Raw genomic sequence first — 72089 nt, 5'->3', positions numbered from 1 at the left:
CCGCCGCCGCCGCCGCTTCTGCAGAAGTAGCAAATGGCAATCGTAGCAAATGCGGCGAGGGACGCCCTGCCTTCGATTCCGAATGCACAAAGTGTGTGGTCTTGTTTCTCAGTCTATATTTGGTCGGTCACGTCAGAGGTTGAATGTAACGAATGGGTGGGAAAGAGCAAGGGGCAGCGGCTGTGTAGAACGAAAACGCAAATCCTCAGGGGTGTGAGCGTTTCGAGATGAGTCGTATACATGTAAATGTTGGTCGTCAGTGACCGTATAGCCTAATGGATAAGGCGTAGGACTTCGGATCTGAAGATTACAGGTTCGAATGCCGTCACGCTTCTGTTTTTCCAGTTCTGAAAAAGAAACATAACGTTTTAATGTAGCAATTGAGCAGTACGAAACCGTCTGAATGTTGCTGTTGACCATTTTTTGCTTGGAGATGCTCTTGAGCTTGAAACACACACAACAAGACCGGTGTTAACTAGCGAAAAAGTCGGCAGAGTGCCGACACAGCGAGTTTTGACTATCACTTGCACATCTAAAACAACGTCGGAAAGTAACTCGTTCGGCTTTTGAGTCACATAAAGTATGTGCGTTAATTTTGACGCCACTAGCTCTGCATGTTGTCATGCAATTTCTTTACCTCTCAGAAATGATTATGACATAAAAGTGAAGTACGTGACGAGTGTGACGTTAGGAAAACATTAGGCATCATGGAGAGATTCTGTATGGGACCACCCAACCCAAACGAGTACTGTGTGACGTGCTACCCGGCAGGTATTCACCGAGGTAGCCGGCTAGCTCAGTCGGTAGAGCGTCAGACTCTTAATCCCAGGGTCGTGGGTTCGAGCCAGACGCTGGGCGGAACGGAATTTTGTTCCGCTGCAAGTGTAAATTACCGTTTTTCTGATTAACGAGATTTAATGGAAATAGCAACTTTAAACTTTGCCTACGTCTCTGTCAGTCGCAAGGAAGCTGTATTTGAAGGTGAAGGTGATTTTGTAGACATGTGTGAAAGACATGTTCTGAAATGCAAGTGTTGTTGTTTGGAGAGCACATCGGTTACGTGTCAGATGTGTAGCCAAGCAGTAATTTGTCGCCATAGCTGCAAATATTAGCCGGTAATATGAAGTGTTGTCAGCTAAAGTCTGATGATGCAGACGACCGTAAGGACGAAGTACCCAAGAGTACCGCTAGGCCGCGCCTCTTTAGCTCAGTGGTAGAGCACTGGTCTAATAAACAAGGGGACGTAAGTTCCATCCTCACAGGAGAAAGATGAATTTTGGAAATCAGTTGCGCGTCGTGGCCGTATAGCAAACAGTACCTGTGATGACGAACAATTAGCGACAGGCGTTTTTTTAATAATCACTCTCAGATGCGATTAAGGCGAATGGCGCAGATAAAGCATTTGCCAAAGCGGTACAGCATAAGGTGGGACGAGGCAGTCTGAATTACATTTTATAGATGTATTTCTCACATATCTCAGAGCCTCTCGCGATATTCGTCGTCGTCGCCGCCGCCGCCGCTTCTGCAGAAGTAGCAAATGGCAATCGTAGCAAATGCGGCGAGGGACGCCCTGCCTTCGATTCCGAATGCACAAAGTGTGTGGTCTTGTTTCTCAGTCTATATTTGGTCGGTCACGTCAGAGGTTGAATGTAACGAATGGGTGGGAAAGAGCAAGGGGCAGCGGCTGTGTAGAACGAAAACGCAAATCCTCAGGGGTGTGAGCGTTTCGAGATGAGTCGTATACATGTAAATGTTGGTCGTCCGTGACCGTGTAGCCTAATGGATAAGGCGTAGGACTTCGGATCTGAAGATTACAGGTTCGAATGCTGTCACGCTTCTGTTTTTCCAGTTCTGAAAAAGAAACATAACGTTTTAATGTAGCAATTGAGCAGTACGAAACCGTCTGAATGTTGCTGTTGACCATTTTTTGCTTGGAGATGCTCTTGAGCTTGAAACACACACAACAAGACCGGTGTTAACTAGCGAAAAAGTCGGCAGAGTGCCGACACAGCGAGTTTTGACTATCACTTGCACATCTAAAACAACGTCGGAAAGTAACTCGTTCGGCTTTTGAGTCACATAAAGTATGTGCGTTAATTTTGACGCCACTAGCTCTGCATGTTGTCATGCAATTTCTTTACCTCTCAGAAATGATTATGACATAAAAGTGAAGTACGTGACGAGTGTGACGTTAGGAAAACATTAGGCATCATGGAGAGATTCTGTATGGGACCACCCAACCCAAACGAGTACTGTGTGACGTGCTACCCGGCAGGTATTCACCGAGGTAGCCGGCTAGCTCAGTCGGTAGAGCGTCAGACTCTTAATCCCAGGGTCGTGGGTTCGAGCCAGACGCTGGGCGGAACGGAATTTTGTTCCGCTGCAAGTGTAAATTACCGTTTTTCTGATTAACGAGATTTAATGGAAATAGCAACTTTAAACTTTGCCTACGTCTCTGTCAGTCGCAAGGAAGCTGTATTTGAAGGTGAAGGTGATTTTGTAGACATGTGTGAAAGACATGTTCTGAAATGCAAGTGTTGTTGTTTGGAGAGCACATCGGTTACGTGTCAGATGTGTAGCCAAGCAGTAATTTGTCGCCATAGCTGCAAATATTAGCCGTTAATATGAAGTGTTGTCAGCTAAAGTCTGATGATGCAGACGACCGTAAGGACGAAGTACCCAAGAGTACCGCTAGGCCGCGCCTCTTTAGCTCAGTGGTAGAGCACTGCTCTAATAAACCAGGGGTCGTAAGTTCCATCCTCACAGGAGAAAGATGAATTTTGGAAATCAGTTGCGCGTCGTGGCCGTATAGCAAACAGTACCTGTGATGACGAACAATTAGCGACAGGCGTTTTTTTAAGAATCACTCTCAGATGCGATTAAGGCGAATGGCGCAGATAAAGCATTTGCCAAAGCGATACAGCATAAGGTGGGACGAGGCAGTCTGAATTACATTTTATAGATGTATTTCTCACATATCTCAGAGCCTCTCGCGAGATTCGTCGTCGTCGTCGTCGTCGTCGCCGCCGCCGCCGCCGCCGCTTCTGCAGAAGTAGCAAATGGCAATCGTAGCAAATGCGGCGAGGGACGCCCTGCCTTCGATTCCGAATGCACAAAGTGTGTGGTCTTGTTTCTCAGTCTATATTTGGTCGGTCACGTCAGAGGTTGAATGTAACGAATGGGTGGGAAAGAGCAAGGGGCAGCGGCTGTGTAGAACGAAAACGCAAATCCTCAGGGGTGTGAGCGTTTCGAGATGAGTCGTATACATGTAAATGTTGGTCGTCAGTGACCGTATAGCCTAATGGATAAGGCGTAGGACTTCGGATCTGAAGATTACAGGTTCGAATGCCGTCACGCTTCTGTTTTTCCAGTTCTGAAAAAGAAACATAACGTTTTAATGTAGCAATTGAGCAGTACGAAACCGTCTGAATGTTGCTGTTGACCATTTTTTGCTTGGAGATGCTCTTGAGCTTGAAACACACACAACAAGACCGGTGTTAACTAGCGAAAAAGTCGGCAGAGTGCCGACACAGCGAGTTTTGACTATCACTTGCACATCTAAAACAACGTCGGAAAGTAACTCGTTCGGCTTTTGAGTCACATAAAGTATGTGCGTTAATTTTGACGCCACTAGCTCTGCATGTTGTCATGCAATTTCTTTACCTCTCAGAAATGATTATGACATAAAAGTGAAGTACGTGACGAGTGTGACGTTAGGAAAACATTAGGCATCATGGAGAGATTCTGTATGGGACCACCCAACCCAAACGAGTACTGTGTGACGTGCTACCCGGCAGGTATTCACCGAGGTAGCCGGCTAGCTCAGTCGGTAGAGCGTCAGACTCTTAATCCCAGGGTCGTGGGTTCGAGCCAGACGCTGGGCGGAACGGAATTTTGTTCCGCTGCAAGTGTAAATTACCGTTTTTCTGATTAACGAGATTTAATGGAAATAGCAACTTTAAACTTTGCCTACGTCTCTGTCAGTCGCAAGGAAGCTGTATTTGAAGGTGAAGGTGATTTTGTAGACATGTGTGAAAGACATGTTCTGAAATGCAAGTGTTGTTGTTTGGAGAGCACATCGGTTACGTGTCAGATGTGTAGCCAAGCAGTAATTTGTCGCCATAGCTGCAAATATTAGCCGGTAATATGAAGTGTTGTCAGCTAAAGTCTGATGATGCAGACGACCGTAAGGACGAAGTACCCAAGAGTACCGCTAGGCCGCGCCTCTTTAGCTCAGTGGTAGAGCACTGGTCTAATAAACAAGGGGACGTAAGTTCCATCCTCACAGGAGAAAGATGAATTTTGGAAATCAGTTGCGCGTCGTGGCCGTATAGCAAACAGTACCTGTGATGACGAACAATTAGCGACAGGCGTTTTTTTAATAATCACTCTCAGATGCGATTAAGGCGAATGGCGCAGATAAAGCATTTGCCAAAGCGGTACAGCATAAGGTGGGACGAGGCAGTCTGAATTACATTTTATAGATGTATTTCTCACATATCTCAGAGCCTCTCGCGATATTCGTCGTCGTCGTCGTCGTCGTCGCCGCCGCCGCCGCTTCTGCAGAAGTAGCAAATGGCAATCGTAGCAAATGCGGCGAGGGACGCCCTGCCTTCGATTCCGAATGCACAAAGTGTGTGGTCTTGTTTCTCAGTCTATATTTGGTCGGTCACGTCAGAGGTTGAATGTAACGAATGGGTGGGAAAGAGCAAGGGGCAGCGGCTGTGTAGAACGAAAACGCAAATCCTCAGGGGTGTGAGCGTTTCGAGATGAGTCGTATACATGTAAATGTTGGTCGTCCGTGACCGTGTAGCCTAATGGATAAGGCGTAGGACTTCGGATCTGAAGATTACAGGTTCGAATGCTGTCACGCTTCTGTTTTTCCAGTTCTGAAAAAGAAACATAACGTTTTAATGTAGCAATTGAGCAGTACGAAACCGTCTGAATGTTGCTGTTGACCATTTTTTGCTTGGAGATGCTCTTGAGCTTGAAACACACACAACAAGACCGGTGTTAACTAGCGAAAAAGTCGGCAGAGTGCCGACACAGCGAGTTTTGACTATCACTTGCACATCTAAAACAACGTCGGAAAGTAACTCGTTCGGCTTTTGAGTCACATAAAGTATGTGCGTTAATTTTGACGCCACTAGCTCTGCATGTTGTCATGCAATTTCTTTACCTCTCAGAAATGATTATGACATAAAAGTGAAGTACGTGACGAGTGTGACGTTAGGAAAACATTAGGCATCATGGAGAGATTCTGTATGGGACCACCCAACCCAAACGAGTACTGTGTGACGTGCTACCCGGCAGGTATTCACCGAGGTAGCCGGCTAGCTCAGTCGGTAGAGCGTCAGACTCTTAATCCCAGGGTCGTGGGTTCGAGCCAGACGCTGGGCGGAACGGAATTTTGTTCCGCTGCAAGTGTAAATTACCGTTTTTCTGATTAACGAGATTTAATGGAAATAGCAACTTTAAACTTTGCCTACGTCTCTGTCAGTCGCAAGGAAGCTGTATTTGAAGGTGAAGGTGATTTTGTAGACATGTGTGAAAGACATGTTCTGAAATGCAAGTGTTGTTGTTTGGAGAGCACATCGGTTACGTGTCAGATGTGTAGCCAAGCAGTAATTTGTCGCCATAGCTGCAAATATTAGCCGGTAATATGAAGTGTTGTCAGCTAAAGTCTGATGATGCAGACGACCGTAAGGACGAAGTACCCAAGAGTACCGCTAGGCCGCGCCTCTTTAGCTCAGTGGTAGAGCACTGGTCTAATAAACAAGGGGACGTAAGTTCCATCCTCACAGGAGAAAGATGAATTTTGGAAATCAGTTGCGCGTCGTGGCCGTATAGCAAACAGTACCTGTGATGACGAACAATTAGCGACAGGCGTTTTTTTAATAATCACTCTCAGATGCGATTAAGGCGAATGGCGCAGATAAAGCATTTGCCAAAGCGGTACAGCATAAGGTGGGACGAGGCAGTCTGAATTACATTTTATAGATGTATTTCTCACATATCTCAGAGCCTCTCGCGATATTCGTCGTCGTCGTCGTCGTCGTCGCCGCCGCCGCCGCTTCTGCAGAAGTAGCAAATGGCAATCGTAGCAAATGCGGCGAGGGACGCCCTGCCTTCGATTCCGAATGCACAAAGTGTGTGGTCTTGTTTCTCAGTCTATATTTGGTCGGTCACGTCAGAGGTTGAATGTAACGAATGGGTGGGAAAGAGCAAGGGGCAGCGGCTGTGTAGAACGAAAACGCAAATCCTCAGGGGTGTGAGCGTTTCGAGATGAGTCGTATACATGTAAATGTTGGTCGTCCGTGACCGTGTAGCCTAATGGATAAGGCGTAGGACTTCGGATCTGAAGATTACAGGTTCGAATGCTGTCACGCTTCTGTTTTTCCAGTTCTGAAAAAGAAACATAACGTTTTAATGTAGCAATTGAGCAGTACGAAACCGTCTGAATGTTGCTGTTGACCATTTTTTGCTTGGAGATGCTCTTGAGCTTGAAACACACACAACAAGACCGGTGTTAACTAGCGAAAAAGTCGGCAGAGTGCCGACACAGCGAGTTTTGACTATCACTTGCACATCTAAAACAACGTCGGAAAGTAACTCGTTCGGCTTTTGAGTCACATAAAGTATGTGCGTTAATTTTGACGCCACTAGCTCTGCATGTTGTCATGCAATTTCTTTACCTCTCAGAAATGATTATGACATAAAAGTGAAGTACGTGACGAGTGTGACGTTAGGAAAACATTAGGCATCATGGAGAGATTCTGTATGGGACCACCCAACCCAAACGAGTACTGTGTGACGTGCTACCCGGCAGGTATTCACCGAGGTAGCCGGCTAGCTCAGTCGGTAGAGCGTCAGACTCTTAATCCCAGGGTCGTGGGTTCGAGCCAGACGCTGGGCGGAACGGAATTTTGTTCCGCTGCAAGTGTAAATTACCGTTTTTCTGATTAACGAGATTTAATGGAAATAGCAACTTTAAACTTTGCCTACGTCTCTGTCAGTCGCAAGGAAGCTGTATTTGAAGGTGAAGGTGATTTTGTAGACATGTGTGAAAGACATGTTCTGAAATGCAAGTGTTGTTGTTTGGAGAGCACATCGGTTACGTGTCAGATGTGTAGCCAAGCAGTAATTTGTCGCCATAGCTGCAAATATTAGCCGTTAATATGAAGTGTTGTCAGCTAAAGTCTGATGATGCAGACGACCGTAAGGACGAAGTACCCAAGAGTACCGCTAGGCCGCGCCTCTTTAGCTCAGTGGTAGAGCACTGCTCTAATAAACCAGGGGTCGTAAGTTCCATCCTCACAGGAGAAAGATGAATTTTGGAAATCAGTTGCGCGTCGTGGCCGTATAGCAAACAGTACCTGTGATGACGAACAATTAGCGACAGGCGTTTTTTTAAGAATCACTCTCAGATGCGATTAAGGCGAATGGCGCAGATAAAGCATTTGCCAAAGCGATACAGCATAAGGTGGGACGAGGCAGTCTGAATTACATTTTATAGATGTATTTCTCACATATCTCAGAGCCTCTCGCGATATTCGTCGTCGTCGTCGTCGTCGCCGCCGCCGCCGCCGCTTCTGCAGAAGTAGCAAATGGCAATCGTAGCAAATGCGGCGAGGGACGCCCTGCCTTCGATTCCGAATGCACAAAGTGTGTGGTCTTGTTTCTCAGTCTATATTTGGTCGGTCACGTCAGAGGTTGAATGTAACGAATGGGTGGGAAAGAGCAAGGGGCAGCGGCTGTGTAGAACGAAAACGCAAATCCTCAGGGGTGTGAGCGTTTCGAGATGAGTCGTATACATGTAAATGTTGGTCGTCAGTGACCGTGTAGCCTAATGGATAAGGCGTAGGACTTCGGATCTGAAGATTACAGGTTCGAATGCCGTCACGCTTCTGTTTTTTCCAGTTCTGAAAAAGAAACATAACGTTTTAATGTAGCAATTGAGCAGTACGAAACCGTCTGAATGTTGCTGTTGACCATTTTTTGCTTGGAGATGCTCTTGAGCTTGAAACACACACAACAAGACCGGTGTTAACTAGCGAAATGGTCGGCAGAGTGCCGACACAGCGAGTTTTGACTATCACTTGCACATCTAAAACAACGTCGGAAAGTAACTCGTTCGGCTTTTGAGTCACATAAAGTATGTGCGTTAATTTTGACGCCACTAGCTCTGCATGTTGTCATGCAATTTCTTTACCTCTCAGAAATGATTATGACATAAAAGTGAAGTACGTGACGAGTGTGACGTTAGGAAAACATTAGGCATCATGGAGAGATTCTGTATATGACCACCCAACCCAAACGAGTACTGTGTGACGTGCTACCCGGCAGGTATTCACCGAGGTAGCCGGCTAGCTCAGTCGGTAGAGCGTCAGACTCTTAATCCCAGGGTCGTGGGTTCGAGCCAGACGCTGGGCGGAACGGAATTTTGTTCCGCTGCAAGTGTAAATTACCGTTTTTCTGATTAACGAGATTTAATGGAAATAGCAACTTTAAACTTTGCCTACGTCTCTGTCAGTCGCAAGGAAGCTGTATTTGAAGGTGAAGGTGATTTTGTAGACATGTGTGAAAGACATGTTCTGAAATGCAAGTGTTGTTGTTTGGAGAGCACATCGGTTACGTGTCAGATGTGTAGCCAAGCAGTAATTTGTCGCCATAGCTGCAAATATTAGCCGGTAATATGAAGTGTTGTCAGCTAAAGTCTGATGATGCAGACGACCGTAAGGACGAAGTACCCAAGAGTACCGCTAGGCTGCGCCTCTTTAGCTCAGTGGTAGAGCACTGGTCTAATAAACCAGGGGTCGTAAGTTCCATCCTCACAGGAGAAAGATGAATTTTGGAAATCAGTTGCGCGTCGTGGCCGTATAGCAAACAGTACCTGTGATGACGAACAATTAGCGACAGGCGTTTTTTTAAGAATCACTCTCAGATGCGATTAAGGCGAATGGCGCAGATAAAGCATTTGCCAAAGCGATACAGCATAAGGTGGGACGAGGCAGTCTGAATTACATTTTATAGATGTATTTCTCACATATCTCAGAGCCTCTCGCGATATTCGTCGTCGTCGTCGTCGTCGTCGTCGTCGTCGTCGTCGCCGCCGCCGCCGCTTCTGCAGAAGTAGCAAATGGCAATCGTAGCAAATGCGGCGAGGGACGCCCTGCCTTCGATTCCGAATGCACAAAGTGTGTGGTCTTGTTTCTCAGTCTATATTTGGTCGGTCACGTCAGAGGTTGAATGTAACGAATGGGTGGGAAAGAGCAAGGGGCAGCGGCTGTGTAGAACGAAAACGCAAATCCTCAGGGGTGTGAGCGTTTCGAGATGAGTCGTATACATGTAAATGTTGGTCGTCAGTGACCGTGTAGCCTAATGGATAAGGCGTAGGACTTCGGATCTGAAGATTACAGGTTCGAATGCCGTCACGCTTCTGTTTTTCCAGTTCTGAAAAAGAAACATAACGTTTTAATGTAGCAATTGAGCAGTACGAAACCGTCTGAATGTTGCTGTTGACCATTTTTTGCTTGGAGATGCTCTTGAGCTTGAAACACACACAACAAGACCGGTGTTAACTAGCGAAAAAGTCGGCAGAGTGCCGACACAGCGAGTTTTGACTATCACTTGCACATCTAAAACAACGTCGGAAAGTAACTCGTTCGGCTTTTGAGTCACATAAAGTATGTGCGTTAATTTTGACGCCACTAGCTCTGCATGTTGTCATGCAATTTCTTTACCTCTCAGAAAGGATTATGACATAAAAGTGAAGTACGTGACGAGTGTGACGTTAGGAAAACATTAGGCATCATGGAGAGATTCTGTATGGGACCACCCAACCCAAACGAGTACTGTGTGACGTGCTACCTGGCACCCTGCTACGTCTCTGTCAGTCGCAAGGAAGCTGTATTTGAAGGTGAAGGTGATTTTGTAGACATGTGTGAAAGACATGTTCTGAAATGCAAGTGTTGTTGTTTGGAGAGCACATCGGTTACGTGTCAGATGTGTAGCCAAGCAGTAATTTGTCGCCATAGCTGCAAATATTAGCCGGTAATATGAAGTGTTGTCAGCTAAAGTCTGATGATGCAGACGACCGTAAGGACGAAGTATCCAAGAGTACTGCTAGGCCGCGCCTCTTTAGCTCAGTGGTAGAGCACTGGTCTAATAAACCAGGGGTCGTAAGTTCCATCCTCACAGGAGAAAGATGAATTTTGGAAATCAGTTGCGCGTCGTGGCCGTATAGCAAACAGTACCTGTGATGACGAACAATTAGCGACAGGCGTTTTTTTAAGAATCACTCTCAGATGCGATTAAGGCGAATGGCGCAGATAAAGCATTTGCCAAAGCGATACAGCATAAGGTGGGACGAGGCAGTCTGAATTACATTTTATAGATGTATTTCTCACATATCTCAGAGCCTCTCGCGATATTCGTCGTCGTCGTCGTCGTCGTCGCCGCCGCCGCTTCTGCAGAAGTAGCAAATGGCAATCGTAGCAAATGCGGCGAGGGACGCCCTGCCTTCGATTCCGAATGCACAAAGTGTGTGGTCTTGTTTCTCAGTCTATATTTGGTCGGTCACGTCAGAGGTTGAATGTAACGAATGGGTGGGAAAGAGCAAGGGGCAGCGGCTGTGTAGAACGAAAACGCAAATCCTCAGGGGTGTGAGCGTTTCGAGATGAGTCGTATACATGTAAATGTTGGTCGTCAGTGACCGTGTAGCCTAATGGATAAGGCGTAGGACTTCGGATCTGAAGATTACAGGTTCGAATGCCGTCACGCTTCTGTTTTTCCAGTTCTGAAAAAGAAACATAACGTTTTAATGTAGCAATTGAGCAGTACGAAACCGTCTGAATGTTGCTGTTGACCATTTTTTGCTTGGAGATGCTCTTGAGCTTGAAACACACACAACAAGACCGGTGTTAACTAGCGAAAAAGTCGGCAGAGTGCCGACACAGCGAGTTTTGACTATCACTTGCACATCTAAAACAACGTCGGAAAGTAACTCGTTCGGCTTTTGAGTCACATAAAGTATGTGCGTTAATTTTGACGCCACTAGCTCTGCATGTTGTCATGCAATTTCTTTACCTCTCAGAAATGATTATGACATAAAAGTGAAGTACGTGACGAGTGTGACGTTAGGAAAACATTAGGCATCATGGAGAGATTCTGTATGGGACCACCCAACCCAAACGAGTACTGTGTGACGTGCTACCCGGCAGGTATTCACCGAGGTAGCCGGCTAGCTCAGTCGGTAGAGCGTCAGACTCTTAATCCCAGGGTCGTGGGTTCGAGCCAGACGCTGGGCGGAACGGAATTTTGTTCCGCTGCAAGTGTAAATTACCGTTTTTCTGATTAACGAGATTTAATGGAAATAGCAACTTTAAACTTTGCCTACGTCTCTGTCAGTCGCAAGGAAGCTGTATTTGAAGGTGAAGGTGATTTTGTAGACATGTGTGAAAGACATGTTCTGAAATGCAAGTGTTGTTGTTTGGAGAGCACATCGGTTACGTGTCAGATGTGTAGCCAAGCAGTAATTTGTCGCCATAGCTGCAAATATTAGCCGGTAATATGAAGTGTTGTCAGCTAAAGTCTGATGATGCAGACGACCGTAAGGACGAAGTACCGAAGAGTACCGCTAGGCCGCGCGTCTTTAGCTCAGTGGTAGAGCACTGGTCTAATAAACCAGGGGTCGTAAGTTCCATCCTCACAGGAGAAAGATGAATTTTGGAAATCAGTTGCGCGTCGTGGCCGTATAGCAAACAGTACCTGTGATGACGAACAATTAGCGACAGGCGTTTTTTTAAGAATCACTCTCAGATGCGATTAAGGCGAATGGCGCAGATAAAGCATTTGCCAAAGCGATACAGCATAAGGTGGGACGAGGCAGTCTGAATTACATTTTATAGATGTATTTCTCACATATCTCAGAGCCTCTCGCGATATTCGTCGTCGTCGTCGTCGTCGTCGTCGTCGTCGCCGCCGCCGCCGCTTCTGCAGAAGTAGCAAATGGCAATCGTAGCAAATGCGGCGAGGGACGCCCTGCCTTCGATTCCGAATGCACAAAGTGTGTGGTCTTGTTTCTCAGTCTATATTTGGTCGGTCACGTCAGAGGTTGAATGTAACGAATGGGTGGGAAAGAGCAAGGGGCAGCGGCTGTGTAGAACGAAAACGCAAATCCTCAGGGGTGTGAGCGTTTCGAGATGAGTCGTATACATGTAAATGTTGGTCGTCAGTGACCGTGTAGCCTAATGGATAAGGCGTAGGACTTCGGATCTGAAGATTACAGGTTCGAATGCCGTCACGCTTCTGTTTTTCCAGTTCTGAAAAAGAAACATAACGTTTTAATGTAGCAATTGAGCAGTACGAAACCGTCTGAATGTTGCTGTTGACCATTTTTTGCTTGGAGATGCTCTTGAGCTTGAAACACACACAACAAGACCGGTGTTAACTAGCGAAAAAGTCGGCAGAGTGCCGACACAGTGAGTTTTGACTATCACTTGCACATCTAAAACAACGTCGGAAAGTAACTCGTTCGGCTTTTGAGTCACATAAAGTATGTGCGTTAATTTTGACGCCACTAGCTCTGCATGTTGTCATGCAATTTCTTTACCTCTCAGAAATGATTATGACATAAAAGTGAAGTACGTGACGAGTGTGACGTTAGGAAAACATTAGGCATCATGGAGAGATTCTGTATGGGACCACCCAACCCAAACGAGTACTGTGTGACGTGCTACCCGGCAGGTATTCACCGAGGTAGCCGGCTAGCTCAGTCGGTAGAGCGTCAGACTCTTAATCCCAGGGTCGTGGGTTCGAGCCAGACGCTGGGTGGAACGGAATTTTGTTCCGCTGCAAGTGTAAATTACCGTTTTTCTGATTAACGAGATTTAATGGAAATAGCAACTTTAAACTTTGCCTACGTCTCTGTCAGTCGCAAGGAAGCTGTATTTGAAGGTGAAGGTGATTTTGTAGACATGTGTGAAAGACATGTTCTGAAATGCAAGTGTTGTTGTTTGGAGAGCACATAGGTTACGTGTCAGATGTGTAGCCAAGCAGTAATTTGTCGCCATAGCTGCAAATATTAGCCGGTAATATGAAGTGTTGTCAGCTAAAGTCTGATGATGCAGACGACCGTAAGGACGAAGTACCCAAGAGTACCGCTAGGCCGCGCCTCTTTAGCTCAGTGGTAGAGCACTGGTCTAATAAACCAGGGGTCGTAAGTTCCATCCTCACAGGAGAAAGATGAATTTTGGAAATCAGTTGCGCGTCGTGGCCGTATAGCAAACAGTACCTGTGATGACGAACAATTAGCGACAGGCGTTTTTTTAAGAATCACTCTCAGATGCGATTAAGGCGAATGGCGCAGATAAAGCATTTGCCAAAGCGATACAGCATAAGGTGGGACGAGGCAGTCTGAATTACATTTTATAGATGTATTTCTCACATATCTCAGAGCCTCTCGCGATATTCGTCGTCGTCGTCGTCGTCGTCGTCGTCGTCGCCGCCGCCGCTTCTGCAGAAGTAGCAAATGGCAATCGTAGCAAATGCGGCGAGGGTCGCCCTGATTTCGATTCCGAATGCACAAAGTGTGTGGTCTTGTTTCTCAGTCTATATTTGGTCGGTCTCGTCAGAGGTTGAATGTAACGAATGGGTGGGAAAGAGCAAGGGGCAGCGGCTGTGTAGAACGAAAACGCAAATCCTCAGGGGTGTGAGCGTTTCGAGATGAGTCGTATACATGTAAATGTTGGTCGTCAGTGACCGTGTAGCCTAATGGATAAGGCGTAGGACTTCGGATCTGAAGATTACAGGTTCGAATGCCGTCACGCTTCTGTTTTTCCAGTTCTGAAAAAGAAACATAACGTTTTAATGTAGCAATTGAGCAGTACGAAACCGTCTGAATGTTGCTGTTGACCATTTTTTGCTTGGAGATGCTCTTGAGCTTGAAACACACACAACAAGACCGGTGTTAACTAGCGAAATGGTCGGCAGAGTGCAGACACAGCGAGTTTTGACTATCACTTGCACATCTAAAACAACGTCGGAAAGTAACTCGTTCGGCTTTTGAGTCACATAAAGTATGTGCGTTAATTTTGACGCCACTAGCTCTGCATGTTGTCATGCAATTTCTTTACCTCTCAGAAATGATTATGACATAAAAGTGAAGTACGTGACGAGTGTGACGTTAGGAAAACATTAGGCATCATGGAGAGATTCTGTATGGGACCACCCAACCCAAACGAGTACTGTGTGACGTGCTACCCGGCAGGTATTCACCGAGGTAGCCGGCTAGCTCAGTCGGTAGAGCGTCAGACTCTTAATCCCAGGGTCGTGGGTTCGAGCCAGACGCTGGGCGGAACGGAATTTTGTTCCGCTGCAAGTGTAAATTACCGTTTTTCTGATTAACGAGATTTAATGGAAATAGCAACTTTAAACTTTGCCTACGTCTCTGTCAGTGGCAAGGAAACTGTATTTGAAGGTGAAGGTGATTTTGTAGACATGTGTGAAAGACATGTTCTGAAATGCAAGTGTTTTTGTTTGGAGAGCACATCGGTTACGTGTCAGATGTGTAGCCAAGCAGTAATTTGTCGCCATAGGTGCAAATATTACCCGGTAATATGAAGTGTTGTCAGCTAGTCTGATGATGTAGACGACCGTAAGGACGAAGTACCCAAGCGTACTGCTAGGCCGCGCCTCTTTAGCTCAGTGGTAGAGCACTGGTCTATTAAACCAGGGGTCGTAAGTTCCATTCCCACAGGAGAAAGATGAATTTTGGAAATCAGTTGCGCGTCGTGGCCGTATAGCAAACAGTACCTGTGATGACGAACAATTAGCGACAGGCGTTTTTTTAAGAATTACTCTCAGATGCGATTAAGGCGAATGGCGCAGATAAAGCATTTGCCAAAGCGGTACAGCATAAGGTGGGACGAGGCAGTCTGAATTACATTTTATAGATGTATTCCTCACATATCTCAGAGCCTCTCGCGATATTCGTCGTCGTCGTCGTCGTCGTCGTCGCCGCCGCCGCTTCTGCAGAAGTAGCAAATGGCAATCGTAGCAAATGCGGCGAGGGACGCCCTGCCTTCGATTCCGAATGCACAAAGTGTGTGGTCTTGTTTCTCAGTCTATATTTGGTCGGTCACGTCAGAGGTTGAATGTAACGAATGGGTGGGAAAGAGCAAGGGGCAGCGGCTGTGTAGAACGAAAACGCAAATCCTCAGGGGTGTGAGCGTTTCGAGATGAGTCGTATACATGTAAATGTTGGTCGTCAGTGACCGTGTAGCCTAATGGATAAGGCGTAGGACTTCGGATCTGAAGATTACAGGTTCGAATGCCGTCACGCTTCTGTTTTTCCAGTTCTGAAAAAGAAACATAACGTTTTAATGTAGCAATTGAGCAGTACGAAACCGTCTGAATGTTGCTGTTGACCATTTTTTGCTTGGAGATGCTCTTGAGCTTGAAACACACACAACAAGACCGGTGTTAACTAGCGAAAAAGTCGGCAGAGTGCCGACACAGCGAGTTTTGACTATCACTTGCACATCTAAAACAACGTCGGAAAGTAACTCGTTCGGCTTTTGAGTCACATAAAGTATGTGCGTTAATTTTGACGCCACTAGCTCTGCATGTTGTCATGCAATTTCTTTACCTCTCAGAAAGGATTATGACATAAAAGTGAAGTACGTGACGAGTGTGACGTTAGGAAAACATTAGGCATCATGGAGAGATTCTGTATGGGACCACCCAACCCAAACGAGTACTGTGTGACGTGCTACCTGGCACCCTGCTACGTCTCTGTCAGTCGCAAGGAAGCTGTATTTGAAGGTGAAGGTGATTTTGTAGACATGTGTGAAAGACATGTTCTGAAATGCAAGTGTTGTTGTTTGGAGAGCACATCGGTTACGTGTCAGATGTGTAGCCAAGCAGTAATTTGTCGCCATAGCTGCAAATATTAGCCGGTAATATGAAGTGTTGTCAGCTAAAGTCTGATGATGCAGACGACCGTAAGGACGAAGTATCCAAGAGTACTGCTAGGCCGCGCCTCTTTAGCTCAGTGGTAGAGCACTGGTCTAATAAACCAGGGGTCGTAAGTTCCATCCTCACAGGAGAAAGATGAATTTTGGAAATCAGTTGCGCGTCGTGGCCGTATAGCAAACAGTACCTGTGATGACGAACAATTAGCGACAGGCGTTTTTTTAAGAATCACTCTCAGATGCGATTAAGGCGAATGGCGCAGATAAAGCATTTGCCAAAGCGATACAGCATAAGGTGGGACGAGGCAGTCTGAATTACATTTTATAGATGTATTTCTCACATATCTCAGAGCCTCTCGCGATATTCGTCGTCGTCGTCGTCGTCGTCGCCGCCGCCGCTTCTGCAGAAGTAGCAAATGGCAATCGTAGCAAATGCGGCGAGGGACGCCCTGCCTTCGATTCCGAATGCACAAAGTGTGTGGTCTTGTTTCTCAGTCTATATTTGGTCGGTCACGTCAGAGGTTGAATGTAACGAATGGGTGGGAAAGAGCAAGGGGCAGCGGCTGTGTAGAACGAAAACGCAAATCCTCAGGGGTGTGAGCGTTTCGAGATGAGTCGTATACATGTAAATGTTGGTCGTCAGTGACCGTGTAGCCTAATGGATAAGGCGTAGGACTTCGGATCTGAAGATTACAGGTTCGAATGCCGTCACGCTTCTGTTTTTCCAGTTCTGAAAAAGAAACATAACGTTTTAATGTAGCAATTGAGCAGTACGAAACCGTCTGAATGTTGCTGTTGACCATTTTTTGCTTGGAGATGCTCTTGAGCTTGAAACACACACAACAAGACCGGTGTTAACTAGCGAAAAAGTCGGCAGAGTGCCGACACAGCGAGTTTTGACTATCACTTGCACATCTAAAACAACGTCGGAAAGTAACTCGTTCGGCTTTTGAGTCACATAAAGTATGTGCGTTAATTTTGACGCCACTAGCTCTGCATGTTGTCATGCAATTTCTTTACCTCTCAGAAATGATTATGACATAAAAGTGAAGTACGTGACGAGTGTGACGTTAGGAAAACATTAGGCATCATGGAGAGATTCTGTATGGGACCACCCAACCCAAACGAGTACTGTGTGACGTGCTACCCGGCAGGTATTCACCGAGGTAGCCGGCTAGCTCAGTCGGTAGAGCGTCAGACTCTTAATCCCAGGGTCGTGGGTTCGAGCCAGACGCTGGGCGGAACGGAATTTTGTTCCGCTGCAAGTGTAAATTACCGTTTTTCTGATTAACGAGATTTAATGGAAATAGCAACTTTAAACTTTGCCTACGTCTCTGTCAGTCGCAAGGAAGCTGTATTTGAAGGTGAAGGTGATTTTGTAGACATGTGTGAAAGACATGTTCTGAAATGCAAGTGTTGTTGTTTGGAGAGCACATCGGTTACGTGTCAGATGTGTAGCCAAGCAGTAATTTGTCGCCATAGCTGCAAATATTAGCCGGTAATATGAAGTGTTGTCAGCTAAAGTCTGATGATGCAGACGACCGTAAGGACGAAGTACCGAAGAGTACCGCTAGGCCGCGCGTCTTTAGCTCAGTGGTAGAGCACTGGTCTAATAAACCAGGGGTCGTAAGTTCCATCCTCACAGGAGAAAGATGAATTTTGGAAATCAGTTGCGCGTCGTGGCCGTATAGCAAACAGTACCTGTGATGACGAACAATTAGCGACAGGCGTTTTTTTAAGAATCACTCTCAGATGCGATTAAGGCGAATGGCGCAGATAAAGCATTTGCCAAAGCGATACAGCATAAGGTGGGACGAGGCAGTCTGAATTACATTTTATAGATGTATTTCTCACATATCTCAGAGCCTCTCGCGATATTCGTCGTCGTCGTCGTCGTCGTCGTCGTCGTCGCCGCCGCCGCCGCTTCTGCAGAAGTAGCAAATGGCAATCGTAGCAAATGCGGCGAGGGACGCCCTGCCTTCGATTCCGAATGCACAAAGTGTGTGGTCTTGTTTCTCAGTCTATATTTGGTCGGTCACGTCAGAGGTTGAATGTAACGAATGGGTGGGAAAGAGCAAGGGGCAGCGGCTGTGTAGAACGAAAACGCAAATCCTCAGGGGTGTGAGCGTTTCGAGATGAGTCGTATACATGTAAATGTTGGTCGTCAGTGACCGTGTAGCCTAATGGATAAGGCGTAGGACTTCGGATCTGAAGATTACAGGTTCGAATGCCGTCACGCTTCTGTTTTTCCAGTTCTGAAAAAGAAACATAACGTTTTAATGTAGCAATTGAGCAGTACGAAACCGTCTGAATGTTGCTGTTGACCATTTTTTGCTTGGAGATGCTCTTGAGCTTGAAACACACACAACAAGACCGGTGTTAACTAGCGAAAAAGTCGGCAGAGTGCCGACACAGTGAGTTTTGACTATCACTTGCACATCTAAAACAACGTCGGAAAGTAACTCGTTCGGCTTTTGAGTCACATAAAGTATGTGCGTTAATTTTGACGCCACTAGCTCTGCATGTTGTCATGCAATTTCTTTACCTCTCAGAAATGATTATGACATAAAAGTGAAGTACGTGACGAGTGTGACGTTAGGAAAACATTAGGCATCATGGAGAGATTCTGTATGGGACCACCCAACCCAAACGAGTACTGTGTGACGTGCTACCCGGCAGGTATTCACCGAGGTAGCCGGCTAGCTCAGTCGGTAGAGCGTCAGACTCTTAATCCCAGGGTCGTGGGTTCGAGCCAGACGCTGGGTGGAACGGAATTTTGTTCCGCTGCAAGTGTAAATTACCGTTTTTCTGATTAACGAGATTTAATGGAAATAGCAACTTTAAACTTTGCCTACGTCTCTGTCAGTCGCAAGGAAGCTGTATTTGAAGGTGAAGGTGATTTTGTAGACATGTGTGAAAGACATGTTCTGAAATGCAAGTGTTGTTGTTTGGAGAGCACATAGGTTACGTGTCAGATGTGTAGCCAAGCAGTAATTTGTCGCCATAGCTGCAAATATTAGCCGGTAATATGAAGTGTTGTCAGCTAAAGTCTGATGATGCAGACGACCGTAAGGACGAAGTACCCAAGAGTACCGCTAGGCCGCGCCTCTTTAGCTCAGTGGTAGAGCACTGGTCTAATAAACCAGGGGTCGTAAGTTCCATCCTCACAGGAGAAAGATGAATTTTGGAAATCAGTTGCGCGTCGTGGCCGTATAGCAAACAGTACCTGTGATGACGAACAATTAGCGACAGGCGTTTTTTTAAGAATCACTCTCAGATGCGATTAAGGCGAATGGCGCAGATAAAGCATTTGCCAAAGCGATACAGCATAAGGTGGGACGAGGCAGTCTGAATTACATTTTATAGATGTATTTCTCACATATCTCAGAGCCTCTCGCGATATTCGTCGTCGTCGTCGTCGTCGTCGTCGTCGTCGCCGCCGCCGCTTCTGCAGAAGTAGCAAATGGCAATCGTAGCAAATGCGGCGAGGGTCGCCCTGATTTCGATTCCGAATGCACAAAGTGTGTGGTCTTGTTTCTCAGTCTATATTTGGTCGGTCTCGTCAGAGGTTGAATGTAACGAATGGGTGGGAAAGAGCAAGGGGCAGCGGCTGTGTAGAACGAAAACGCAAATCCTCAGGGGTGTGAGCGTTTCGAGATGAGTCGTATACATGTAAATGTTGGTCGTCAGTGACCGTGTAGCCTAATGGATAAGGCGTAGGACTTCGGATCTGAAGATTACAGGTTCGAATGCCGTCACGCTTCTGTTTTTCCAGTTCTGAAAAAGAAACATAACGTTTTAATGTAGCAATTGAGCAGTACGAAACCGTCTGAATGTTGCTGTTGACCATTTTTTGCTTGGAGATGCTCTTGAGCTTGAAACACACACAACAAGACCGGTGTTAACTAGCGAAATGGTCGGCAGAGTGCAGACACAGCGAGTTTTGACTATCACTTGCACATCTAAAACAACGTCGGAAAGTAACTCGTTCGGCTTTTGAGTCACATAAAGTATGTGCGTTAATTTTGACGCCACTAGCTCTGCATGTTGTCATGCAATTTCTTTACCTCTCAGAAATGATTATGACATAAAAGTGAAGTACGTGACGAGTGTGACGTTAGGAAAACATTAGGCATCATGGAGAGATTCTGTATGGGACCACCCAACCCAAACGAGTACTGTGTGACGTGCTACCCGGCAGGTATTCACCGAGGTAGCCGGCTAGCTCAGTCGGTAGAGCGTCAGACTCTTAATCCCAGGGTCGTGGGTTCGAGCCAGACGCTGGGCGGAACGGAATTTTGTTCCGCTGCAAGTGTAAATTACCGTTTTTCTGATTAACGAGATTTAATGGAAATAGCAACTTTAAACTTTGCCTACGTCTCTGTCAGTGGCAAGGAAACTGTATTTGAAGGTGAAGGTGATTTTGTAGACATGTGTGAAAGACATGTTCTGAAATGCAAGTGTTTTTGTTTGGAGAGCACATCGGTTACGTGTCAGATGTGTAGCCAAGCAGTAATTTGTCGCCATAGGTGCAAATATTACCCGGTAATATGAAGTGTTGTCAGCTAGTCTGATGATGTAGACGACCGTAAGGACGAAGTACCCAAGCGTACTGCTAGGCCGCGCCCCTTTAGCTCAGTGGTAGAGCACTGGTCTATTAAACCAGGGGTCGTAAGTTCCATTCCCACAGGAGAAAGATGAATTTTGGAAATCAGTTGCGCGTCGTGGCCGTATAGCAAACAGTACCTGTGATGACGAACAATTAGCGACAGGCGTTTTTTTAAGAATTACTCTCAGATGCGATTAAGGCGAATGGCGCAGATAAAGCATTTGCCAAAGCGGTACAGCATAAGGTGGGACGAGGCAGTCTGAATTACATTTTATAGATGTATTCCTCACATATCTCAGAGCCTCTCGCGATATTCGTCGTCGTCGTCGTCGTCGTCGTCGCCGCCGCCGCTTCTGCAGAAGTAGCAAATGGCAATCGTAGCAAATGCGGCGAGGGACGCCCTGCCTTCGATTCCGAATGCACAAAGTGTGTGGTCTTGTTTCTCAGTCTATATTTGGTCGGTCTCGTCAGAGGTTGAATGTAACGAATGGGTGGGAAAGAGCAAGGGGCAGCGGCTGTGTAGAACGAAAACACAAATCCTAAGGGGTGTGAGCGTTTAGAGATGAGTCGTATACATGTAAATGTTGGTCGTCAGTGACCGTGTGGCCTAATGGATAAGGCGTCGGACTTCGGATCTGAAGATTACAGGTTCGAATGCTGTCACACTTGTGTTTTTCCAGTTCTGAAAAAGAAACATAACGTTTTAATGTAGCAATTGAGCAGTACGAAACCATCTGAATGTTGCTGTTGACCATTTTTTGCTTGGAGATGCTCTTGAGCTTGAAACACACACAACAAGACCGGTGTTAACTAGTGAAAAAGTAGGCAGAGTGCCGACACAGCGAGTTTTGACTATCACTTGCACATCTAAAACAACGTCGGAAAGTAACTCGTTCGGCTTTTGAGTCACATAAAGTATGTGCGTTAATTTTGACGCCACTAGCTCTGCATGTTGTCATGCAATTTCTTTACCTCTCAGAAAGGATTATGACATAAAAGTGAAGTACGTGACGAGTGTGACGTTAGGAAAACATTAGGCATCATGGAGAGATTCTGTATGGGACCACCCAACCCAAACGAGTACTGTGTGATGTGCTACCCGGCAGGTATTTACCGAGGTAGCCGGCTAGCTCAGTCGGTAGAGCGTCAGACTCTTAATCCCAGGGTCGTGGGTTCGAGCCAGACGCTGGGTGGAACGGAATTTTGTTCCGCTGCAAGTGTAAATTACCGTTTTTCTGATTAACGAGATTTAATGGAAATAGCAACTTTAAACTTTGCCTACGTCTCTGTCAGTCGCAAGGAAGCTGTATTTGAAGGTGAAGGTGATTTTGTAGACATGTGTGAAAGACATGTTCTGAAATGCAAGTGTTGTTGTTTGGAGAGCACATCGGTTACGTGTCAGATGTGTAGCCAAGCAGTAATTTGTCGCCATAGCTGCAAATATTAGCCGGTAATATGAAGTGTTGTCAGCTAAAGTCTGATGATGCAGACGACCGTAAGGACGAAGTACCCAAGAGTACCGCTAGGCCGCGCCTCTTTAGCTCAGTGGTAGAGCACTGGTCTAATAAACCAGGGGTCGTAAGTTCCATCCTCACAGGAGAAAGATGAATTTTGGAAATCAGTTGCGCGTCGTGGCCGTATAGCAAACAGTACCTGTGATGACGAACAATTAGCGACAGGCGTTTTTTTAAGAATCACTCTCAGATGCGATTAAGGCGAATGGCGCAGATAAAGCATTTGCCAAAGCGATACAGCATAAGGTGGGACGAGGCAGTCTGAATTACATTTTATAGATGTATTTCTCACATATCTCAGAGCCTCTCGCGATATTCGTCGTCGTCGTCGTCGTCGTCGTCGTCGTCGTCGTCGTCGTCGCCGCCGCCGCCGCTTCTGCAGAAGTAGCAAATGGCAATCGTAGCAAATGCGGCGAGGGTCGCCCTGATTTCGATTCCGAATGCACAAAGTGTGTGGTCTTGTTTCTCAGTCTATATTTGGTCGGTCTCGTCAGAGGTTGAATGTAACGAATGGGTGGGAAAGAGCAAGGGGCAGCGGCTGTGTAGAACGAAAACGCAAATCCTCAGGGGTGTGAGCGTTTCGAGATGAGTCGTATACATGTAAATGTTGGTCGTCAGTGACCGTGTAGCCTAATGGATAAGGCGTAGGACTTCGGATCTGAAGATTACAGGTTCGAATGCCGTCACGCTTCTGTTTTTCCAGTTCTGAAAAAGAAACATAACGTTTTAATGTAGCAATTGAGCAGTACGAAACCGTCTGAATGTTGCTGTTGACCATTTTTTGCTTGGAGATGCTCTTGAGCTTGAAACACACACAACAAGACCGGTGTTAACTAGCGAAAAAGTCGGCAGAGTGCCGACACAGCGAGTTTTGACTATCACTTGCACATCTAAAACAACGTCGGAAAGTAACTCGTTCGGCTTTTGAGTCACATAAAGTATGTGCGTTAATTTTGACGCCACTAGCTCTGCATGTTGTCATGCAATTTCTTTACCTCTCAGAAAGGATTATGACATAAAAGTGAAGTACGTGACGAGTGTGACGTTAGGAAAACATTAGGCATCATGGAGAGATTCTGTATGGGACCACCCAACCCAAACGAGTACTGTGTGACGTGCTACCCGGCAGGTATTCACCGAGGTAGCCGGCTAGCTCAGTCGGTAGAGCGTCAGACTCTTAATCCCAGGGTCGTGGGTTCGAGCCAGACGCTGGGTGGAGCGGAATTTTGTTCCGCTGCAAGTGTAAATTACCGTTTTTCTGATTAACGAGATTTAATGGAAATAGCAACTTTAAACTTTGCCTACGTCTCTGTCAGTCGCAAGGAAGCTGTATTTGAAGGTGAAGGTGATTTTGTAGACATGTGTGAAAGACATGTTCTGAAATGCAAGTGTTGTTGTTTGGAGAGCACATAGGTTACGTGTCAGATGTGTAGCCAAGCAGTAATTTGTCGCCATAGCTGCAAATATTAGCCGGTAATATGAAGTGTTGTCAGCTAAAGTCTGATGATGCAGACGACCGTAAGGACGAAGTACCCAAGAGTACCGCTAGGCCGCGCGTCTTTAGCTCAGTGGTAGAGCACTGGTCTAATAAACCAGGGGTCGTAAGTTCCATCCTCACAGGAGAAAGATGAATTTTGGAAATCAGTTGCGCGTCGTGGCCGTATAGCAAACAGTACCTGTGATGACGAACAATTAGCGACAGGCGTTTTTTTAAGAATCACTCTCAGATGCGATTAAGGCGAATGGCGCAGATAAAGCATTTGCCAAAGCGATACAGCATAAGGTGGGACGAGGCAGTCTGAATTACATTTTATAGATGTATTTCTCACATATCTCAGAGCCTCTCGCGATATTCGTCGTCGTCGTCGTCGTCGTCGTCGTCGTCGCCGCCGCCGCCGCTTCTGCAGAAGTAGCAAATGGCAATCGTAGCAAATGCGGAGAGGGTCGCCCTGATTTCGATTCCGAATGCACAAAGTGTGTGGTCTTGTTTCTCAGTCTATATTTGGTCGGTCTCGTCAGAGGTTGAATGTAACGAATGGGTGGGAAAGAGCAAGGGGCAGCGGCTGTGTAGAACGAAAACGCAAATCCTCAGGGGTGTGAGCGTTTCGAGATGAGTCGTATACATGTAAATGTTGGTCGTCAGTGACCGTGTAGCCTAATGGATAAGGCGTAGGACTTCGGATCTGAAGATTACAGGTTCGAATGCCGTCACGCTTCTGTTTTTCCAGTTCTGAAAAAGAAACATAACGTTTTAATGTAGCAATTGAGCAGTACGAAACCGTCTGAATGTTGCTGTTGACCATTTTTTGCTTGGAGATGCTCTTGAGCTTGAAACACACACAACAAGACCGGTGTTAACTAGCGAAATGGTCGGCAGAGTGCAGACACAGCGAGTTTTGACTATCACTTGCACATCTAAAACAACGTCGGAAAGTAACTCGTTCGGCTTTTGAGTCACATAAAGTATGTGCGTTAATTTTGACGCCACTAGCTCTGCATGTTGTCATGCAATTTCTTTACCTCTCAGAAATGATTATGACATAAAAGTGAAGTACGTGACGAGTGTGACGTTAGGAAAACATTAGGCATCATGGAGAGATTCTGTATGGGACCACCCAACCCAAACGAGTACTGTGTGACGTGCTACCCGGCAGGTATTCACCGAGGTAGCCGGCTAGCTCAGTCGGTAGAGCGTCAGACTCTTAATCCCAGGGTCGTGGGTTCGAGCCAGACGCTGGGCGGAGCGGAATTTTGTTCCGCTGCAAGTGTAAATTACCGTTTTTCTGATTAACGAGATTTAATGGAAATAGCAACTTTAAACTTTGCCTACGTCTCTGTCAGTGGCAAGGAAACTGTATTTGAAGGTGAAGGTGATTTTGTAGACATGTGTGAAAGACATGTTCTGAAATGCAAGTGTTTTTGTTTGGAGAGCACATCGGTTACGTGTCAGATGTGTAGCCAAGCAGTAATTTGTCGCCATAGGTGCAAATATTACCCGGTAATATGAAGTGTTGTCAGCTAAAGTCTGATGATGTAGACGACCGTAAGGACGAAGTACCCAAGCGTACTGCTAGGCCGCGCCTCTTTAGCTCAGTGCAGTCAGCCAGCGGCTGCGCTGGAGGTCGGACGTGCCGTGCTGTGTGCTGTGCTGCGTTAGCTCCGCGTGGTAAGTCTCTGCTCTTGCTGCAACGCGTCGCTGTCTATAGTATTTGTGTAGACATGAAAAAGAATTAAGAGATGTCGCAACCGCAACGAAAAGATACTTTGAAATTCACGTTTGATCGCAACTTTGTCCGACCGAGGTCATTTGATGTTGAACAGTGGTTAGAGGATGATGTTAAAATAGGACTTGATGATATTATCGGCATACATTTCTCGATTATGAACAGTGTGGTTTTCGTGAAACTTGCCAGTCCAGAATTGTGTGAAAGGATAGTTCGATCTTGTGGTGGCATTCTGAAATTTAAACATGCTGACGGAAATGTTGGGGAGGTTACCGTTGCCCATGCTGGTCTAGGTATTCGGACCGTGCGAGTCTTTGAACTTCCCTTTGAAATTACAAGTGACCAGATAAATGCTGTTATTGCTCCATACGGGAAAGTTTTGAGTAATATTGCCGAACGGTGGTCTGCTGCACACAAATTCCCTGTTTTGAATGGTGTGCGCCAATTAAAAGTCGAATTGCAGAAGCACATTCCGTCGTTTATAAACGTCTGCGGATATAGAGCTGTTGTGATGTATGATGACCAACCGAAAACGTGTGCTGTCTGCAATTTACCAGGCCACGTTCGTGCAGACTGTGTTCAAAGGCGAGTGGCGCAACTGCCTGCCGGCGATGCCGTCAGGCCCCCTGCTATGTCAACGCTGCCCGTGACATATGTCGCCGTAGCGCGCGGTTTTGCAAGTGCCACTGCGCCCCCCGAAGTTACTACGAATACCGACCCACAAGCGACCGACCAACCGACCGACTCAGGTGTAGCATCTGTAGACACTCAACCCTCCTGCGAAGACATATCTGCTCCTGCCCTTGTCGCCGTGGAATCGCCCAATGAGGCAATGGATACGGACGCGACCTCAGTCGCTTCGGGTAGTGCTCCTCTGCATCCTGGAGCTTCTTTAGGAGGTATCAAAAGCGTATCAGGTGCACAGAAAACGGACTCGCAACCAGCCGTTTCTAGTGGTGCTCTTCCGAATCCTGCAGCTGCCTTAGGCACTGACCACAGCCCGTCAAGTGCAATGAAATCAGACCTGGCGTCAGTCACTTCGAGTAGTACTACTTTGCAACCTGAGGCTTCTTCAGGTACCGTCCAAAGTCCACCACGAGACGCATCTCCCAAGAAATCTACAAAACGTAGGATCGCGCGTCAAGGTGCAGAGCAGACTGCACCACAACTGCGTGAACAGGCGAAGCAAATAGGGGGCAAAATACGTCAATCTGCATCTGAGAACTTGCAGTGCAATCAGCAGTCATCTAACGAAGACCCTGTGTCCTTGGATAGTACCTCCGGTTCTGCCAGTTTGCCCTCCGATGACGTAGCAATTACCCGAACCGAAGATAAAAATCACCAGCAAACACCTGAATATAGTGCACCACTTAATGACGAACCGATGACAGGGCTGTCGAATCCGTGGGCAGACGATGTCGACGACACTACAAAGGAGGACGAAATTATGGACACCACAGGAACCGTTACAGTCACCACGATGGCCACACCACGCGATGACGTCGTCTTGAATGTCATCGCCGCGACGGATACTGTCCCAGACACGGAGAAGCCGACTGATCCCTTCCCAAGTCATGAATATTTCTAGTCTGAACGGTTTTACTGACTTGTGTCCACATGTCTCTCGGGTCAGATTTCTTAATGTTTTTTCGAAATGATATGTTGCCAGAGTTTTTCCTAATTACACTCCCGTCTTGGCTAACGTAGTTCCGTTGCAGGCCTATAAGATCGCTACGCTGAACATCAATAAAATTTGTAGCCCATTTAATTTACAAAATTTAAAAGATTTCCTGTATGCAGCTGATGTGGACATTTTGTTTTTACAAGAAGTAACAAACATCGAACTTGACTTCATACAGGGGTATAATGCTATAGTCAATCCTGGAATTGGATGTGATTTGGGTACCGCATTTCTTTTCAAAGAGGGCGTCGTCATTACAGACGTAACAAAACTGCCTAACGGCAGAGGCATTGCCGGCACGCTTTATAACACCAGGATTATTAATGTCTATGCCCCATCTGGTTCTACCAATCGGTGCCAACGAGCACAGTTTTTTAAGGAGGGAATTGTTCCTTTGTTTGGTGTACACTGCACCCATACCATCCTTGGAGGCGACTTTAACAGTGTCATACATGCCAAAGACCAAACTCCGAACTACAATAAATCGCCGGACCTGGAACGTATCGTCACCGACCTCCGTTTAACTGATTCGTGGGAGCAAAAGCACGGCGCGGCACCCGGCTTTACCCACCTCACTAATCATTCAGCGAGCCGGTTAGATCGAATATATGTCTCGCCCAATCTGAAACACCGCATCCTGCAGTCTGAAGTTTGGCCAACCGTTTTTTCGGACCACGCTGCATATATATGCACATTAAATTTGGAACGACAAGGAACCTGTCGATATAAAGGGCCATGGAAACTTAATGTTTCACACTTAAAAGATCCTGCCTGTCGAGAAGCCTTTCTCACCACTTGGAGAGCCTGCGAGACCAAATTCAGCTCTTACCAGTCGACCTTGGATTGGTGGCTCAAATGCGCCAAACCTCAGATCCGGAGATGTTTCATCAACTACTCCCGGGAGAAGAGCTTTTGGCGGAAAAGAACGATAGAATTTTACTTTCATTGTCTCCGAGAACTCTACCTGCAAGGTGCTACAGCTATTGGGAACCATGGGAGAATTAAAAAATTCCAGGCAAAAATACTGACATTAAGGCGACAACAGCTTGAAGGATACCAAATAAGGTCAAGAGCAGAGACTGTGGCGCAAAAAGAAGCCACTTCGATATATCATGTGATTCGTGAAACTAAACGAGGATTCCGCAAAATACTGACGGAGCTTAAAACTGATAATGGAACCACCTTGACAATGCACAACGACATAAAAGCAGAAATACTAACCCATTTCGACAACTTGTTTTCACATAAAGAGGTAGACGAAAAAGCACAGGACGATTTACTGACCCACCTGCAAGGACGCGTTGGTAACGCGTACGCGGAAGCTCTAATAGCGGAGGCGACCGAAGACGATGTACACTATGCTGTCTATCAAAGTGCAAAAAATAAATCCCCTGGAGCTGACGGCATACCAGCAGAATTTTATCAAGTCTTCTGGGAACATATAAAACATAGAATTACATGCATCTGTAATGAACTTCTGAACCTCAATAAGGAGATACCGAAAGATTTTCGTGAAGGTATGATAGTGTTAATCGCAAAAAAATCGGCTGGCAAGAAAATTGGAAATTTGAGACCAATCACTCTGCTGAACAGTGACTATAAAATTTTTTCGCGGCTCTTAGCCCACAGACTTAAAAATGTAATGACCAGCGTCACCGGCCCATATCAGTCTAGCGTGGGCAAAGATAGGAAAATTCAGCAGACGCTGTCCGACTACCGCGACATAATTTCAATAGCAGAAGTATGTCGACTAAAATGTGCCATCGTGTCGTTAGATTTCGATAAAGCCTTCGACAGGATCAGCCACTCCTACCTCCTGAAAACGATGGGCGCAATGGGTTTTCCGCCGAGATTCGTCGACCTCATACGACGTTTGGTAACGAATAACTCCTCCAGAATCATCATAAATGGACAGCCTAGCCGGCCAGTCGAGATCGCATGTTCCGTCAGGCAAGGTTGTCCGTTGTCCATGGCACTTTTTGCCATGGCCATCGAACCTTTGCTCGCTACCTTGACTCAGCGGTTACAAGGATTGCAAATACGAGGAAACAAAATAATATGTAAAGCTTATGCGGACGATGTTGGGTTTCTCGTTATGAATGTAGCGGAAGTCGAGACGGCAATGCACATAATAGAAAAATACGAACGAGCGTCAGCCGCGAGGTTAAACAAAACCAAGTCCGGCATATTCAATATCGGATGTGGCATTGGCATGCGCACACACGGTCAGTTACGTGAGCTAACAGCCTTGAAGTGTCTCGGCATTGATTTCCGAAAAAATATACGTCAAACTATTGCGGCCAACTATAGACAAGTACTAACTACCATACGAGCTAGTGTACGGACACATAGTATTCGACAGTTAAATGAAATTCAGAGAGTGTCTTTAGCGAACGTCTCTATTACTTCCAAAGTCAATTATGTCGCCCAGATACTGCCAATACCCGACGGCATCGCCAAACAAATTATGTCAGCAATAGGCTATTTTGTGAGCCGTGGCCACATATTTAAAATCCAGTATGACACTCTGACGCTCGCCACTAATAATGGCGGCTTAAACTTAACGAATGTTACTAAAAAGTCGCAGGCTCTGTACATCTCCAATACATTTCAACAATGGAGACAATCCGGCAGCTGTATCGCCGCGCACTTGCTATCTGAAATAGCTCCAGATGACCTCTCTCCACCCATTAATGTGCAGCACATACCGAGCGGACTTTACCATTTACGATGGTTTTTAATAGAATATAGCTACCTACGTTCAAGAATTCCGGAAAAAGACATGACAAACGTAAAAGAAATATATGGCAAATTGATGGGAGAAAAGAAGAACAACAAAATAGAACAAAACTATCCATGTTCTAACTGGAAAGTGATATGGGCAAATATTCATAACCGTAACTTAGCTACTCATCTGAAAGCAACATGGTACTTTGTTGTAAATAGGAAAGTTGCAACAAACTCGAAACTTCATTCGATTCACTTAGCGGATTCGCCTTTGTGTGCAACGTGTAGTTTAATTGATAACGAAGAACATCGTTTCGTGTGCGACAAGGTTAAAGATATCTGGCTGAATGTCCGACGAAAGCTGGCACTCATCCTTCGAACGTCACCTAACGCTATAACGCCTGCGGACTTTTTGACACCGGATGATGTACCCTTTCCTAACACGAAACGCAACGCAGTCAATTGGCTGAAAGCGGCAACGGTCCATTACCTCTTCACGAAGGAAGAGAAAAGCCAAGAGGATTTTTGGATCTCTCTGCTAACTGAGCATCACATGTTACTGAAGACTAGTAAATATAAAGAAACATACGCAAATTTTTTAATCAAGACCTTGATGTAAAAGAATTAACAAGAAATATCTGCGGACACAGAAGACAAACGTAAGAGAGTGTTCACCACTACTAACTTATTTAACAATGGTGAAAAAAAAAAAAAAAAAAATAAAAATTTTAGTTTTTACCGGAATTGCCGTTCTTTGAGTTCAACGTTTATTAATTTATTTTTCAAGAAGCCATTATAAATAGTTGCTTCTCACCGAATATGGTTTGTTTTTTAAGCATTTTCAGAGAGAAGAGGCAGTTTCGAAATGCCCTCTGACGTTTCTTTGTCAAGGAAGACTATTTGCTTTAAGTGTGACAACAAAAAACAGCGATGAAGAAGGAAACAAACTGAACATAACTTCTGTTTCTACCTACTGAAGACTTCATTCTTTTTTCACATTATCAATAAGCCCAAAGAAGGGGTACATTAGTTTCTCCACGATAAAGGGATTAACTTCGTCTCATCAGTTTATGGTAATGTACATGGCGTGAGAAGCCGACGCCGATGAAGGCGAATTATGGAGAGCGCAAGGATGGGCTAAAACGGGTGATGGGAGGCCCACAAAACCAAAAAAAAAAAAAAAAAAAAAAAAAAAAAAAGTGGTAGAGCACTGGTCTATTAAACCAGGGGTCGTAAGTTCCATTCCCACAGGAGAAAGATGAATTTTGGAAATCAGTTGCGCGTCGTGGCCGTATAGCAAACAGTACCTGTGATGACGAACAATTAGCGACAGGCGTTTTTTTAAGAATTACTCTCAGATGCGATTAAGGCGAATGGCGCAGATAAAGCATTTGCCAAAGCGGTACAGCATAAGGTGGGACGAGGCAGTCTGAATTACATTTTATAGATGTATTCCTCACATATCTCAGAGCCTCTCGCGATATTCGTCGTCGTCGTCGTCGTCGTCGTCGCCGCCGCCGCTTCTGCAGAAGTAGCAAATGGCAATCGTAGCAAATGCGGCGAGGGACGCCCTGCCTTCGATTCCGAATGCACAAAGTGTGTGGTCTTGTTTCTCAGTCTATATTTGGTCGGTCTCGTCAGAGGTTGAATGTAACGAATGGGTGGGAAAGAGCAAGGGGCAGCGGCTGTGTAGAACGAAAACACAAATCCTAAGGGGTGTGAGCGTTTAGAGATGAGTCGTATACATGTAAATGTTGGTCGTCAGTGACCGTGTGGCCTAATGGATAAGGCGTCGGACTTCGGATCTGAAGATTACAGGTTCGAATGCTGTCACACTTGTGTTTTTCCAGTTCTGAAAAAGAAACATAACGTTTTAATGTAGCAATTGAGCAGTACGAAACCATCTGAATGTTGCTGTTGACCATTTTTTGCTTGGAGATGCTCTTGAGCTTGAAACACACACAACAAGACCGGTGTTAACTAGTGAAAAAGTAGGCAGAGTGCCGACACAGCGAGTTTTGACTATCACTTGCACATCTAAAACAACGTCGGAAAGTAACTCGTTCGGCTTTTGAGTCACATAAAGTATGTGCGTTAATTTTGACGCCACTAGCTCTGCATGTTGTCATGCAATTTCTTTACCTCTCAGAAAGGATTATGACATAAACGTGAAGTACGTGACGAGTGTGACGTTAGGAAAACATTAGGCATCATGGAGAGATTCTGTATGGGGCCACCCAACCCAAACGAGTACTGTGTGACGTGCTACCCGGCAGGTATTCACCGAGGTAGCCGGCTAGCTCAGTCGCTAGAGCGTCAAACTCTTAATCCCAGGGTCGTGGTTTCGAGCCAGACGCTGGGCGGATCGGAGTTTTGTTCCGCTGCAGGTGTAAATTACCGTTTTTCTGATTAACGAGATTTAATGGAAATAGCAACTTTAAACTTTGCCTACGTCTCTGTCAGTCGCAAGGAAGCTGTATTTGAAGGTGAAGGTGATTTTGTAGACATGTGTGAAATACATGTTCTGAAATGCAAGTGTTGTTGTTTGGAGAGCACATCGGTTACGTGTCAGATGTGTAGTCAAGCAGTAATTTGTCGCCATAGCTGCAAATATTAGCCGGTAATATGAAGTGTTGTCAGCTAAAGTCTGATGATGCAGACGACCGTAAGGACGAAGTACCCAAGAGTACCGCTAGGCCGCGCCTCTTTAGCTCAGTGGTAGAGCACTGGTGTAATAAACCAGGGGTCGTAAGTTCCATCCTCACAGGAGAAAGATGAATTTTGGAAATCAGTTGCGCGTCGTGGCCGTATAGCAAACAGAACCTGTGATGACGAACAATTAGCGACAGGCGTTTTTTTAAGAATCACTCTCAGATGCGATTAAGGCGAATGGCGCAGATAAAGCATTTGCCAAAGCGGTACGGCATAAGGTGGGACTAGGCAGCCTGAATTACATTTTATAGATGTATTTCTCACATATCTCAGAGCCTCTCGCGATATTCGTCGTCGTCGTCGTCGTCGTCGTCGCCGCCGCCGCTTCTGCAGAAGTAGCAAATGGCAATCGTAGCAAATGCGGCGAGGGACGCCCTGCCTTCGATTCCGAATGCACAAAGTGTGTGGTCTTGTTTCTCAGTCTATATTTGGTCGGTCACGTCAGAGGTTGAATGTAACGAATGGGTGGGAAAGAGCAAGGGGCAGCGGCTGTGTAGAACGAAAACGCAAATCCTCAGGGGTGTGAGCGTTTCGAGATGAGTCGTATACATGTAAATGTTGGTCGTCAGTGACCGTGTAGCCTAATGGATAAGGCGTAGGACTTCGGATCTGAAGATTACAGGTTCGAATGCCGTCACGCTTCTGTTTTTCCAGTTCTAAAAAAGAAACATAACGTTTTAATGTAGCAATTGAGCAGTACGAAACCGTCTGAATGTTGCTGTTGACCATTTTTTGCTTGGAGATGCTCTTGAGCTTGAAACACACACAACAAGACCGGTGTTAACTAGCGAAAAAGTCGGCAGAGTGCCGACACAGCGAGTTTTGACTATCACTTGCACATCTAAAACAACGTCGGAAAGTAACTCGTTCGGATTTTGAGTCACATAAAGTATGTGCGTTAATTTTGACGCCACTAGCTCTGCATGTTGTCATGCAATTTCTTTACCTCTCAGAAATGATTATGACATAAAAGTGAAGTACGTGACGAGTGTGACGTTAGGAAAACATTAGGCATCATGGAGAGATTCTGTATGGGACCACCCAACCCAAACGAGTACTGTGTGACGTGCTACCCGGCAGGTATTCACCGAGGTAGACGGCTAGCTCAGTCGGTAGAGCGTCAGACTCTTAATCCCAGGGTCGTGGGTTCGAGCCAGACGCTGGGCGGAACGGAATTTTGTTCCGCTGCAAGTGTAAATTACCGTTTTTCTGATTAACGAGATTTAATGGAAATAGCAACTTTAAACTTTGCCTACGTCTCTGTCAGTCGCAAGGAAGCTGTATTTGAAGGTGAAGGTGATTTTGTAGACATGTGTGAAAGACATGTTCTGAAATGCAAGTGTTGTTGTTTGGAGAGCACATCGGTTACGTGTCAGATGTGTAGCCAAGCAGTAATTTGTCGCCATAGCTGCAAATATTAGCCGGTAATATGAAGTGTTGTCAGCTAAAGTCTGATGATGCAGACGACCGTAAGGACGAAGTACCCAAGAGTACCGCTAGGCCGCGCCTCTTTAGCTCAGTGGTAGAGCACTGGTCTAATAAACCAGGGGTCGTAAGTTCCATCCTCACAGGAGAAAGATGAATTTTGGAAATCAGTTGCGCGTCGTGGCCGTATAGCAAACAGTACCTGTGATGACGAACAATTAGCGACAGGCGTTTTTTTAAGAATCACTCTCAGATGCGATTATGGCGAATGGCGCAGATAAAGCATTTGCCAAAGCGATACAGCATAAGGTGGGACGAGGCAGTCTGAATTACATTTTATAGATGTATTTCTCACATATCTCAGAGCCTCTCGCGATATTCGTCGTCGTCGTCGTCGTCGTCGTCGTCGTCGCCGCCGCCGCCGCCGCCGCTTCTGCAGAAGTAGCAAATGGCAATCGTAGCAAATGCGGCGAGGGTCGCCCTGATTTCGATTCCGAATGCACAAAGTGTGTGGTCTTGTTTCTCAGTCTATATTTGGTCGGTCTCGTCAGAGGTTGAATGTAACGAATGGGTGGGAAAGAGCAAGGGGCAGCGGCTGTGTAGAACGAAAACGCAAATCCTCAGGGGTGTGAGCGTTTCGAGATGAGTCGTATACATGTAAATGTTGGTCGTCAGTGACCGTGTAGCCTAATGGATAAGGCGTAGGACTTCGGATCTGAAGATTACAGGTTCGAATGCCGTCACGCTTCTGTTTTTCCAGTTCTGAAAAAGAAACATAACGTTTTAATGTAGCAATTGAGCAGTACGAAACCGTCTGAATGTTGCTGTTGACCATTTTTTGCTTGGAGATGCTCTTGAGCTTGAAACACACACAACAAGACCGGTGTTAACTAGTGAAAAAGTAGGCAGAGTGCCGACACAGCGAGTTTTGACTATAACTTGCACATCTAAAACAACGTCGGAAAGTAACTCGTTCGGCTTTTGAGTCACATAAAGTATGTGCGTTAATTTTGACGCCACTAGCTCTGCATGTTGTCATGCAATTTCTTTACCTCTCAGAAAGGATTATGACATAAACGTGAAGTACGTGACGAGTGTGACGTTAGGAAAACATTAGGCATCATGGAGAGATTCTGTATGGGGCCACCCAACCCAAACGAGTACTGTGTGACGTGCTACCCGGCAGGTATTCACCGAGGTAGCCGGCTAGCTCAGTCGCTAGAGCGTCAAACTCTTAATCCCAGGGTCGTGGTTTCGAGCCAGACCCTGGGCGGATCGGAGTTTTGTTCCGCTGCAGGTGTAAATTACCGTTTTTCTGATTAACGAGATTTAATGGAAATAGCAACTTTAAACTTTGCCTACGTCTCTGTCAGTCGCAAGGAAGCTGTATTTGAAGGTGAAGGTGATTTTGTAGACATGTGTGAAATACATGTTCTGAAATGCAAGTGTTGTTGTTTGGAGAGCACATCGGTTACGTGTCAGATGTGTAGTCAAGCAGTAATTTGTCGCCATAGCTGCAAATATTAGCCGGTAATATGAAGTGTTGTCAGCTAAAGTATGATGATGCAGACGACCGTAAGGACGAAGTACCCAAGAGTACCGTTAGGCCGCGCCTCTTTAGCTCAGTGGTAGAGCACTGGTCTAATAATCCAGGGGTCGTAAGTTCCATCCTCACAGGAGAAAGATGAATTTTGGAAATCAGTTGCGCGTCGTGGCCGTATAGCAAACAGAACCTGTGATGACGAACAATTAGCGACAGGCGTTTTTTTAAGAATCACTCTCAGATGCGATTAAGGCGAATGGCGCAGATAAAGCATTTGCCAAAGCGGTACGGCATAAGGTGGGACGAGGCAGCCTGAATTACATTTTATAGATGTATTTCTCACATATCTCAGAGCCTCTCGCGATATTCGTCGTCGTCGTCGTCGTCGTCGTCGTCGTTGTCGTCGTCGTCGCCGCCGCCGCCGCTTCAGCAGAAGTAGCAAATGGCAATCGTAGCAAATGCGGCGAGGGTCGCCCTGCCTTCGATTCCGAATGCACAAAGTGTGTGGTCTTGTTTCTCAGTCTATATTTGGTCGGTCTCGTCAGAGGTTGAATGTAACGAATGGGTGGGAAAGAGCAAGGGGCAGCGGCTGTGTAGAACGAAAACACAAATCCTAAGGGGTGTGAGCGTTTCGAGATGAGTCGCATAAATGTAAATGTTGGTCGTCAGTGACCGTGTGGCCTAATGGATAAGGCGTCGGACTTCGGATCTGAAGATTACAGGTTCGAATGCTGTCACACTTGTGTTTTTCCAGTTCTGAAAAAGAAACATAACGTTTTAATGTAGCAATTGAGCAGTACGAAACCGTCTGAATGTTGCTGTTGACCATTTTTTGCTTGGAGATGCTCTTGAGCTTGAAACACACACAACAAGACCGGTGTTAACTAGCGAAAAAGTCGGCAGAGTGCCGACACAGCGAGTTTTGACTATCACTTGCACATCTAAAACAACGTCGGAAAGTAACTCGTTCGGCTTTTGAGTCACATAAAGTATGTGCGTTAATTTTGACGCCACTAGCTCTGCATGTTGTCATGCAATTTCTTTACCTCTCAGAAATGATTATGACATAAAAGTGAAGTACGTGACGAGTGTGACGTTAGGAAAACATTAGGCATCATGGAGAGATTCTGTATGGGACCACCCAACCCAAACGAGTACTGTGTGACGTGCTACCCGGCAGGTATTCACCGAGGTAGCCGGCTAGCTCAGTCGGTAGAGCGTCAGACTCTTAATCCCAGGGTCGTGGGTTCGAGCCAGACGCTGGGCGGAACGGAATTTTGTTCCGCTGCAAGTGTAAATTACCGTTTTTCTGATTAACGAGATTTAATGGAAATAGCAACTTTAAACTTTGCCTACGTCTCTGTCAGTCGCAAGGAAGCTGTATTTGAAGGTGAAGGTGATTTTGTAGACATGTGTGAAAGACATGTTCTGAAATGCAAGTGTTGTTGTTTGGAGAGCACATCGGTTACGTGTCAGATGTGTAGCCAAGCAGTAATTTGTCGCCATAGCTGCAAATATTAGCCGGTAATATGAAGTGTTGTCAGCTAAAGTCTGATGATGCAGACGACCGTAAGGACGAAGTACCCAAGAGTACCGCTAGGCCGCGCCTCTTTAGCTCAGTGGTAGAGCACTGGTCTAATAAACCAGGGGTCGTAAGTTCCATCCTCACAGGAGAAAGATGAATTTTGGAAATCAGTTGCGCGTCGTGGCCGTATAGCAAACAGAACCTGTGATGACGAACAATTAGCGACAGGCGTTTTTTTAAGAATCACTCTCAGATGCGATTAAGGCGAATGGAGCAGATAAAGCATTTGCCAAAGCGGTACAGCATAAGGTGGGACGAGGCAGTCTGAATTACATTTTATAGATGTATTTCTCACATATCTCAGAGCCTCTCGCGATATTCGTCGTCGTCGTCGTCGTCGTCGTCGTCGTCGTCGTCGTCGTCGTCGTCGTCGCCGCCGCCGCCGCTTCTGCAGAAGTAGCAAATGGCAATCGTAGCAAATGCGGCGAGGGACGCCCTGCCTTCGATTCCGAATGCACAAAGTGTGTGGTCTTGTTTCACAGTCTATATTTGGTCGGTCTCGTCAGAGGTTGAATGTAACGAATGGGTGGGAAAGAGCAAGGGGCAGCGGCTGTGTAGAACGAAAACACAAATCCTCAGGGGTGTGAGCGTTTCGAGATGAGTCGTATACATGTAAATGTTGGTCGTCAGTGACCGTGTGGCCTAATGGATAAGGCGTCGGACTTCGGATCTGAAGATTACAGGTTCGAATGCTGTCACGCTTGTGTTTTTCCAGTTCTGAAAAAGAAACATAACGTTTTAATGTAGCAATTGAGCAGTACGAAACCGTCTGAATGTTGCTGTTGACCATTTTTTGCTTGGAGATGCTCTTGAGCTTGAAACACACACAACAAGACCGGTGTTAACTAGCGAAATGGTCGGCAGAGTGCCGACACAGCGAGTTTTGACTATCACTTGCACATCTAAAACAACGTCGGAAAGTAACTCGTTCGGCTTTTGAGTTACATAAAGTATGTGCGTTAATTTTGACGCCACTAGCTCTGCATGTTGTCATGCAATTTCTTTACCTCTCAGAAATGATTATGACATAAAAGTGAAGTACGTGACGAGTGTGACGTTAGGAAAACATTAGGCATCATGGAGAGATTCTGTATGGGACCACCCAACCCAAACGAGTACTGTGTGACGTGCTACCCGGCAGGTATTCACCGAGGTAGCCGGCTAGCTCAGTCGGTAGAGCGTCAGACTCTTAATCCCAGGGTCGTGGGTTCGAGCCAGACGCTGGGCGGAACGGAATTTTGTTCCGCTGCAAGTGTAAATTACCGTTTTTCTGATTAACGAGATTTAATGGAAATAGCAACTTTAAACTTTGCCTACGTCTCTGTCAGTCGCAAGGAAGCTGTATTTGAAGGTGAAGGTGATTTTGTAGACATGTGTGAAAGACATGTTCTGAAATGCAAGTGTTGTTGTTTGGACAGCACATCGGTTACGTGTCAGATGTGTAGCCAAGCAGTAATTTGTCGCCATAGCTGCAAATATTAGCCGGTAATATGAAGTGTTGTCAGCTAAAGTCTGATGATGCAGACGACCGTAAGGACGAATTACCCAAGAGTACCGCTAGGCCGCGCCTCTTTAGCTCAGTGGTAGAGCACTGGTCTAATAAACCAGGGGTCGTAGGTTCCATCCTCACAGGAGAAAGATGAATTTTGGAAATCAGTTGCGCGTCGTGGCCGTATAGCAAACAGAACCTGTGATGACGAACAATTAGCGACAGGCGTTTTTTTAAGAATCACTCTCAGATGCGATTAAGGCGAATGGAGCAGATAAAGCATTTGCCAAAGCGGTACAGCATAAGGTGGGACGAGGCAGTCTGAATTACATTTTATAGATGTATTTCTCACATATCTCAGAGCCTCTCGCGATATTCGTCGTCGTCGTCGTCGTCGTCGTCGTCGTCGTCGTCGTCGTCGTCGCCGCCGCCGCCGCTTCTGCAGAAGTAGCAAATGGCAATCGTAGCAAATGCGGCGAGGGACGCCCTGCCTTCGATTCCGAATGCACAAAGTGTGTGGTCTTGTTTCACAGTCTATATTTGGTCGGTCTCGTCAGAGGTTGAATGTAACGAATGGGTGGGAAAGAGCAAGGGGCAGCGGCTGTGTAGAACGAAAACACAAATCCTCAGGGGTGTGAGCGTTTCGAGATGAGTCGTATACATGTAAATGTTGGTCGTCAGTGACCGTGTGGCCTAATGGATAAGGCGTCGGACTTCGGATCTGAAGATTACAGGTTCGAATGCTGTCACGCTTGTGTTTTTCCAGTTCTGAAAAAGAAACGTAACGTTTTAATGTAGCAATTGAGCAGTACGAAACCGTCTGAATGTTGCTGTTGACCATTTTTTGCTTGGAGATGCTCTTGAGCTTGAAACACACACAACAAGACCGGTGTTAACTAGCGAAATGGTCGGCAGAGTGCCGACACAGCGAGTTTTGACTATCACTTGCACATCTAAAACAACGTCGGAAAGTAACTCGTTCGGCTTTTGAGTCACATAAAGTATGTGCGTTAATTTTGACGCCACTAGCTCTTCATGTTGTCATGCAATTTCTTTACCTCTCAGAAATGATTATGACATAAAAGTGAAGTACGTGACGAGTGTGACGTTAGGAAAACATTAGGCATCATGGAGAGATTCTGTATGGGACCACCCAACCCAAACGAGTACTGTGTGACGTGCTACCCGGCAGGTATTCACCGAGGTAGCCGGCTAGCTCAGTCGGTAGAGCGTCAGACTCTTAATCCCAGGGTCGTGGGTTCGAGCCAGACGCTGGGCGGAACGGAATTTTGTTCCGCTGCAAGTGTAAATTACCGTTTTTCTGATTAACGAGATTTAATGGAAATAGCAACTTTAAACTTTGCCTACGTCTCTGTCAGTCGCAAGGAAGCTGTATTTGAAGGTGAAGGTGATTTTGTAGACATGTGTGAAAGACATGTTCTGAAATGCAAGTGTTGTTGTTTGGAGAGCACATCGGTTACGTGTCAGATGTGTAGCCAAGCAGTAATTTGTCGCCATAGCTGCAAATATTAGCCGGTAATATGAAGTGTTGTCAGCTAAAGTCTGATGATGCAGACGACCGTAAGGACGAAGTACCCAAGAGTACCGCTAGGCCGCGCCTCTTTAGCTCAGTGGTAGAGCACTGGTCTAATAAACCAGGGGTCGTAAGTTCCATCCTCACAGGAGAAAGATGAATTTTGGAAATCAGTTGCGCGTCGTGGCCGTATAGCAAACAGTACCTGTGATGACGAACAATTAGCGACAGGCGTTTTTTTAAGAATTACTCTCAGATGCGATTAAGGCAAATGGCGCAGATAAAGCATTTGCCAAAGCGGTACAGCATAAGGTGGGACGAGGCAGTCTGAATTACATTTTATAGATGTATTTCTCACATATCTCAGAGCCTCTCGCGATATTCGTCGTCGTCGTCGTCGTCGTCGTCGTCGTCGTCGTCGCCGCCGCCGCTTCTGCAGAAGTAGCAAATGGCAATCGTAGCAAATGCGGCGAGGGACGCCCTGCCTTCGATTCCGAATGCACAAAGTGTGTGGTCTTGTTTCACAGTCTATATTTGGTCGGTCTCGTCAGAGGTTGAATGTAACGAATGGGTGGGAAAGAGCAAGGGGCAGCGGCTGTGTAGAACGAAAACACAAATCCTCAGGGGTGTGAGCGTTTCGAGATGAGTCGTATACATGTAAATGTTGGTCGTCAGTGACCGTGTGGCCTAATGGATAAGGCGTCGGACTTCGGATCTGAAGATTACAGGTTCGAATGCTGTCACGCTTGTGTTTTTCCAGTTCTGAAAAATAAACATAACGTTTTAATGTAGCAATTGAGCAGTACGAAACCGTCTGAATGTTGCTGTTGACCATTTTTTGCTTGGAGATGCTCTTGAGCTTGAAACACACACAACAAGACCGGTGTTAACTAGCGAAATGGTCGGCAGAGTGCCGACACAGCGAGTTTTGACTATCACTTGCACATCTAAAACAACGTCGGAAAGTAACTCGTTCGGCTTTTGAGTCACATAAAGTATGTGCGTTAATTTTGACGCCACTAGCTCTGCATGTTGTCATGCAATTTCTTTACCTCTCAGAAAGGATTATGACATAAGAGTGAAGTACGTGACGAGTGTGACGTTAGGAAAACATTAGGCATCATGGAGAGATTCTGTATGGGGCCACCCAACCCAAACGAGTACTGTGTGACGTGCTACCCGGCAGGTATTCACCGAGGTAGCCGGCTAGCTCAGTCGGTAGAGCGTCAGACACTTATTCCCAGGGTCGTGGGTTCGAGCCAGACGCTGGGCGGAACGGAGTTTTGTTCCGCTGCAGGTGTAAATTACCGTTTTTCTGGTTAACGAGATTTAATGGAAATAGCAACTTTAAACTTTGCCTACGTCTCTGTCAGTCGCAAGGAAGCTGTATTTGAAGGTGAAGGTGCTTTTGTAGACATGTGTGAAAGACATGTTCTGAAATGCAAGTGTTGTTGTTTGGAGAGCACATCGGTTACGTGTCAGATGTGTAGCCAAGCAGTAATTTGTCGCCATAGCTGCAAATATTAGCCGGTAATATGAAGTGTTGTCAGCTAAAGTCTGATGATGCAGACGACCGTAAGGACGAAGTACCCAAGAGTACCGCTAGGCCGCGCCTCTTTAGCTCAGTGGTAGAGCAATGGTCTAATAAGCCAGGGGTCGTAAGTTCCATCCTCACAGGAGAAAGATGAATTTCGGAAATCAGTTGCGCGTCGTGGCCGTATAGCAAACAGTACCTGTGATGACGAACAATTAGCGACAGGCGTTTTTTTAAGAATTACTCTCAGATGCGATTAAGGCAAATGGCGCAGATAAAGCATTTGCCAAAGCGGTACAGCATAAGGTGGGACGAGGCAGTCTGAATTACATTTTATAGATGTATTTCTCACATATCTCAGAGCCTCTCGCGATATTCGTCGTCGTCGTCGCCGCCGCCGCCGCTTCAGCAGAAGTAGCAAATGGCAATCGTAGCAAATGCGGCGAGGGTCGCCCTGCCTTCGATTCCGAATGCACAAAGTGTGTGGTCTTGTTTCTCAGTCTATATTTGGTCGGTCTCGTCAGAGGTTGAATGTAACGAATGGGTGGGAAAGAGCAAGGGGCAGCGGCTGTGTAGAACGAAAACACAAATCCTAAGGGGTGTGAGCGTTTCGAGATGAGTCGCATACATGTAAATGTTGGTCGTCAGTGACCGTGTGGCCTAATGGATAAGGCGTCGGACTTCGGATCTGAAGATTACAGGTTCGAATGCTGTCACACTTGTGTTTTTCCAGTTCTGAAAAAGAAACATAACGTTTTAATGTAGCAATTGAGCAGTACGAAACCGTCTGAATGTTGCTGTTGACCATTTTTTGCTTGGAGATGCTCTTGAGCTTGAAACACACACAACAAGACCGGTGTTAACTAGCGAAAAAGTCGGCAGAGTGCCGACACAGCGAGTTTTGACTATCACTTGCACATCTAAAACAACGTCGGAAAGTAACTCGTTCGGCTTTTGAGTCACATAAAGTATGTGCGTTAATTTTGACGCCACTAGCTCTGCATGTTGTCATGCAATTTCTTTACCTCTCAGAAATGATTATGACATAAAAGTGAAGTACGTGACGAGTGTGACGTTAGGAAAACATTAGGCATCATGGAGAGATTCTGTATGGGACCACCCAACCCAAACGAGTACTGTGTGACGTGCTACCCGGCAGGTATTCACCGAGGTAGCCGGCTAGCTCAGTCGGTAGAGCGTCAGACTCTTAATCCCAGGGTCGTGGGTTCGAGCCAGACGCTGGGCGGAACGGAATTTTGTTCCGCTGCAAGTGTAAATTACCGTTTTTCTGATTAACGAGATTTAATGGAAATAGCAACTTTAAACTTTGCCTACGTCTCTGTCAGTCGCAAGGAAGCTGTATTTGAAGGTGAAGGTGATTTTGTAGACATGTGTGAAAGACATGTTCTGAAATGCAAGTGTTGTTGTTTGGAGAGCACATCGGTTACGTGTCAGATGTGTAGCCAAGCAGTAATTTGTCGCCATAGCTGCAAATATTAGCCGGTAATATGAAGTGTTGTCAGCTAAAGTCTGATGATGCAGACGACCGTAAGGACGAAGTACCCAAGAGTACCGCTAGGCCGCGCCTCTTTAGCTCAGTGGTAGAGCACTGGTCTAATAAACCAGGGGTCGTAAGTTCCATCCTCACAGGAGAAAGATGAATTTTGGAAATCAGTTGCGCGTCGTGGCCGTATAGCAAACAGTACCTGTGATGACGAACAATTAGCGACAGGCGTTTTTTTAAGAATTACTCTCAGATGCGATTAAGGCAAATGGCGCAGATAAAGCATTTGCCAAAGCGGTACAGCATAAGGTGGGACGAGGCAGTCTGAATTACATTTTATAGATGTATTTCTCACATATCTCAGAGCCTCTCGCGATATTCGTCGTCGTCGTCGTCGTCGTCGTCGTCGCCGCCGCCGCTTCTGCAGAAGTAGCAAATGGCAATCGTAGCAAATGCGGCGAGGGACGCCCTGCCTTCGATTCCGAATGCACAAAGTGTGTGGTCTTGTTTCACAGTCTATATTTGGTCGGTCTCGTCAGAGGTTGAATGTAACGAATGGGTGGGAAAGAGCAAGGGGCAGCGGCTGTGTAGAACGAAAACACAAATCCTCAGGGGTGTGAGCGTTTCGAGATGAGTCGTATACATGTAAATGTTGGTCGTCAGTGACCGTGTGGCCTAATGGATAAGGCGTCGGACTTCGGATCTGAAGATTACAGGTTCGAATGCTGTCACGCTTGTGTTTTTCCAGTTCTGAAAAAGAAACATAACGTTTTAATGTAGCAATTGAGCAGTACGAAACCGTCTGAATGTTGCTGTTGACCATTTTTTGCTTGGAGATGCTCTTGAGCTTGAAACACACACAACAAGACCGGTGTTAACTAGCGAAATGGTCGGCAGAGTGCCGACACAGCGAGTTTTGACTATCACTTGCACATCTAAAACAACGTCGGAAAGTAACTCGTTCGGCTTTTGAGTCACATAAAGTATGTGCGTTAATTTTGACGCCACTAGCTCTGCATGTTGTCATGCAATTTCTTTACCTCTCAGAAAGGATTATGACATAAGAGTGAAGTACGTGACGAGTGTGACGTTAGGAAAACATTAGGCATCATGGAGAGATTCTGTATGGGGCCACCCAACCCAAACGAGTACTGTGTGACGTGCTACCCGGCAGGTATTCACCGAGGTAGCCGGCTAGCTCAGTCGGTAGAGCGTCAGACTCTTATTCCCAGGGTCGTGGGTTCGAGCCAGACGCTGGGCGGAACGGAGTTTTGTTCCGCTGCAGGTGTAAATTACCGTTTTTCTGGTTAACGAGATTTAATGGAAATAGCAACTTTAAACTTTGCCTACGTCTCTGTCAGTCGCAAGGAAGCTGTATTTGAAAGTGAAGGTGCTTTTGTAGACATGTGTGAAAGACATGTTCTGAAATGCAAGTGTTGTTGTTTGGAGAGCACATCGGTTACGTGTCAGATGTGTAGCCAAGCAGTAATTTGTCGCCATAGCTGCAAATATTAGCCGGTAATATGAAGTGTTGTCAGCTAAAGTCTGATGATGCAGACGACCGTAAGGACGAAGTACCCAAGAGTACCGCTAGGCCGCGCCTCTTTAGCTCAGTGGTAGAGCAATGGTCTAATAAACCAGGGGTCGTAAGTTCCATCCTCACAGGAGAAAGATGAATTTTGGAAATCAGTTGCGCGTCGTGGCCGTATAGCAAACAGTACCTGTGATGACGAACAATTAGCGACAGGCGTTTTTTTAAGAATTACTCTCAGATGCGATTAAGGCAAATGGCGCAGATAAAGCATTTGCCAAAGCGGTACAGCATAAGGTGGGACGAGGCAGTCTGAATTACATTTTATAGATGTATTTCTCACATATCTCAGAGCCTCTCGCGATATTCGTCGTCGTCGTCGTCGTCGTCGTCGTCGTCTTCGTCGTCGTCGTCGCCGCCGCTTCTGCAGAAGTAGCAAATGGCAATCGTAGCAAATGCGGCGAGGGACGCCCTGCCTTCGATTCCGAATGCACAAAGTGTGTGGTCTTGTTTCACAGTCTATATTTGGTCGGTCTCGTCAGAGGTTGAATGTAACGAATGGGTGGGAAAGAGCAAGGGGCAGCGGCTGTGTAGAACGAAAACACAAATCCTCAGGGGTGTGAGCGTTTCGAGATGAGTCGTATACATGTAAATGTTGGTCGTCAGTGACCGTGTGGCCTAATGGATAAGGCGTCGGACTTCGGATCTGAAGATTACAGGTTCGAATGCTGTCACGCTTGTGTTTTTCCAGTTCTGAAAAAGAAACATAACGTTTTAATGTAGCAATTGAGCAGTACGAAACCGTCTGAATGTTGCTGTTGACCATTTTTTGCTTGGAGATGCTCTTGAGCTTGAAACACACACAACAAGACCGGTGTTAACTAGCGAAATGGTCGGCAGAGTGCCGACAGCGAGTTTTGACTATCACTTGCACATCTAAAACAACGTCGGAAAGTAACTCGTTCGGCTTTTGAGTCACATAAAGTATGAGCGTTAATTTTGACGCCACTAGCTCTTCATGTTGTCATGCAATTTCTTTACCTCTCAGAAATGATTATGACATAAAAGTGAAGTACGTGACGAGTGTGACGTTAGGAAAACATTAGGCATCATGGAGAGATTCTGTATGGGACCACCCAACCCAAACGAGTACTGTGTGACGTGCTACCCGGGAGGTATTCACCGAGGTAGCCGGCTAGCTCAGTCGGTAGAGCGTCAGACTCTTAATCCCAGGGTCGTGGGTTCGAGCCAGACGCTGGGCGGAACGGAGTTTTGTTCCGCTGCATGTGTAAATTACCGTTTTTCTGATTAACGAGATTTAATGGAAATAGCAACTTTAAACTTTGCCTACGTCTCTGTCAGTCGCAAGGAAGCTGTATTTGAAGGTGAAGGTGATTTTGTAGACATGTGTGAAAGACATGTTCTGAAATGCAAGTGTTGTTGTTTGGAGAGCACATCGGTTACGTGTCAGATGTGTAGTCAAGCAGTAATTTGTCGCCATAGCTGCAAATATTAGCCGGTAATATGAAGTGTTGTCAGCTAAAGTCTGATGATGCAGACGACCGTAAGGACGAAGTACCCAAGAGTACCGCTAGGCCGCGCCTCTTTAGCTCAGTGGTAGAGCACTGGTCTAATAAACCAGGGGTCGTAAGTTCCATCCTCACAGGAGAAAGATGAATTTTGGAAATCAGTTGCGCGTCGTGGCCGTATAGCAAACAGAACCTGTGATGACGAACAATTAGCGACAGGCGTTTTTTTAAGAATCACTCTCAGATGCGATTAAGGCGAATGGAGCAGATAAAGCATTTGCCAAAGCGGTACAGCATAAGGTGGGACGAGGCAGTCTGAATTACATTTTATAGATGTATTTCTCACATATCTCAGAGCCTCTCGCGATATTCGTCGTCGTCGTCGTCGTCGTCGTCGTCGTCGTCGCCGCCGCCGCCGCTTCTGCAGAAGTAGCAAATGGCAATCGTAGCAAATGCGGCGAGGGACGCCCTGCCTTCGATTCCGAATGCACAAAGTGTGTGGTCTTGTTTCACAGTCTATATTTGGTCGGTCTCGTCAGAGGTTGAATGTAACGAATGGGTGGGAAAGAGCAAGGGGCAGCGGCTGTGTAGAACGAAAACACAAATCCTCAGGGGTGTGAGCGTTTCGAGATGAGTCGTATACATGTAAATGTTGGTCGTCAGTGACCGTGTGGCCTAATGGATAAGGCGTCGGACTTCGGATCTGAAGATTACAGGTTCGAATGCTGTCACGCTTGTGTTTTTCCAGTTCTGAAAAAGAAACGTAACGTTTTAATGTAGCAATTGAGCAGTACGAAACCGTCTGAATGTTGCTGTTGACCATTTTTTGCTTGGAGATGCTCTTGAGCTTGAAACACACACAACAAGACCGGTGTTAACTAGCGAAATGGTCGGCAGAGTGCCGACACAGCGAGTTTTGACTATCACTTGCACATCTAAAACAACGTCGGAAAGTAACTCGTTCGGCTTTTGAGTCACATAAAGTATGTGCGTTAATTTTGACGCCACTAGCTCTTCATGTTGTCATGCAATTTCTTTACCTCTCAGAAATGATTATGACATAAAAGTGAAGTACGTGACGAGTGTGACGTTAGGAAAACATTAGGCATCATGGAGAGATTCTGTATGGGGCCACCCAACCCAAACGAGTACTGTGTGACGTGCTACCCGGGAGGTATTCACCGAGGTAGCCGGCTAGCTCAGTCGGTAGAGCGTCAGACTCTTAATCCCAGGGTCGTGGGTTCGAGCCAGACGCTGGGCGGAACGGAGTTTTGTTCCGCTGCATGTGTAAATTACCGTTTTTCTGATTAACGAGATTTAATGGAAATAGCAACTTTAAACTTTGCCTACGTCTCTGTCAGTCGCAAGGAAGCTGTATTTGAAGGTGAAGGTGATTTTGTAGACATGTGTGAAAGACATGTTCTGAAATGCAAGTGTTGTTGTTTGGAGAGCACATCGGTTACGTGTCAGATGTGTAGTCAAGCAGTAATTTGTCGCCATAGCTGCAAATATTAGCCGGTAATATGAAGTGTTGTCAGCTAAAGTCTGATGATGCAGACGACCGTGAGGACGAAGTACCCAAGAGTACCGCTAGGCCGCGCCTCTTTAGCTCAGTGGTAGAGCACTGGTCTAATAAACCAGGGGTCGTAAGTTCCATCCTCACAGGAAAAAGATGAATTTTGGAAATCAGTTGCGCGTCGTGGCCGTATAGCAAACAGAACCTGTGATGACGAACAATTAGCGACAGGCGTTTTTTTAAGAATCACTCTCAGATGCGATTAAGGCGAATGGAGCAGATAAAGCATTTGCCAAAGCGGTACAGCATAAGGTGGGACGAGGCAGTCTGAATTACATTTTATAGATGTATTTCTCACATATCTCAGAGCCTCTCGCGATATTCGTCGTCGTCGTCGTCGTCGTCGTCGTCGCCGCCGCCGCCGCTTCTGCAGAAGTAGCAAATGGCAATCGTAGCAAATGCGGCGAGGGACGCCCTGCCTTCGATTCCGAATGCACAAAGTGTGTGGTCTTGTTTCACAGTCTATATTTGGTCGGTCTCGTCAGAGGTTGAATGTAACGAATGGGTGGGAAAGAGCAAGGGGCAGCGGCTGTGTAGAACGAAAACACAAATCCTCAGGGGTGTGAGCGTTTCGAGATGAGTCGTATACATGTAAATGTTGGTCGTCAGTGACCGTGTGGCCTAATGGATAAGGCGTCGGACTTCGGATCTGAAGATTACAGGTTCGAATGCTGTCACGCTTGTGTTTTTCCAGTTCTGAAAAAGAAACGTAACGTTTTAATGTAGCAATTGAGCAGTACGAAACCGTCTGAATGTTGCTGTTGACCATTTTTTGCTTGGAGATGCTCTTGAGCTTGAAACACACACAACAAGACCGGTGTTAACTAGCGAAATGGTCGGCAGAGTGCCGACACAGCGAGTTTTGACTATCACTTGCACATCTAAAACAACGTCGGAAAGTAACTCGTTCGGCTTTTGAGTCACATAAAGTATGTGCGTTAATTTTGACGCCACTAGCTCTTCATGTTGTCATGCAATTTCTTTACCTCTCAGAAATGATTATGACATAAAAGTGAAGTACGTGACGAGTGTGACGTTAGGAAAACATTAGGCATCATGGAGAGATTCTGTATGGGGCCACCCAACCCAAACGAGTACTGTGTGACGTGCTACCCGGCAGGTATTCACCGAGGTAGCCGGCTAGCTCAGTCGGTAGAGCGTCAGACTCTTAATCCCAGGGTCGTGGGTTCGAGCCAGACGCTGGGCGGAACGGAGTTTTGTTCCGCTGCAGGTGTAAATTACCGTTTTTCTGATTAACGAGATTTAATGGAAATAGCAACTTTAAACTTTGCCTACGTCTCTGTCAGTCGCAAGGAAGCTGTATTTGAAGGTGAAGGTGATTTTGTAGACATGTGTGAAAGACATGTTCTGAAATGCAAGTGTTGTTGTTTGGAGAGCACATCGGTTACGTGTCAGATGTGTAGCCAAGCAGTAATTTGTCGCCATAGCTGCAAATATTAGCCGGTAATATGAAGTGTTGTCAGCTAAAGTCTGATGATGCAGACGACCGTAAGGACGAAGTACCCAAAAGTACCGCTAGGCCGCGCCTCTTTAGCTCAGTGGTAGAGCAATGGTCTAATAAACCAGGGGTCGTAAGTTCCATCCTCACAGGAGAAAGATGAATTTTGGAAATCAGTTGCGCGTCGTGGCCGTATAGCAAACAGTACCTGTGATGACGAACAATTAGCGACAGCCGTTTTTTTAAGAATTACTCTCAGATGCGATTAAGGCAAATGGCGCAGATAAAGCATTTGCCAAAGCGGTACAGCATAAGGTGGGACGAGGCAGTCTGAATTACATTTTATAGATGTATTTCTCACATATCTCAGAGCCTCTCGCGATATTCGTCTTCGTCGTCGTCGTCGTCGTCGTCGTCGTCGTCGTCGTCGCCGCCGCCGCCGCTTCTGCAGAAGTAGCAAATGGCAATCGTAGCAAATGCGGCGAGGGACGCCCTGCCTTCGATTCCGAATGCACAAAGTGTGTGGTCTTGTTTCACAGTCTATATTTGGTCGGTCTCGTCAGAGGTTGAATGTAACGAATGGGTGGGAAAGAGCAAGGGGCAGCGGCTGTGTAGAACGAAAACACAAATCCTCAGGGGTGTGAGCGTTTCGAGATGAGTCGTATACATGTAAATGTTGGTCGTCAGTGACCGTGTGGCCTAATGGATAAGGTGTCGGACTTCGGATCTGAAGATTGCAGGTTCGAATGCTGTCACGCTTGTGTTTTTCCAGTTCTGAAAAAGAAACGTAACGTTTTAATGTAGCAATTGAGCAGTACGAAACCGTCTGAATGTTGCTGTTGACCATTTTTTGCTTGGAGATGCTCTTGAGCTTGAAACACACACAACAAGACCGGTGTTAACTAGCGAAATGGTCGGCAGAGTGCCGACACAGCGAGTTTTGACTATCACTTGCACATCTAAAACAACGTCGGAAAGTAACTCGTTCGGCTTTTGAGTCACATAAAGTATGTGCGTTAATTTTGACGCCACTAGCTCTTCATGTTGTCATGCAATTTCTTTACCTCTCAGAAATGATTATGACATAAAAGTGAAGTACGTGACGAGTGTGACGTTAGGAAAACATTAGGCATCATGGAGAGATTCTGTATGGGGCCACCCAACCCAAACGAGTACTGTGTGACGTGCTACCCGGCAGGTATTCACCGAGGTAGCCGGCTAGCTCAGTCGGTAGAGCGTCAGACTCTTAATCCCAGGGTCGTGGGTTCGAGCCAGACGCTGGGCGGAACGGAGTTTTGTTCCGCTGCAGGTGTAAATTACCGTTTTTCTGATTAACGAGATTTAATGGAAATAGCAACTTTAAACTTTGCCTACGTCTCTGTCAGTCGCAAGGAAGCTGTATTTGAAGGTGAAGGTGATTTTGTAGACATGTGTGAAAGACATGTTCTGAAATGCAAGTGTTGTTGTTTGGAGAGCACATCGGTTACGTGTCAGATGTGTAGCCAAGCAGTAATTTGTCGCCATAGCTGCAAATATTAGCCGGTAATATGAAGTGTTGTCAGCTAAAGTCTGATGATGCAGACGACCGTAAGGACGAAGTACCCAAGAGTACCGCTAGGCCGCGCCTCTTTAGCTCAGTGGTAGAGCAATGGTCTAATAAACCAGGGGTCGTAAGTTCCATCCTCACAGGAGAAAGATGAATTTTGGAAATCAGTTGCGCGTCGTGGCCGTATAGCAAACAGTACCTGTGATGACGAACAATTAGCGACAGGCGTTTTTTTAAGAATTACTCTCAGATGCGATTAAGGCAAATGGCGCAGATAAAGCATTTGCCAAAGCGGTACAGCATAAGGTGGGACGAGGCAGTCTGAATTACATTTTATAGATGTATTTCTCACATATCTCAGAGCCTCTCGCGATATTCGTCGTCGTCGTCGTCGTCGTCGTCGTCGTCGTCGTCGCCGCCGCTTCTGCAGAAGTAGCAAATGGCAATCGTAGCAAATGCGGCGAGGGACGCCCTGCCTTCGATTCCGAATGCACAAAGTGTGTGGTCTTGTTTCACAGTCTATATTTGGTCGGTCTCGTCAGAGGTTGAATGTAACGAATGGGTGGGAAAGAGCAAGGGGCAGCGGCTGTGTAGAACGAAAACACAAATCCTCAGGGGTGTGAGCGTTTCGAGATGAGTCGTATACATGTAAATGTTGGTCGTCAGTGACCGTGTGGCCTAATGGATAAGGCGTCGGACTTCGGATCTGAAGATTACAGGTTCGAATGCTGTCACGCTTGTGTTTTTCCAGTTCTGAAAAAGAAACATAACGTTTTAATGTAGCAATTGAGCAGTACGAAACCGTCTGAATGTTGCTGTTGACCATTTTTTGCTTGGAGATGCTCTTGAGCTTGAAACACACACAACAAGACCGGTGTTAACTAGCGAAATGGTCGGCAGAGTGCCGACAGCGAGTTTTGACTATCACTTGCACATCTAAAACAACGTCGGAAAGTAACTCGTTCGGCTTTTGAGTCACATAAAGTATGTGCGTTAATTTTGACGCCACTAGCTCTTCATGTTGTCATGCAATTTCTTTACCTCTCAGAAATGATTATGACATAAAAGTGAAGTACGTGACGAGTGTGACGTTAGGAAAACATTAGGCATCATGGAGAGATTCTGTATGGGACCACCCAACCCAAACGAGTACTGTGTGACGTGCTACCCGGCAGGTATTCACCGAGGTAGCCGGCTAGCTCAGTCGGTAGAGCGCCAGACTCTTAATCCCAGGGTCGTGGGTTCGAGCCAGACGCTGGGCGGAACGTAGTTTTGTTCCGCTGCATGTGTAAATTACCGTTTTTCTGATTAACGAGATTTAATGGAAATAGCAACTTTAAACTTTGCCTACGTCTCTGTCAGTCGCAAGGAAGCTGTATTTGAAGGTGAAGGTGATTTTGTAGACATGTGTGAAAGACATGTTCTGAAATGCAAGTGTTGTTGTTTGGAGAGCACATCGGTTACGTGTCAGATGTGTAGTCAAGCAGTAATTTGTCGCCATAGCTGCAAATATTAGCCGGTAATATGAAGTGTTGTCAGCTAAAGTCTGATGATGCAGACGACCGTAAGGACGAAGTACCCAAGAGTACCGCTAGGCCGCGCCTCTTTAGCTCAGTGGTAGAGCACTGGTCTAATAAACCAGGGGTCGTAAGTTCCATCCTCACAGGAGAAAGATGAATTTTGGAAATCAGTTGCGCGTCGTGGCCGTATAGCAAACAGAACCTGTGATGACGAACAATTAGCGACAGGCGTTTTTTTAAGAATCACTCTCAGATGCGATTAAGGCGAATGGCGCAGATAAAGCATTTGCCAAAGCGGTACAGCATAAGGTGGGACGAGGCAGTCTGAATTACATTTTATAGATGTATTTCTCACATATCTCAGAGCCTCTCGCGATATTCGTCGTCGTCGTCGTCGTCGTCGTCGTCGTCGTCGTCGTCGTCGTCGCCGCCGCCGCTACTGCAGAAGTAGCAAATGGCAATCGTAGCAAATGCGGCGAGGGTCGCCCTGCCTTCGATTCCGAATGCACAAAGTGTGTGGTCTTGTTTCTCAGTCTATATTTGGTCGGTCTCGTCAGAGGTTGAATGTAACGAATGGGTGGGAAAGAGCAAGGGGCAGCGGCTGTGTAGAACGAAAACACAAATCCTCAGGGGTGTGAGCGTTTCGAGATGAGTCGTATACATGTAAATGTTGGTCGTCAGTGACCGTGTGGCCTAATGGATAAGGCGTCGGACTTCGGATCTGAAGATTACAGGTTCGAATGCTGTCACGCTTGTCTTTTTCCAGTTCTGAAAAAGAAACATAACGTTTTAATGTAGCAATTGAGCAGTACGAAACCGTCTGAATGTTGCTGTTGACCATTTTTTGCTTGGAGATGCTCTTGAGCTTGAAACACACACAACAAGACCGGTGTTAACTAGCGAAATGGTCGGCAGAGTGCCGACACAGCGAGTTTTGACTATCACTTGCACATCTAAAACAACGTCGGAAAGTAACTCGTTCGGCTTTTGAGTCACATAAAGTATGTGCGTTAATTTTGACGCCACTAGCTCTGCATGTTGTCATGCAATTTCTTTACCTCTCAGAAAGGATTATGACATAAAAGTGAAGTACGTGACGAGTGTGACGTTAGGAAAACATTAGGCATCATGGAGAGATTCTGTATGGGGCCACCCAACCCAAACGAGTACTGTGTGACGTGCTACCCGGCAGGTATTCACCGAGGTAGCCGGCTAGCTCAGTCGGTAGAGCGTCAGACTCTTAATCCCAGGGTCGTGGGTTCGAGCCAGACGCTGGGCGGAACGGAGTTTTGTTCCGCTGCAGGTGTAAATTACCGTTTTTCTGATTAACGAGATTTAATGGAAATAGCAACTTTAAACTTTGCCTACGTCTCTGTCAGTCGCAAGGAAGCTGTATTTGAAGGTGAAGGTGATTTTGTAGACATGTGTGAAAGACATGTTCTGAAATGCAAGTGTTGTTGTTTGGAGAGCACATCGGTTACGTGTCAGATGTGTAGCCAAGCAGTAATTTGTCGCCATAGCTGCAAATATTAGCCGGTAATATGAAGTGTTGTCAGCTAAAGTCTGATGATGCAGACGACCGTAAGGACGAAGTACCCAAGAGTACCGCTAGGCCGCGCCTCTTTAGCTCAGTGGTAGAGCAATGGTCTAATAAACCAGGGGTCGTAAGTTCCATCCTCACAGGAGAAAGATGAATTTTGGAAATCAGTTGCGCGTCGTGGCCGTATAGCAAACAGTACCTGTGATGACGAACAATTAGCGACAGGCGTTTTTTTAAGAATTACTCTCAGATGCGATTAAGGCAAATGGCGCAGATAAAGCATTTGCCAAAGCGGTACAGCATAAGGTGGGACGAGGCAGTCTGAATTACATTTTATAGATGTATTTCTCACATATCTCAGAGCCTCTCGCGATATTCGTCTTCGTCGTCGTCGTCGTCGTCGTCGTCGTCGTCGCCGCCGCCGCCGCTTCTGCAGAAGTAGCAAATGGCAATCGTAGCAAATGCGGCGAGGGACGCCCTGCCTTCGATTCCGAATGCACAAAGTGTGTGGTCTTGTTTCACAGTCTATATTTGGTCGGTCTCGTCAGAGGTTGAATGTAACGAATGGGTGGGAAAGAGCAAGGGGCAGCGGCTGTGTAGAACGAAAACACAAATCCTCAGGGGTGTGAGCGTTTCGAGATGAGTCGTATACATGTAAATGTTGGTCGTCAGTGACCGTGTGGCCTAATGGATAAGGCGTCGGACTTCGGATCTGAAGATTACAGGTTCGAATGCTGTCACGCTTGTGTTTTTCCAGTTCTGAAAAAGAAACGTAACGTTTTAATGTAGCAATTGAGCAGTACGAAACCGTCTGAATGTTGCTGTTGACCATTTTTTGCTTGGAGATGCTCTTGAGCTTGAAACACACACAACAAGACCGGTGTTAACTAGCGAAATGGTCGGCAGAGTGCCGACACAGCGAGTTTTGACTATCACTTGCACATCTAAAACAACGTCGGAAAGTAACTCGTTCGGCTTTTGAGTCACATAAAGTATGTGCGTTAATTTTGACGCCACTAGCTCTTCATGTTGTCATGCAATTTCTTTACCTCTCAGAAATGATTATGACATAAAAGTGAAGTACGTGACGAGTGTGACGTTAGGAAAACATTAGGCATCATGGAGAGATTCTGTATGGGGCCACCCAACCCAAACGAGTACTGTGTGACGTGCTACCCGGCAGGTATTCACCGAGGTAGCCGGCTAGCTCAGTCGGTAGAGCGTCAGACTCTTAATCCCAGGGTCGTGGGTTCGAGCCAGACGCTGGGCGGAACGGAGTTTTGTTCCGCTGCAGGTGTAAATTACCGTTTTTCTGATTAACGAGATTTAATGGAAATAGCAACTTTAAACTTTGCCTACGTCTCTGTCAGTCGCAAGGAAGCTGTATTTGAAGGTGAAGGTGATTTTGTAGACATGTGTGAAAGACATGTTCTGAAATGCAAGTGTTGTTGTTTGGAGAGCACATCGGTTACGTGTCAGATGTGTAGCCAAGCAGTAATTTGTCGCCATAGCTGCAAATATTAGCCGGTAATATGAAGTGTTGTCAGCTAAAGTCTGATGATGCAGACGACCGTAAGGACGAAGTACCCAAGAGTACCGCTAGGCCGCGCCTCTTTAGCTCAGTGGTAGAGCAATGGTCTAATAAACCAGGGGTCGTAAGTTCCATCCTCACAGGAGAAAGATGAATTTTGGAAATCAGTTGCGCGTCGTGGCCGTATAGCAAACAGTACCTGTGATGACGAACAATTAGCGACAGGCGTTTTTTTAAGAATTACTCTCAGATGCGATTAAGGCAAATGGCGCAGATAAAGCATTTGCCAAAGCGGTACAGCATAAGGTGGGACGAGGCAGTCTGAATTACATTTTATAGATGTATTTCTCACATATCTCAGAGCCTCTCGCGATATTCGTCGTCGTCGTCGTCGTCGTCGTCGTCGTCGCCGCCGCTTCTGCAGAAGTAGCAAATGGCAATCGTAGCAAATGCGGCGAGGGACGCCCTGCCTTCGATTCCGAATGCACAAAGTGTGTGGTCTTGTTTCACAGTCTATATTTGGTCGGTCTCGTCAGAGGTTGAATGTAACGAATGGGTGGGAAAGAGCAAGGGGCAGCGGCTGTGTAGAACGAAAACACAAATCCTCAGGGGTGTGAGCGTTTCGAGATGAGTCGTATACATGTAAATGTTGGTCGTCAGTGACCGTGTGGCCTAATGGATAAGGCGTCGGACTTCGGATCTGAAGATTACAGGTTCGAATGCTGTCACGCTTGTGTTTTTCCAGTTCTGAAAAAGAAACATAACGTTTTAATGTAGCAATTGAGCAGTACGAAACCGTCTGAATGTTGCTGTTGACCATTTTTTGCTTGGAGATGCTCTTGAGCTTGAAACACACACAACAAGACCGGTGTTAACTAGCGAAATGGTCGGCAGAGTGCCGACAGCGAGTTTTGACTATCACTTGCACATCTAAAACAACGTCGGAAAGTAACTCGTTCGGCTTTTGAGTCACATAAAGTATGTGCGTTAATTTTGACGCCACTAGCTCTTCATGTTGTCATGCAATTTCTTTACCTCTCAGAAATGATTATGACATAAAAGTGAAGTACGTGACGAGTGTGACGTTAGGAAAACATTAGGCATCATGGAGAGATTCTGTATGGGACCACCCAACCCAAACGAGTACTGTGTGACGTGCTACCCGGCAGGTATTCACCGAGGTAGCCGGCTAGCTCAGTCGGTAGAGCGTCAGACTCTTAATCCCAGGGTCGTGGGTTCGAGCCAGACGCTGGGCGGAACGGAGTTTTGTTCCGCTGCATGTGTAAATTACCGTTTTTCTGATTAACGAGATTTAATGGAAATAGCAACTTTAAACTTTGCCTACGTCTCTGTCAGTCGCAAGGAAGCTGTATTTGAAGGTGAAGGTGATTTTGTAGACATGTGTGAAAGACATGTTCTGAAATGCAAGTGTTGTTGTTTGGAGAGCACATCGGTTACGTGTCAGATGTGTAGTCAAGCAGTAATTTGTCGCCATAGCTGCAAATATTAGCCGGTAATATGAAGTGTTGTCAGCTAAAGTCTGATGATGCAGACGACCGTAAGGACGAAGTACCCAAGAGTACCGCTAGGCCGCGCCTCTTTAGCTCAGTGGTAGAGCACTGGTCTAATAAACCAGGGGTCGTAAGTTCCATCCTCACAGGAGAAAGATGAATTTTGGAAATCAGTTGCGCGTCGTGGCCGTATAGCAAACAGAACCTGTGATGACGAACAATTAGCGACAGGCGTTTTTTTAAGAATCACTCTCAGATGCGATTAAGGCGAATGGCGCAGATAAAGCATTTGCCAAAGCGGTACAGCATAAGGTGGGACGAGGCAGTCTGAATTACATTTTATAGATGTATTTCTCACATATCTCAGAGCCTCTCGCGATATTCGTCGTCGTCGTCGTCGTCGTCGTCGTCGTCGTCGTCGTCGTCGCCGCCGCCGCCGCCGCTTCTGCAGAAGTAGCAAATGGCAATCGTAGCAAATGCGGCGAGGGTCGCCCTGCCTTCGATTCCGAATGCACAAAGTGTGTGGTCTTGTTTCTCAGTCTATATTTGGTCGGTCTCGTCAGAGGTTGAATGTAACGAATGGGTGGGAAAGAGCAAGGGGCAGCGGCTGTGTAGAACGAAAACACAAATCCTCAGGGGTGTGAGCGTTTCGAGATGAGTCGTATACATGTAAATGTTGGTCGTCAGTGACCGTGTGGCCTAATGGATAAAGCGTCGGACTTCGGATCTGAAGATTACAGGTTCGAATGCTGTCACGCTTGTCTTTTTCCAGTTCTGAAAAAGAAACATAACGTTTTAATGTAGCAATTGAGCAGTACGAAACCGTCTGAATGTTGCTGTTGACCATTTTTTGCTTGGAGATGCTCTTGAGCTTGAAACACACACAACAAGACCGGTGTTAACTAGCGAAATGGTCGGCAGAGTGCCGACACAGCGAGTTTTGACTATCACTTGCACATCTAAAACAACGTCGGAAAGTAACTCGTTCGGCTTTTGAGTCACATAAAGTATGTGCGTTAATTTTGACGCCACTAGCTCTGCATGTTGTCATGCAATTTCTTTACCTCTCAGAAAGGATTATGACATAAAAGTGAAGTACGTGACGAGTGTGACGTTAGGAAAACATTAGGCATCATGGAGAGATTCTGTATGGGGCCACCCAACCCAAACGAGTACTGTGTGACGTGCTACCCGGCAGGTATTCACCGAGGTAGCCGGCTAGCTCAGTCGGTAGAGCGTCAGACTCTTAATCCCAGGGTCGTGGGTTCGAGCCAGACGCTGGGCGGAACGGAGTTTTGTTCCGCTGCAGGTGTAAATTACCGTTTTTCTGATTAACGAGATTTAATGGAAATAGCAACTTTAAACTTTGCCTACGTCTCTGTCAGTCGCAAGGAAGCTGTATTTGAAGGTGAAGGTGATTTTGTAGACATGTGTGAAAGACATGTTCTGAAATGCAAGTGTTGTTGTTTGGAGAGCACATCGGTTACGTGTCAGATGTGTAGCCAAGCAGTAATTTGTCGCCATAGCTGCAAATATTAGCCGGTAATATGAAGTGTTGTCAGCTAAAGTCTGATGATGCAGACGACCGTAAGGACGAAGTACCCAAGAGTACCGCTAGGCCGCGCCTCTTTAGCTCAGTGGTAGAGCAATGGTCTAATAAACCAGGGGTCGTAAGTTCCATCCTCACAGGAGAAAGATGAATTTTGGAAATCAGTTGCGCGTCGTGGCCGTATAGCAAACAGTACCTGTGATGACGAACAATTAGCGACAGGCGTTTTTTTAAGAATTACTCTCAGATGCGATTAAGGCAAATGGCGCAGATAAAGCATTTGCCAAAGCGGTACAGCATAAGGTGGGACGAGGCAGTCTGAATTACATTTTATAGATGTATTTCTCACATATCTCAGAGCCTCTCGCGATATTCGTCGTCGTCGTCGTCGTCGTCGTCGTCGTCGTCGTCGCCGCCGCCGCCGCTTCTGCAGAAGTAGCAAATGGCAATCGTGGCAAATGCGGCGAGGGACGCCCTGCCTTCGATTCCGAATGCACAAAGTGTGTGGTCTTGTTTCACAGTCTATATTTGGTCGGTCTCGTCAGAGGTTGAATGTAACGAATGGGTGGGAAAGAGCAAGGGGCAGCGGCTGTGTAGAACGAAAACACAAATCCTCAGGGGTGTGAGCGTTTCGAGATGAGTCGTATACATGTAAATGTTGGTCGTCAGTGACCGTGTGGCCTAATGGATAAGGCGTCGGACTTCGGATCTGAAGATTACAGGTTCGAATGCTGTCACGCTTGTGTTTTTCCAGTTCTGAAAAAGAAACATAACGTTTTAATGTAGCAATTGAGCAGTACGAAACCGTCTGAATGTTGCTGTTGACCATTTTTTGCTTGGAGATGCTCTTGAGCTTGAAACACACACAACAAGACCGGTGTTAACTAGCGAAATGGTCGGCAGAGTGCCGACACAGCGAGTTTTGACTATCACTTGCACATCTAAAACAACGTCGGAAAGTAACTCGTTCGGCTTTTGAGTCGCATAAAGTATGTGCGTTAATTTTGACGCCACTAGCTCCTCATGTTGTCATGCAATTTCTTTACCTCTCAGAAAGGATTATGACATAAAAGTGAAGTACGTGACGAGTGTGACGTTAGGAAAACATTAGGCATCATGGAGAGATTCTGTATGGGGCCACCCAACCCAAACGAGTACTGTGTGACGTGCTACCCGGCAGGTATTCACCGAGGTAGCCGGCTAGCTCAGTCGGTAGAACGTCAGACTCTTAATCCCAGGGTCGTGGGTTCGAGCCAGACGCTGGGCGGAACGGAGTTTTGTTCCGCTGCAGGTGTAAATTACCGTTTTTCTGATTAACGAGATTTAATGGAAATAGCAACTTTAAACTTTGCCTACGTCTCTGTCAGTCGCAAGGAAGCTGTATTTGAAGGTGAAGGTGATTTTGTAGACATGTGTGAAAGACATGTTCTGAAATGCAAGTGTTGTTGTTTGGAGAGCACATCGGTTACGTGTCAGATGTGTAGCCAAGCAGTAATTTGTCGCCATAGCTGCAAATATTAGCCGGTAATATGAAGTGTTGTCAGCTAAAGTCTGATGATGCAGACGACCGTAAGGACGAAGTACCCAAGAGTACCGCTAGGCCGCGCCTCTTTAGCTCAGTGGTAGAGCAATGGTCTAATAAACCAGGGGTCGTAAGTTCCATCCTCACAGGAGAAAGATGAATTTTGGAAATCAGTTGCGCGTCGTGGCCGTATAGCAAACAGTACCTGTGATGACGAACAATTAGCGACAGGCGTTTTTTTAAGAATTACTCTCAGATGCGATTAAGGCAAATGGCGCAGATAAAGCATTTGCCAAAGCGGTACAGCATAAGGTGGGACGAGGCAGTCTGAATTACATTTTATAGATGTATTTCTCACATATCTCAGAGCCTCTCGCGATATTCGTCGTCGTCGTCGTCGTCGTCGCCGCCGCCGCCGCTTCTGCAGAAGTAGCAAATGGCAATCGTGGCAAATGCGGCGAGGGACGCCCTGCCTTCGATTCCGAATGCACAAAGTGTGTGGTCTTGTTTCACAGTCTATATTTGGTCGGTCTCGTCAGAGGTTGAATGTAACGAATGGGTGGGAAAGAGCAAGGGGCAGCGGCTGTGTAGAACGAAAACACAAATCCTCAGGGGTGTGAGCGTTTCGAGATGAGTCGTATACATGTAAATGTTGGTCGTCAGTGACCGTGTGGCCTAATGGATAAGGCGTCGGACTTCGGATCTGAAGATTACAGGTTCGAATGCTGTCACGCTTGTGTTTTTCCAGTTCTGAAAAAGAAACATAACGTTTTAATGTAGCAATTGAGCAGTACGAAACCGTCTGAATGTTGCTGTTGACCATTTTTTGCTTGGAGATGCTCTTGAGCTTGAAACACACACAACAAGACCGGTGTTAACTAGCGAAATGGTCGGCAGAGTGCCGACACAGCGAGTTTTGACTATCACTTGCACATCTAAAACAACGTCGGAAAGTAACTCGTTCGGCTTTTGAGTCGCATAAAGTATGTGCGTTAATTTTGACGCCACTAGCTCCTCATGTTGTCATGCAATTTCTTTACCTCTCAGAAAGGATTATGACATAAAAGTGAAGTACGTGACGAGTGTGACGTTAGGAAAACATTAGGCATCATGGAGAGATTCTGTATGGGGCCACCCAACCCAAACGAGTACTGTGTGACGTGCTACCCGGCAGGTATTCACCGAGGTAGCCGGCTAGCTCAGTCGGTAGAGCGTCAGACTCTTAATCCCAGGGTCGTGGGTTCGAGCCAGACGCTGGGCGGAACGGAGTTTTGTTCCGCTGCAGGTGTAAATTACCGTTTTTCAGATTAACGAGATTTAATGGAAATAGCAACTTTAAACTTTGCCTACGTCTCTGTCAGTCGCAAGGAAGCTGTATTTGAAGGTGAAGGTGATTTTGTAGACATGTGTGAAAGACATGTTCTGAAATGCAAGTGTTGTTGTTTGGAGAGCACATCGGTTACGTGTCAGATGTGTAGCCAAGCAGTAATTTGTCGCCATAGCTGCAAATATTAGCCGGTAATATGAAGTGTTGTCAGCTAAAGTCTGATGATGCAGACGACCGTAAGGACGAAGTACCCAAGAGTACCGCTAGGCCGCGCCTCTTTAGCTCAGTGGTAGAGCACTGGTCTAATAAACCAGGGGTCGTAAGTTCCATCCTCACAGGAGAAAGATGAATTTTGGAAATCAGTTGCGCGTCGTGGCCGTATAGCAAACAGTACCTGTGATGACGAACAATTAGCGACAGGCGTTTTTTTAAGAATTACTCTCAGATGCGATTAAGGCAAATGGCGCAGATAAAGCATTTGCCAAAGCGGTACAGCATAAGGTGGGACGAGGCAGTCTGAATTACATTTTATAGATGTATTTCTCACATATCTCAGAGCCTCTCGCGATATTCGTCGTCGTCGTCGTCGTCGTCGTCGTCGTCGTCGTCGCCGCCGCCGCCGCTTCTGCAGAAGTAGCAAATGGCAATCGTGGCAAATGCGGCGAGGGACGCCCTGCCTTCGATTCCGAATGCACAAAGTGTGTGGTCTTGTTTCACAGTCTATATTTGGTCGGTCTCGTCAGAGGTTGAATGTAACGAATGGGTGGGAAAGAGCAAGGGGCAGCGGCTGTGTAGAACGAAAACACAAATCCTCAGGGGTGTGAGCGTTTCGAGATGAGTCGTATACATGTAAATGTTGGTCGTCAGTGACCGTGTGGCCTAATGGATAAGGCGTCGGACTTCGGATCTGAAGATTACAGGTTCGAATGCTGTCACGCTTGTGTTTTTCCAGTTCTGAAAAAGAAACATAACGTTTTAATGTAGCAATTGAGCAGTACGAAACCGTCTGAATGTTGCTGTTGACCATTTTTTGCTTGGAGATGCTCTTGAGCTTGAAACACACACAACAAGACCGGTGTTAACTAGCGAAATGGTCGGCAGAGTGCCGACACAGCGAGTTTTGACTATCACTTGCACATCTAAAACAACGTCGGAAAGTAACTCGTTCGGCTTTTGAGTCACATAAAGTATGTGCGTTAATTTTGACGCCACTAGCTCTTCATGTTGTCATGCAATTTCTTTACCTCTCAGAAAGGATTATGACATAAAAGTGAAGTACGTGACGAGTGTGACGTTAGGAAAACATTAGGCATCATGGAGAGATTCTGTATGGGGCCACCCAACCCAAACGAGTACTGTGTGACGTGCTACCCGGCAGGTATTCACCGAGGTAGCCGGCTAGCTCAGTCGGTAGAACGTCAGACTCTTAATCCCAGGGTCGTGGGTTCGAGCCAGACGCTGGGCGGAACGGAGTTTTGTTCCGCTGCAGGTGTAAATTACCGTTTTTCTGATTAACGAGATTTAATGGAAATAGCAACTTTAAACTTTGCCTACGTCTCTGTCAGTCGCAAGGAAGCTGTATTTGAAGGTGAAGGTGATTTTGTAGACATGTGTGAAAGACATGTTCTGAAATGCAAGTGTTGTTGTTTGGAGAGCACATCGGTTACGTGTCAGATGTGTAGCCAAGCAGTAATTTGTCGCCATAGCTGCAAATATTAGCCGGTAATATGAAGTGTTGTCAGCTAAAGTCTGATGATGCAGACGACCGTAAGGACGAAGTACCCAAGAGTACCGCTAGGCCGCGCCTCTTTAGCTCAGTGGTAGAGCAATGTTCTAATAAACCAGGGGTCGTAAGTTCCATCCTCACAGGAGAAAGATGAATTTTGGAAATCAGTTGCGCGTCGTGGCCGTATAGCAAACAGTACCTGTGATGACGAACAATTAGCGACAGGCGTTTTTTTAAGAATTACTCTCAGATGCGATTAAGGCGAATGGCGCAGATAAAGCATTTGCCAAAGCGGTACAGCATAAGGTGGGACGAGGCAGTCTGAATTACATTTTATAGATGTATTTCTCACATATCTCAGAGCCTCTCGCGATATTCGTCGTCGTCGTCGTCGTCGTCGTCGTCGTCGTCGTCGTCGCCGCCGCCACTTCTGCAGAAGTAGCAAATGGCAATCGTAGCAAATGCGGCGAGGGAAACCCTGCCTTCGATTCCGAATGCACAAAGTGTGTGGTCTTGTTTCACAGTCTATATTTGGTCGGTCTCGTCAGAGGTTGAATGTAACGAATGGGTGGGAAAGAGCAAGGGGCAGCGGCTGTGTAGAACGAAAACACAAATCCTCAGGGGTGTGAGCGTTTCGAGATGAGTCGTATACATGTAAATGTTGGTCGTCAGTGACCGTGTGGCCTAATGGATAAGGCGTCGGACTTCGGATCTGAAGATTACAGGTTCGAATGCTGTCACGCTTGTGTTTTTCCAGTTCTGAAAAAGAAACATAACGTTTTAATGTAGCAATTGAGCAGTACGAAACCGTCTGAATGTTGCTGTTGACCATTTTTTGCTTGGAGATGCTCTTGAGCTTGAAACACACACAACAAGACCGGTGTTAACTAGCGAAATGGTCGGCAGAGTGCCGACACAGCGAGTTTTGACTATCACTTGCACATCTAAAACAACGTCGGAAAGTAACTCGTTCGGCTTTTGAGTCACATAAAGTATGTGCGTTAATTTTGACGCCACTAGCTCTTCATGTTGTCATGCAATTTCTTTACCTCTCAGAAAGGATTATGACATAAAAGTGAAGTACGTGACGAGTGTGACGTTAGGAAAACATTAGGCATCATGGAGAGATTCTGTATGGGGCCACCCAACCCAAACGAGTACTGTGTGACGTGCTACCCGGCAGGTATTCACCGAGGTAGCCGGCTAGCTCAGTCGGTAGAGCGTCAGACTCTTAATCCCAGGGTCGTGGGTTCGAGCCAGACGCTGGGCGGAACGGAGTTTTGTTCCGCTGCAGGTGTAAATTACCGTTTTTCTGATTAACGAGATTTAATGGAAATAGCAACTTTAAACTTTGCCTACGTCTCTGTCAGTCGCAAGGAAGCTGTATTTGAAGGTGAAGGTGATTTTGTAGACATGTGTGAAAGACATGTTCTGAAATGCAAGTGTTGTTGTTTGGAGAGCACATCGGTTACGTGTCAGATGTGTAGCCAAGCAGTAATTTGTCGCCATAGCTGCAAATATTAGCCGGTAATATGAAGTGTTGTCAGCTAAAGTCTGATGATGCAGACGACCGTAAGGACGAAGTACCCAAGAGTACCGCTAGGCCGCGCCTCTTTAGCTCAGTGGTAGAGCAATGTTCTAATAAACCAGGGGTCGTAAGTTCCATCCTCACAGGAGAAAGATGAATTTTGGAAATCAGTTGCGCGTCGTGGCCGTATAGCAAACAGTACCTGTGATGACGAACAATTAGCGACAGGCGTTTTTTTTAAGAATTACTCTCAGATGCGATTAAGGCGAATGGCGCAGATAAAGCATTTGCCAAAGCGGTACAGCATAAGGTGGGACGAGGCAGTCTGAATTACATTTTATAGATGTATTTCTCACATATCTCAGAGCCTCTCGCGATATTCGTCGTCGTCGTCGTCGTCGTCGTCGTCGTCGTCGTCGCCGCCGCCACTTCTGCAGAAGTAGCAAATGGCAATCGTAGCAAATGCGGCGAGGGAAGCCCTGCCTTCGATTCCGAATGCACAAAGTGTGTGGTCTTGTTTCACAGTCTATATTTGGTCGGTCTCGTCAGAGGTTGAATGTAACGAATGGGTGGGAAAGAGCAAGGGGCAGCGGCTGTGTAGAACGAAAACACAAATCCTCAGGGGTGTGAGCGTTTCGAGATGAGTCGTATACATGTAAATGTTGGTCGTCAGTGACCGTGTGGCCTAATGGATAAGGCGTCGGACTTCGGATCTGAAGATTACAGGTTCGAATGCTGTCACGCTTGTGTTTTTCCAGTTCTGAAAAAGAAACATAACGTTTTAATGTAGCAATTGAGCAGTACGAAACCGTCTGAATGTTGCTGTTGACCATTTTTTGCTTGGAGATGCTCTTGAGCTTGAAACACACACAACAAGACCGGTGTTAACTAGCGAAATGGTCGGCAGAGTGCCGACACAGCGAGTTTTGACTATCACTTGCACATCTAAAACAACGTCGGAAAGTAACTCGTTCGGCTTTTGAGTCACATAAAGTATGTGCGTTAATTTTGACGCCACTAGCTCTTCATGTTGTCATGCAATTTCTTTACCTCTCAGAAAGGATTATGACATAAAAGTGAAGTACGTGACGAGTGTGACGTTAGGAAAACATTAGGCATCATGGAGAGATTCTGTATGGGGCCACCCAACCCAAACGAGTACTGTGTGACGTGCTACCCGGCAGGTATTCACCGAGGTAGCCGGCTAGCTCAGTCGGTAGAGCGTCAGACTCTTAATCCCAGGGTCGTGGGTTCGAGCCAGACGCTGGGCGGAACGGAGTTTTGTTCCGCTGCAGGTGTAAATTACCGTTTTTCTGATTAACGAGATTTAATGGAAATAGCAACTTTAAACTTTGCCTACGTCTCTGTCAGTCGCAAGGAAGCTGTATTTGAAGGTGAAGGTGATTTTGTAGACATGTGTGAAAGACATGTTCTGAAATGCAAGTGTTGTTGTTTGGAGAGCACATCGGTTACGTGTCAGATGTGTAGCCAAGCAGTAATTTGTCGCCATAGCTGCAAATATTAGCCGGTAATATGAAGTGTTGTCAGCTAAAGTCTGATGATGCAGACGACCGTAAGGACGAAGTACCCAAGAGTACCGCTAGGCCGCGCCTCTTTAGCTCAGTGGTAGAGCAATGTTCTAATAAACCATGGGTCGTAAGTTCCATCCTCACAGGAGAAAGATGAATTTTGGAAATCAGTTGCGCGTCGTGGCCGTATAGCAAACAGTACCTGTGATGACGAACAATTAGCGACAGGCGTTTTTTTAAGAATTACTCTCAGATGCGATTAAGGCGAATGGCGCAGATAAAGCATTTGCCAAAGCGGTACAGCATAAGGTGGGACGAGGCAGTCTGAATTACATTTTATAGATGTATTTCTCACATATCTCAGAGCCTCTCGCGATATTCGTCGTCGTCGTCGTCGTCGTCGTCGTCGCCGCCGCCACTTCTGCAGAAGTAGCAAATGGCAATCGTAGCAAATGCGGCGAGGGAAGCCCTGCCTTCGATTCCGAATGCACAAAGTGTGTGGTCTTGTTTCACAGTCTATATTTGGTCGGTCTCGTCAGAGGTTGAATGTAACGAATGGGTGGGAAAGAGCAAGGGGCAGCGGCTGTGTAGAACGAAAACACAAATCCTCAGGGGTGTGAGCGTTTCGAGATGAGTCGTATACATGTAAATGTTGGTCGTCAGTGACCGTGTGGCCTAATGGATAAGGCGTCGGACTTCGGATCTGAAGATTACAGGTTCGAATGCTGTCACGCTTGTGTTTTTCCAGTTCTGAAAAAGAAACGTAACGTTTTAATGTAGCAATTGAGCAGTACGAAACCGTCTGAATGTTGCTGTTGACCATTTTTTGCTTGGAGATGCTCTTGAGCTTGAAACACACACAACAAGACCGGTGTTAACTAGCGAAATTGTCGGCAGAGTGCCGACACAGCGAGTTTTGACTATCACTTGCACATCTAAAACAACGTCGGAAAGTAACTCGTTCGGCTTTTGAGTCACATAAAGTATGTGCGTTAATTTTGACGCCACTAGCTCTGCATGTTGTCATGCAATTTCTTTACCTCTCAGAAATGATTATGACATAAAAGTGAAGTACGTGACGAGTGTGACGTTAGGAAAACATTAGGCATCATGGAGAGATTCTGTATGGGACCACCCAACCCAAACGAGTACTGTGTGACGTGCTACCCGGCAGGTATTCACCGAGGTAGCCGGCTAGCTCAGTCGGTAGAGCGTCAGGCTCTTAATCCCAGGGTCGTGGGTTCGAGCCAGACGCTGGGCGGAACGGAATTTTGTTCCGCTGCAAGTGTAAATTACCGTTTTTCTGATTAACGAGATTTAATGGAAATAGCAACTTTAAACTTTGCCTACGTCTCTGTCAGTCGCAAGGAAGCTGTATTTGAAGGTGAAGGTGATTTTGTAGACATGTGTGAAAGACATGTTCTGAAATGCAAGTGTTGTTGTTTGGAGAGCACATCGGTTACGTGTCAGATGTGTAGCCAAGCAGTAATTTGTCGCCATAGCTGCAAATATTAGCCGGTAATATGAAGTGTTGTCAGCTAAAGTCTGATGATGCAGACGACCGTAAGGACGAAGTACCCAAGAGTACCGCTAGGCCGCGCCTCTTTAGCTCAGTGGTAGAGCACTGGTCTAATAAACCAGGGGTCGTAAGTTCCATCCTCACAGGAGAAAGATGAATTTTGGAAATCAGTTGCGCGTCGTGGCCGTATAGCAAACAGTACCTGTGATGACGAACAATTAGCGACAGGCGTTTTTTTAACAATCACTCTCAGATGCGATTAAGGCGAATGGCGCAGATAAAGCATTTGCCAAAGCGGTACAGCATAAGGTGGGACGAGGCAGTCTGAATTACATTTTATAGATGTATTTCTCACATATCTCAGAGCCTCTCGCGATATTCGTCGTCGTCGTCGTCGTCGTCGTCGTCGTCGCCGCCGCCGCCGCTTCTGCAGAAGTAGCAAATGGCAATCGTGGCAAATGCGGCGAGGGACGCCCTGCATTCGATTCCGAATGCACAAAGTGTGTGGTCTTGTTTCACAGTCTATATTTGGTCGGTCTCGTCAGAGGTTGAATGTAACGAATGGGTGGGAAAGAGCAAGGGGCAGCGGCTGTGTAGAACGAAAACACAAATCCTCAGGGGTGTGAGCGTTTCGAGATGAGTCGTATACATGTAAATGTTGGTCGTCAGTGACCGTGTGGCCTAATGGATAAGGCGTCGGACTTCGGATCTGAAGATTACAGGTTCGAATGCTGTCACGCTTGTGTTTTTCCAGTTCTGAAAAAGAAACATAACGTTTTAATGTAGCAATTGAGCAGTACGAAACCGTCTGAATGTTGCTGTTGACCATTTTTTGCTTGGAGATGCTCTTGAGCTTGAAACACACACAACAAGACCGGTGTTAACTAGCGAAATGGTCGGCAGAGTGCCGACACAGCGAGTTTTGACTATCACTTGCACATCTAAAACAACGTCGGAAAGTAACTCGTTCGGCTTTTGAGTCACATAAAGTATGTGCGTTAATTTTGACGCCACTAGCTCTTCATGTTGTCATGCAATTTCTTTACCTCTCAGAAAGGATTATGACATAAAAGTGAAGTACGTGACGAGTGTGACGTTAGGAAAACATTAGGCATCATGGAGAGATTCTGTATGGGGCCACCCAACCCAAACGAGTACTGTGTGACGTGCTACCCGGCAGGTATTCACCGAGGTAGCCGGCTAGCTCAGTCGGTAGAGCGTCAGACTCTTAATCCCAGGGTCGTGGGTTCGAGCCAGACGCTGGGCGGAACGGAGTTTTGTTCCGCTGCAGGTGTAAATTACCGTTTTTCTGATTAACGAGATTTAATGGAAATAGCAACTTTAAACTTTGCCTACGTCTCTGTCAGTCGCAAGGAAGCTGTATTTGAAGGTGAAGGTGATTTTGTAGACATGTGTGAAAGACATGTTCTGAAATGCAAGTGTTGTTGTTTGGAGAGCACATCGGTTACGTGTCAGATGTGTAGCCAAGCAGTAATTTGTCGCCATAGCTGCAAATATTAGCCGGTAATATGAAGTGTTGTCAGCTAAAGTCTGATGATGCAGACGACCGTAAGGACGAAGTACCCAAGAATACCGCTAGGCCGCGCCTCTTTAGCTCAGTGGCAGTCTGCCTGCGGCAGCGGTGGTGAGCGGACCTCCAGGGCCAGCGCGCTGCGGCAGGAAGTGTTTACGTCAGGCGGTGAGTCGCGTGCTTACAGCGTCTGCTTATTAGTATTCGTTCCGTTCTGTAGGATCTGATATGGAATTATGAATCCGACTAACAGGAAAGATACCTTGAAGTTTACCTTTGATAGGAACTTTTCGAAACCAAATTCGTTTGAAGTTGAAGCATGGTTAGAGGAAACAGCTAAGATTACTTTTGATGACATTGTAGGGATAAATTTCTCTATCGTGACTAGTGTTGTTTATGTGAAATTAACGTCCTCTGAACTGTGTGATAGAATTGTGGAGTCCAGTGGAGGTGTACTGAAGTTTAAACATAGCGATGGTACCGTCAGTGACGTCAGCATTACGCATGCTGGACTGGGCATCCGAACGGCACGTATTTTCGAACTCCCGTTTGAAATAACAGCCGCGCAAATAAATTCTGCATTGACACCTTACGGGAGGGTCATTAACAATTTTGCGGAGCGTTGGTCCAAAGCCCACAAATTTCCGGTGCTTAACGGCGTCAGGCAGGTTAAGATCGATATACAGAAGCACATACCTTCATATATTTACGTAGGTGGACATCGCGGAATTGTCATATATGATGGGCAGCCAAAAACGTGTGCCGGCTGTGGTGCGCCCGGCCACGTGCGCTCTGAATGTATACAAAGACGGGTGACGCAGATACCTGTCGGTGAAGCCGCTAGCCCCCCTGTGACGACGGCACTGCCACTGACATACGCTGTCGCGGCTTCTGGTCTTCCACCCGCGACCCCGTCTGTAGATGCCCCTCGTTTGAATGATGTTTTGGCCGATAACGTCAAAGAACCGAGTGCTGACGCGGCACCGCCGCTACCACACTCAGAGATGGAGGTAACGACGGATGACTCCCCAGTGGTTGATGCCACTGGTACTGAGGATGAAGCAGACGCTGTGTTCCCGGCGGATCAACCCCAGAGTCAACAGTCCACTTCGGATGTTGATGATACTGCGAACCCTAACAGGAAGCCTTCCAAAAAGAAGCGGAGACTTGCACATCAAGGAGCCAATCAGCTCGCCCCACAGCTCCGCGACAAAGCGAAACGAATAAGCAGCCAAATGTGTCAGAACACTTCTGAACCCTCTGAAGTTGGTCTCCCTGCGTCTGGTCGAATGGACATTGATCCTGTAGTGTCTCCGCCTGTGAATCCACGACGGGTGGAAGATAGTGATACCTCGAGTAGAGTCGTTTTGCCGGATACCCACGCTCAAGGAAACGCAGGATCGCTTTTGTCAGAGGCCACTCTCACTGGGAATTGGGCACAGGAAATGGAAGTATTGGATGCGAGCAATGATGCGGCTGTCATGCGGACCATTGAGACGGAATCTTCGGCACCCCCCACAGAGCAGCATACACCAACCGTACCGGGAACTACAGGAACTCCGACTGACGCGCTTGGCCTCAATTTCGTTAGCCATCCTTCTAAGACTGTTTAATTAATAGTATGTGCCTTCTCCCATGAACGAGCCCCAAGCCTATAAAATTGCCACGTTAAACATCAATAAGATACAGTCGTACTGGCGGCTCCGTAATTTACAAGATTTTGTATACGCAGCGGATATCGATATTCTGTTACTTCAAGAAGTCGCTGCGATTGAACTTGACCGAATAACTGGTTATACTACTCTCTCCAATTCCGGGAGCGGTGCGAATTTAGGGACAGCGATTCTGTTAAAAGAAGGGATTGTAGCGACCGACGCAGAAAAACTGCCTGATCATAGAGGGATCGCTGTCACTTTCCATCGGACACGCATAATCAATGTTTACGCCCCGTCCGGCAGTAGCAATAGGCGTGCTAGGGCTGAGTTCTTCACAAGCGCCATAGTCCCACTTTTTAGGGGAACCTACGATCGTATAATTTTTGCGGGTGACTTCAATTGTGTCTTAAGTCCAAAAGACCAGACGCCTAATTTTAACAAATCTGGAGAACTAGAACGTATCGTCCAAGAAATGAACCTCATTGACACATGGGAGCATACGCACGGAGCGGCACCTGGGTTCACTCATGTCACGAACCACTCTGCAAGCCGGCTAGACAGAATCTATGTATCGGCGTGTATGAAGACTCAAGTCCTCCAATCCGAAGTTTGGCCCACAATTTTTTCCGATCATGCCGCATATATTTGTACTGTTAACATGGTCAAGCAAGGCACATTTCGCGGCAGAGGTTTCTGGAAACTTAACAATGCTCTCCTTAACGATGTTGACTGTCACCGTGTCTTTAACGAAACATGGGAGGCATGTGAACGACGGGTTGCACAGTATGCCTCCGTTACTGAATGGTGGATAACACATGCCAAACCAACTTTATCAAAAATGTTTAAACGCTACGCTCGGGACAAATCCTGGTGGCAACGGCAAACGTCTGAGTTTTATTTTACTTGTCTCAGGGAGCTTTACCAGTCCGATGTGACTGTACCTGAAAATTTTATGCAGATTAAAAAAATTAAGGCAAAATTATTAAAACTTCAGCGGCAGCAGGCAGAAGGCTTTCAAATAAGGTCCAGGCCCCAGAATGTGATAGACGACGAAATGACATCCATGTTTCACGTCATTCGTGAAAATAAGAGGGGGCGGCGGAGATTAATAACTCGTCTTCAGTTGAGTGAAGGCGTTGCGCTCACGCGGCAACAAGACATACGGAACGCACTTCACAATCACTTGGCAGGTCTCCTGACAACGACACATACCGACGATGGAACTCACGATGAATTACTCAATAACTTGCAAAGGACTTTGGGTGCTGCTGAAGTCGAAACTCTCATGCGAGAAATTGATGAAGACGAATTGGATTCTGTGCTATCACGAAGTCCGAAAAATAAATCGCCGGGACCCGACGGTCTCACTGCCGAATTTTATCTTACTTTCTGCGACAAATTAAAG

The sequence above is a fragment of the Schistocerca gregaria genome, unplaced genomic scaffold, assembly GCF_023897955.1.
Source record: "Schistocerca gregaria isolate iqSchGreg1 unplaced genomic scaffold, iqSchGreg1.2 ptg000648l, whole genome shotgun sequence".
NCBI classification, from domain to species: Eukaryota; Metazoa; Arthropoda; class Insecta; order Orthoptera; family Acrididae; genus Schistocerca; species Schistocerca gregaria.
Note: the sequence above shows the minus strand (reverse complement) of the source record.